At 34.0% G+C, this 72,089-nt stretch overlaps 2 protein-coding genes across 3 annotated transcripts in view; one reads left to right on the plus strand and one right to left on the minus strand.

The window, feature by feature from the left end:
- The first annotated feature begins 26,117 nt into the window (after positions 1-26,117).
- LOC145599688 (uncharacterized) lies at positions 26,118-36,124 on the plus strand. 2 transcript variants are annotated; one of them, XM_081655899.1, is made up of 13 exons: positions 26,118-26,258; positions 26,446-26,547; positions 26,671-26,786; positions 26,903-26,932; positions 27,043-27,176; positions 27,331-27,510; positions 27,649-27,712; positions 27,824-27,931; positions 29,062-29,215; positions 32,511-32,600; positions 32,851-32,906; positions 34,181-34,238; positions 35,709-36,124. In XM_081655899.1, the coding sequence occupies exons 2-13, from the start codon at positions 26,466-26,468 to the stop codon at positions 35,894-35,896; spliced, it is 1,260 nt and encodes a 419-aa protein (XP_081512025.1). In that variant the 5' UTR covers positions 26,118-26,258; positions 26,446-26,465; the 3' UTR covers positions 35,897-36,124. The 2 variants fall into 2 exon arrangements, with proteins under 2 accessions (XP_081512025.1, XP_081512026.1); XM_081655900.1 differs by having other exon boundaries at positions 26,147-26,263.
- Positions 36,125-69,660: 33,536 nt separating this feature from the next.
- LOC145599714 (uncharacterized) overlaps positions 69,661-72,089 on the minus strand; it is a 5,375-nt gene continuing 2,946 nt past the window's right edge. The window contains exons 4-6 of the mRNA XM_081655901.1: positions 70,996-71,175; positions 70,621-70,819; positions 69,661-70,524 (exon numbers count right to left, since the gene is read on the minus strand). Coding sequence (XP_081512027.1) covers positions 69,809-70,524; positions 70,621-70,819; positions 70,996-71,175 — 1,095 coding nt within the window. The 3' untranslated portion in view covers positions 69,661-69,808. The remainder of the gene's footprint in view (positions 70,525-70,620; positions 70,820-70,995; positions 71,176-72,089) is intronic.

Below are 72,089 nucleotides of genomic sequence, written 5' to 3' on the forward strand. Positions count from 1 at the left end.
AAGTATTTTCGACAATGGACCGAGCTAAAGACGATACTTAGTACATGTTGGGAATTAAGTTCTATGGTATAGACTTAATTAAATGTTTAAATGAGTAAAAGAAATTACCATGTTAAACATGAAGGACTTTGAAAGGCTTTCGACCCATATGTATGAAGCTAAGTAAATTTTTGACCTATGTATAAGCTAGGCTAAGTACTAAGTCAAACGAGAAAGACTCTAGTAGGAGACTTTCAACCACATCATATAGCGAACAATTTGGCAAGACTCAGTGTAACTATATGAGCTAAATGTTACATGGATGGAATAAAATTGAGAATAATTCTAGAATTAAATCCATCATGTAAAGCTATGATATGGAATCGTCAGATGACTTAAATGCTTAGAGCATGTGAAGTACGTATATAATACCAATCGACATTAATCTAAGTATTAGATCATTAGATTATAGTCAAGAACATCCAAAGAACTTAGATAAGTAGTTGGATGAGTTCTTGACGCATGGAAACAAATATAATTTGAGTTTTGATGTTGCAAGCACAAACCTTAACAAGGATTAGATCCTTAACAAGGATTAGATCCTTAACAAGGAAGCCATTTATAAGCACGAGGCAAGAAGTGTCGTGGCTTGAGAATGGTAACATGGATGTGCATCCATGTATAATGTGCGGGAATTTAAGGAAAATTTCCATGCTCACAAGTGATTAGGGTATCCCAAATCGTTGTGAGTCGCTTGGAGTGAAACCCAAGCAAGGCATCATCAGGGAGTTTACTAAAATATATGTTGAAAATATTGTTGCCTTAAAGGCAATAATAAGGAAAGATGTTAAATGGAAAAGTTCGTTGTTGAACGTTGATGATTGTAGGTTGTCCAAGTAGAAGGTCTCGAATCATAAAAATGAGTGGGAGTCATTGCTTGGACAATAAATCCTGAATCACATGTAATCCATTAACACTCTCAAAATTTTATCATCTTATTATGGAAATGGTGGATAATGAAGATGCTAAGGTTTGCAAAGTAATTATAACTAAACCTATGCAATAAGTGAACAACAACATTCATAATTGCATGAAAAAAATCAAGCATATCAAATATGAGTGTGATTTCTATGAATGTTTTATGAAGAGTACTACTCTTAAAACATTTGGGAAAAACCATTTATCATAAGATGAAACATTGTGAAGTTTCATAGTGGAATAAAATATTTCTAAATATTCCACAAAACTATTTAATTGTGGTTTAGAATTAAATAATGAGTCCATTCAATTTTAATAAATATTCAAAATAGGGTATCAAGTCAATGGCTTGGATAAAGAAACACCTATTAAGTGAACATTGAATATTTTAATCGAAAATTATCCCTAATCAAGGTCATATTTTGTGGACGATTGATGACCATCAGAGATTAGTGTGTAGTATGATTTATAGCACCGTTTCTTGTGCTATGAGGATATAAATCATTTGCACATGTATTGGCTTAGAACCATACTGGATCGACCTATGAGGATACTTTAAGAGATTTAAAAAATCGTCATAAGTATTTTCTCATTATTACTATCGGAACTCTTTTCCTTTGACCATGAGTAGTGGGAGATCTCTTGTTTGAGTACTGGTCCGCTTTGGTATCCGCCAAACGTCTGCCGTAACTGGGGATTATAAAGAAAGATATCAGGCGGGTGAGTCCTCTTAGTAAGAGAAGCTACATTACAAGACTGGAAATGTCCCCCTACTAACAATAGGGAACATGTCTTGTTGTTTACAAGGCCTCTCGAAGAGCGAGACTGTGAAAATGCATGGTCGTGCTCAGATGGATTTTAGAAATCATCTGCTTATTGACAGTCAAACTCGGATTTCGAGAAACACTTCTGGACGTAAGAGAGATGACGAGTAATCTTACTCTGTAGTTCATGAAGAGACATAGGAAAGGGGCTATACACTAAATGCACACTTGTCCGGAAGGACAAGTGGGAGATTGAAAGGAATGGTGTCCTTCGAACAAGTGTATTATTCTGATAGCGGGTTTAGAATTATTAGAAAGCTAATATATTCAGCAAGGTCAAGTGATCGGAATGCCTGGGTGGAGGCCGCTTCCGATCAGTAATATTAATATAATTAATATTACAGCTTAATCTTGACTGAACCCTTCGGGTCACACCCAAGCAAAATATACGAACTGACTCGACGAATTAATTCGGAAGAAATTAATTCGTCGCCCGAGTGTTAAACATTTAGACGTCGGAAATTCGAGTTTAAAGCGTCAAAACCGAGCGTCGGAGAATCTCAAATGTCGAGCCAAAATTTAGGATTTGGCGAGACGGGAAAATGCATCAAGTAACAAGTAAAATCCTAGCCACGCAAAAGGCTAGGAATGCATGCCCAATAGGAGCATGCGACATGGCAGCACACATAGCAAAACGCCATGTGGCAGCACACCTGGCCGCCACGTTGGCAGCCGCCACATTGGCAGCGTGCCACGTGGCAGCGCCATGGTGGCGGCGCGCCACGGTGGCGACACATGTGGCAATGGTCGTGGACCCGGGTTGATGGGTCATGGACACGGGCCAAAATATAATGGGCCAACCGAACCCAACTTGGGGCTCAAGGTTGGGTGACACATGGTTAGTTCACATTGCATGTGAAATGCCTTGGGGACCAAGTGAGAAAGTGGTCCACACCTAACCATGTGACACTTGTTACTTGTTCCTTTGTTTATTTAACTAAGGGTTGAATTCACCAATCTTTCCATGTGGGATCTTTTTGTGAAAAGTCCCACATTGAAAGATGAGTGAAATTCACAAGGCATACTTCCTTATAAATAGTCATGGATGGCTTGAGAATTCTTTGCTTGAGTGGGAGTTAGAAAGAGCATTCCATATTTTTGGGAAAACTCTTAAACTCTAATAACACTCGGGTTTTGGTCGGACCTTGCTAACTCCAAGGTAGCGGACCTTAAAGTCGTGTTCGTCCTTTGTGGGTGGATACCGTTGGAGGCACGGCGCTTGCGGTGATTGAAGCTTTCAAGTAAGAGCCCGTTTTTGTAAGGGCGAAGCTCACTTCGAGGGTAAGATTCGTTCTTCCTTTCTTGTGATTATTTATTTATGCTTTATGGTTTTATTAATTGCGAGTGGTTCCTTGGGTTGGGGTTGTTTCCGCGGTGAGTCGGACTCACCAAACCCCAACAAAATTAACTAATCGGGTCTTGAGAAAACACGCGCCCGATCGGGCGAAGGGCCGCCCGATCGGGCCCGCCTTTTTCTTCACACTCTATCTGGGTAGCCGCGCCCGATCGAGCTAAAGATCACCCGATCGGGCGCGCCTTCTTGCTGGTACTCTTCTATGCGTGCCCGCCCGATCGGGCGCAAGCTTGCCCGTTCGGGCCCGGTCTTCTTCTTCGAGGCTCGGATTTCGATTGGGCTCGATTCCTCAGCCCAATCTAAGTTTCCTCATCGGGTCTTGATTAAACGATCCACTAGCCTCGGTGTCTCATACCGATCCCTTAATCATCGGCTCTCACCGATCCTGGGCTTCAAAAGTGGTCATGTCCTTCTAGCTTCCGTAGTTGATCCATAAAGCCCGGGAAAATTCTCCAAGAGTGCAATTTCCTGTAAAAGACAACTAAAACTACGAAAACACTAGAAAACACAAATTAGTAATAAAAGTGGCTCGAAAGAGCCAAAAACACTACTAATTATGACCAAGAGACGGGGGTAAATTACTATATAAAATTGACATATCAAACTCCCCCAAGCCAAACCTTTGCTTGTCCTAAGCAAAGAGCTCATCAATGAACATATAAAACATACTTCACCCCAATAATCAAATCAAGCACAAACGATTCAAGGCAAATCTAATGAACATGCTTCAACATCAATCAATCTTATTCATCTAATCACCCTTCCTCCCCAACAATTGTCAAGTAGAGAAAACCACAAGAGCATATAGAATTCAAGACTAGTGCTCACACACTCAACTCTCATTTATGTGGCGAGTAAAAGATGCACTCGATCGCTCTCCAACCAACCCCTTTAATTGTGAACAATGCCCACCCATCTCACACTCTCGTGTGTTTAAAAACAAAGAACGCTCAACCTACTAGTCGACTCGAAATATGTCAAGTCATAACTTGCATTGATAAACAACACTTTCACATTTACACAACTCTATGCACAAGGTCGGAAGGTCTTTAAAGCTTGTAATGTAAGGCTAGGGTAAAGGGTAGGATAAATTTGGGAGTATGTGAGAGAAAAGCTATCCATTAAGGGAGCCAAATCCTAATAAACCCATGATCAAAATAAATGATGATCATACATCTCCATCAACATAACTAATTCCAACAAAAACCACCAAATACAACTCCAATCATCATAAACAATCCCAACACTTACAAAAATCACTCATAAAAATATGATAATGTAGAACTTGAGTGAAAAACAAACTTTGAACTCATTCTTTTTTTTCTTTTTCAAACTTGAATTTTTTTCTTTTTTTTTTCTTGAACAACCTTCAAATAGAACACTTGAGCATTAAATTTTTTTCTTTTGCTCTTTTTTTCTTTTTAACTCATATTGGAAATTTCAACTTTAAAACACAACATCAATATTTTCCAATCAAAAATCAAAGAACAATAACTCTTCTTTTATTCCCACATTGTGCAAATAATGTGCACACCACAACTCCCTCACCTCACCAACTAATAGCTCCCCCAAGCCAAGCTTGGGACTAGTAACCAATGGGTCTCATATACGCTTGTAATGTGGCTAAATAAACAATAAGAGGGCACAAGCAACAACATGGGTAACAAGAAGGGAACAAATGTATGTATCTAATAGTCTGAAGGCTACCTAAAAGAATGAACGCCTTCGTCCTCCTCATGTGCATAATAATAAGTCATGAAACACTACTCATAGTTGCAAATCAATACTCAAATTCATTGACATACCAGGAATTATGAAACTATCACACATTTCCTAACCAAATCAACTAGTCAAGCACTATATTCACAAGTAGTTGGCAAAATTGACGCATGTTTAGGAATCCAAACAATTAGACTTCAAATCATGACCAACAAATCCACAATGCTCATTATCAATAACCAAGAATCAAAACAAATTTTCTCAAGTAAGGGGCACAGGGAAGCATGATTTACAATTCATTGGAACGTATTTTTGTATTTTTTTTTTATTTTTCAATTTTTTTTTTGTATTTTTCATGTATAAGAAAGCAATAAAAACTACACTAGGAAAGCAATAAAAACTATACTAGAAAGCAAATAAAAAGAGAAAAGGAAGAGAATTACCAAGCGAAAGATCACCCCCCCCCCCCCCAAGCCAAATCAAGCAATGCCCTCATTGACTTGGGAGTGTAGCATACTCCTCATCCTCATCCATCCTCGAATAGCCCCCTCCGTGGCTAGAACCGGCTCCTCCATGGCTAGAGCCACCACCTCCATAACCCGAACCACCTGCAAAGTAGTTAGGGTCCACACTCCCCCCAAGCCCACCAAAAGGTACATCGGTCCCATAACCATGGACCGATGAGTAGTCCACATAGGTACCGTAGGCACTTGGGTCCGTATATCCACCTTGCAGATATTGGAACCAGTCGGGAACAAGTGAATCGGGGGGAATAGCCCCTCGACGGGCATAATCATCATACATGGGGTACAAACCCCTCCCGAGGTTCCTCTCCACATACCCCACTCGTCTATCTAGAGACCCTACTCTAGTTTCCAAGTCCCTAACCATACCCTCAACTCTCCCTTGCCCCATCTCAATCCTATCTAATTGGCTCCTAAAAGCCGAAAAGTCATAAGGGGCGTTGGGGTCAATGTTGTAGTTGGTTGAGGAAGTGGGAATATCATATGTAAAGGGTGGAGGTGGTGGGTAGTGTGGTGAATGGTGATTAGGTGAGTGGTCTATGGGAGATTGGTGGGGGTGAGGTGGTTGAACCTCACCTTGACCGTTAATCTCGAAAGTATAAGAAGGCTTCCCCTTCTCAAATTTGGTCAAGGTGGGGTTGGGCGGCAAAGTGAAAGCATTGTCCCTTCTACCCGATTCCCGTTGAATCACCCACCAAGTCTCACCTCCCATGACATTAATCCAATTTAGGCCACCTAAATAGGGTAGGTCCATAATAATTGGGCTGGCTACCTTACCGTCGTTGTTAGGGACAAAGTTAAGGTGTTTGACCGCTATGTGAGTTACTAGGCCACCAAAATAAATGGGTACCCTAGACCTACCTGCCTCGGCCGCATTGGCCACCCTTTGGAAGTGGTTGGTCATCTTGTGGACTATGTTGAGCTTATCACTCCTAGGTATCATATATGACCCTAACAATTCTAGCTCATCCCGCCTAACATTGGCGGGTTCATGCCTTCCAAAGATGGTAAGGCCAACAAACCGTTGCCAAAACTTTGGCACGGGATGTTGTATCCAAGTGCCCTTGGCATGTTGGAGGTTCAAATTAGCATCCCCCGTAAGGGATTGATAGACAACGACAATGTTGTCTTGGGGAGGTTTAATTGGCCTATCCGATTTTAACTCAAAAATTTTGCCAAATTCTTTCAATGACAACCTAACATCATTATTAAGTAATCTAAATTGAACATGAGAAATTAAAGCATTAGATTTTATGACATTAAAACTGGAAATGAATTCTAAGGTTAAGTAATCATAAGTATCGTAATGCATGTTAAACAAACCACTCATGCCAATTCCCTTAAACAACTTTTCTACAGGTTTATCAATTCCTAATTTAATAAGGGTGGGGTGATGAACAAAGCGCGTAGGAATTACCTGCCTCGGCGTGAGATTGATCATCCTTTGCTATTACTCTTTGGTGGTGATGACCACCCTCTCCCATCCCGGAACTTGCAATTTCGGGTCAATTCTAGCCTCTTGTTGCCTTGAGCTTTCCCCCCTTACAGTCCTTGATCTCTTGAGAGCCATTTGTGATGAGAAAAGGTAGGAATTGAAGACTTTCTCTCTCTTAGGGTTTTGAGAAAATTGAGAGAAAATGGTAGAAATTAGGTGTAGATTGTAGAGAAAGATGAAAGGATTAAAAATATGCAAAAAAATTTGAGTTTTGATGGAAGAATTGGAGAAGATCTTGAAAATAAGGGAGTTTGAAGGTGTAAAAATGGAGGTTTTAGAGAGAGAAAGTAGTGGTGAAGAAGATGAAAGAAGAAGAAAGTGAGGAAAGAAAGAAGGGGAAAGAATAGAGAGGACGGCCAAAATAAGGCGCGTCCGATCGGGCAAGCCTCGCCCGATCGGGCAAATTATGCTGAATTCCAAAAGCCTAGTTACGTGCCCGATCGGGCGAGCTTCGCCCGATCGGGCGCGAATAAGGACGAAAATTTCGCCCTTTCACTCGCCCGACATTTCTTTTCCTTCACTCGATTTGCGCCCGATCGGGCAACCTCGCCCGATCGGGCGAAATAAGCTTGGATTTTTAACTTCACTTGCGCGCCCGATCGGGCGAAATAAGCTTCAATTTCCAACCCCACATGCGCGCCCGATCGGGCAGCCTCGCCCGATCGGGCGAATTTAGAGCTGAAAATTACCCTTGCTTGCGCGCCCGATCTGGCGAGCTCCGCCCGATCGGGCCCGTGCCCAGTCGGATTTCCTTAGCTTTTCTTCGATTTCTTTTCGTCTTCAAATTTTTCTAAGTCTCTTTACCTCTCAAACCTATACCTATACAAAAACACTTATAAAAGGTAAAATTTCACTCTCCTCGCCTCTCTAAAATAAAAATAAATTATTATTATTATTATTATTATTATTATTATTATTATTATTATTATTATTATTATTATTATTATTATTATTATTATTATTATTATTATTATTATTATTATTATTATTATTATTATTATTATTATTATTATTATTATTATTATTATTATTATTATTATTATTATTATTATTATTATTATTATTATTATTATTATTATTATTATTATTATTATTATTATTATTATTATTATTATTATTATTATTATTATTATTATTATTATTATTATTATTATTATTATTATTATTATTATTATTATTATTATTATTATTATTATTATTATTATTATTATTATTATTATTATTATTATTATTATTATTATTATTATTATTATTATTATTATTATTATTATTATTATTATTATTATTATTATTATTATTATTATTATTATTATTATTATTATTATTATTATTATTATTATTATTATTATTATTATTATTATTATTATTATTATTATTATTATTATTATTATTATTATTATTATTATTATTATTATTATTATTATTATTATTATTATTATTATTATTATTATTATTATTATTATTATTATTATTATTATTATTATTATTATTATTATTATTATTATTATTATTATTATTATTATTATTATTATTATTATTATTATTATTATTATTATTATTATTATTATTATTATTATTATTATTATTATTATTATTATTATTATTATTATTATTATTATTATTATTATTATTATTATTATTATTATTATTATTATTATTATTATTATTATTATTATTATTATTATTATTATTATTATTATTATTATTATTATTATTATTATTATTATTATTATTATTATTATTATTATTATTATTATTATTATTATTATTATTATTATTATTATTATTATTATTATTATTATTATTATTATTATTATTATTATTATTATTATTATTATTATTATTATTATTATTATTATTATTATTATTATTATTATTATTATTATTATTATTATTATTATTATTATTATTATTATTATTATTATTATTATTATTATTATTATTATTATTATTATTATTATTATTATTATTATTATTATTATTATTATTATTATTATTATTATTATTATTATTATTATTATTATTATTATTATTATTATTATTATACATAGATTAAGCAATCAATTACTACCTTCAATCAAACTTATTCCTTGCATTCAGAGAAAAAATAGTCCCTCGACTAGGGTTGAGTAGTCCCTTCTAGGGTTCAGTAGTACGCTTGAGTTCGTGATTCCAGTGTGTTTTTTCGTGATTTTCCTTGGTTTATGATCAGTTTCATCAATTATGGCGAATGATTTAGTGAAAGATTGGGAGAAATTGAAACTTACAGATGACGAAGTTGCTGTTATTAGAGGAGAATCCCTCGAAACTGATAACGAGGGTTCGAACATTCAATTGAAATTGTCTCTTGTGGGTAAGATATGCACTAGCAAACCCTATAACTCGGAGGCTATGAAGCGAACATTGCAGACCGTCTGGAAACTGAAAGAAGGTGTAGCAATCAGGTTTGTGGAGACGAATCTCTTCGTTTTCCAATTCTTTTGTGAGAGTGACAAAGATCGTGTGATCGAAGGATGCCCCTGGTTCTTTGATGATAAAATTTTGTTGCTTAAAGAAGTGCAGGGAGACGAGCAGCCTTCGGAGATAATATTCACTCACGCTCCTATGTGGATTCGCCTATTGGATGTGCCATTCAATAGGCGTAATAACCATACTATGTATGATGTTGGTGAATTTCTTGGTGGCTTTCTCGAGCTAGATGATGAGGACCCTTTGGGATGGAGTGAGTTTGTGAGACTGAAGATTAATGTGGACATTAGAAAACCTTTGCGCAGGGGATTTAAACTTGCAACAGGTTCTGCCTCATCAAAGTGGATTGATATCAAGTACGAAAGACTTGCTGATTTCTGTTTCTTTTGTGGTTTGCTTGACCACACTAATCGTGACTGCCATGTTAAAGAATTAGCAAGGTCTGAGGAGGAAGAATTGGTTTTTCAGTATGGCCCTTGGCTCCGTGCAACTCCAAGAAAACGTGCTAAAATTAACCCGACTGATAAGGAGAAGGAACGAAGGTGGAAAGAGTCCCTAACCACCTGCCATTCTGTGAAGCCGAAGAGTTTCAATGATCCAGGCGTAATCAAACTCGGACCACCAGGGGCAGCAAGAAAACTTCTCTTTAACTCTCCGAAGCAATCTCAAGAGGGAAATGTTGTTAGTGACAAGTCCCAAGTTGTAAGGAAAGCTCGTTTGGTGGCTGAAAAAACAGGTGATAATGCAACAATGGTGCTAAGGTTGAAGAATGTTGAAGAAACTGATTTTAGCTCTGCTCCCCAGCTTATCATTGCTGACCAGGGCAAGCAACTCAAGGTTAACAATGACTCAACTCTAGAAAAGAGGACAGAACCCAGTGTTGAACCTAAGCCGAAGCATAATGGTGGAGGAGGGAATGCAGGAGTGACTCTCGAAGATCCTAATATTATCACAAAATCAGTTGCTGCTGACGCCTTCTATCAAGATGAAATAATGCAAGAAATTGAGCCTGATGTGCAAAAAAGGGGAGGATGGAAAAGGAAGGACAGAGCAGCCATCGTTCGTAGCAAGGAGGGGTCAATTATTCAATCTAGTGTGGCTGCCCCAGCAAACCGCAAGAGGCAAGCAGGGGATGCTCATTTGGAGACCGTGACGGCGAAGAAGGGGAAAATTGTTGGTTCTACTGCTGCCGGAGACGGTTCAAATCAAGTAGAGGGGTCTGGTCATAACCAACCCCTTGAAAAGCAATGAATACCTTATGCTGGAACGTTCGAGGTCTTGGAAACCCTCGAGCGGTTGGTGCACTTAGCAATTGGTGTGCTTCTCTTGCCCCTAATCTTGTCTTTCTTTCTGAAACTATGATTAATAAAGTTTCTTCTGAGCATGTTAAACATAGATTAGGTTTCGATTGTGCTTTTGGTGTGAGTAGTAGAGGTCTCTTTGGAGGCTTATGTTTGTACTAGAATAGTAGTTTAATTGACTTTGAGCTCATTTCTTTTTCTGATCATCACATTTGCGGCAAAGTAATACAATTAGATTTTGTGTGGTATTTCATTGGTGTCTATGGCTGGCCGGCCTCGGCCGAAAAATTCAAGACTTGGTCTCTTATCCGTTCCCTTTGTGAGAATATTTGTGGCCCGATTTTAATCGGGGGTGATTTCAATGAAATTCTTAGTATGGAGGAGAAAGAAGGGGGCACCGATAATGAACGTAGAGAGATTAATGCATTTCGTGACGTGCTTGATGACCATGGTTTGCGTGACTTGGGTTACGAAGGCCAATGGTATACTTGGCAGAGAGGTCGTACCATAGAAACTTGTGTTCGGGAGAGGCTTGATCGTTTTTGTGGAAATGATGAATGGTTTTCTATGTTCCCTGATACATATGTTGAGCACCTTGTCCGGTTTAAATCAGATCACACCCCAATATTGGTGAGACATAGGCGGCCTAAAAGGAAGCGCAGGAGAGGGAAGAAATCTTTCAAGTTCGAAATAGCATGGCTTCTCGATTCTGAATGTGAGAAGGCGGTCAAACAAACCTGGAAAGACACTGAAGGTTGCCTTATGTTAGACAGACTTGGAAGGCTACTTGGGTCACTGCGGAGTTGGAGTGGCAAAAAATTTGTTAAGTTTAATCAACAAATCGATGACTTAGAGCAGCAACTTAAGGAGGTGCAAGAGGGGGTGATGTCGGATGATAACATTCGTTGTGGGGCAGAAATTGAGAAGAAGCTTGATGGCATTTATGAGCAACAAGAGGCCTACTGGTATTTGAGATCATGGTCGGCAGAGATAAAAGACGGAGACAAAAATACAAAGTATTTCCACCATAAAGCATCCCAACGGAAAAAGAAAAACACAATTTTGGGGCTGCTTGATGAGAATGGGGAGTGGCGCACGAAAGATGAGGACATTGACTCTATAGTACAAAATTACTATTCTAATCTCTTTGCAGCCGGGTTGCATTCTGAAACCTCTTGCAGCGAGGTTCTTGACGCGATCACCCCCTCAATCTCTCAGGAGGACAATACTCACCTCCTCCGGCCTTTCACGAAGAAGGAAATCTACTCTGCTATTTGCGAGATGCACCCTTGCAAAGCTCCCGGCCCTGATGGTTTACATGCTATTTTCTACCAAAAATTCTGGCATATTATTGGGGATGATATTACTGCTATTGTGTGCAATATTCTTCGTGGTACTGTTTCTCCGGCAGAATTTAATTGCACAAATATTGTTTTGATTCCCAAGGTGAAAGATCCCCAAAGTATGTCTGAATTTAGGCATATTGCTCTCTGTAATGCGCTTTAAAAAATTGCCTCTAAAGCTATTGTGATGCGTCTAAAGTCTATTCTCCCGAATGCCATCTCTGAAAATCAAAGCGCCTTTGTTCCGGGTAGATTGATCACAGACAATGCTCTTGTAGCTCTGGAATTATTTCACACTATGAAGAAGAGAAACAAAGGAAGGAAAGGGACGATAACTTTTAAATTGGACATGAGCAAGGCCTACGACAGAGTGGAATGGCCTTTTTTGGAAAAACTCCTCTTAAAAATGGGTTTCGCTGATTTTTGGGTGAAGACGGTCATGAGCTTTGTCGAGACAGTTTCCTATTCTTTTGTTATCAATGGAGCAGTGTGTGGTGATGTAAAGCCGTCGAGAGGTTTGAGGCAAGGCGATCCATTATCCTCGTATTTATTTATTATGGTCGTTGACGCTTTTTCAAGCCTTATTAACAAGGCTGTTCTGCAGGGTGATATTCATGGTGCTCGGGTCAGTCGAAATGGCCCAAAAATATCCCATCTTTTCTTTGCTGATGATAGTTTGCTATTTGATAGAGCCAACCGAAGAGAATGCTCGAAGATAGTTGATATTCTCAACCAATACGAAGCAGCTTCCGGTCAGAAAATTAATTACGAAAAATCGGAGGTCTCTTTTAGCAAAGGTGTATGTGAGTCAGCTAGACAGCAGATTGTGGATTTTTTGGGCATGAGACTTGTGGATCAACATGGCAAGTATCTTGGCATTCCGACTATTATTGGAAGATCAAAGAAAGCGGTTTTTTGTGCTCTTAAAGACAGAATCTGGAAAAAGCTGCAGGGGTGGAAGGAGAAGTTGTTGTCCCGAGCCGAGAAGGAAACTCTAATCAAATCGGTCATTCAAGCAATTCCATCCTACATTATGGGGGTTTATAGAGTGCCTTGATCCATCATTGACGATATCAGATCTCTTACTGCAAAATTTTGGTGGGGCCACTCTAATAATCGCCGTAAAGTCCATTGGGTGAATTGGGACTCCATGTGCAATCCGAAGATGTTTGGTGGGCTAGGCTTTAGAGATATGGCTGTATTTAATGAAGCTATGCTTGGTAAACAAGCATGGAGATTAATCTCTGATCCGGAGTCTTTATTGAGCAGAGTCTTGGGTAAGAAATATTTCCCTAATTGTTCTTTCTTTGACTCTTCTCTTGGTCTTTCCTGTAGCTACTCTTGGAAGGGTATTTAGGGTGCCAAAGCTCTAGTCAAAGAAGGGCTTATTTGGCGTGTTGGAAATGGAAGTTGCATCAAGGTTTGGGATGATCCCTGGGTGGCTGATGAGAATGGCTCTAGAATTCTCTCGCCTCGCTCTGATTTGGTGGAGAATGTCAGTGATTTAATTGATTTCGAGGCAATGGATTGGAATCATGATTTACTAGCTACTATTTTTAATGAGCGTGACACTAAGTGCATTCTTTCGATTCCCATTAGCCAAAGGAATCCGATTGATAGGCTCACTTGGGCCTTCTCCAATGATGGTCTTTATTCGGTGAAGACTGCCTACATGCTAGGTAAATCTTACAACCTTGACTCATTTCACCAAGCTTGGGTAAATTTATGGAAGCTCGAGACCACCCCCAAAGTCAGACATCTACTTTGGAGGGCCTGTACCAGCTCACTGCATGTTCGTGCTCTCTTGAAGTATAGACATATGGCAGAAGACGACTCTTGCCCCTGGTGCACGTCTGTAAGTGAAACACTATACCACTCCTTCTTCACTTGCCCTGCTGTTTGTGATCTTTGGAATGCTGCTAAGTGTGAAAAGCTGGTGATGTTTGATGGTTATCCCGACTTTAAGAGCTTGATTGAAGCTTGGGGAGGCGTCGATGTCAAGACCCAACAGAGAGGAGCTGCCCTTCTTTGGCTTATTTGGGAAAGGCGCAACAATAAAATTTTTAACAACAAGGAAACTTCCCATAGCTCTGTCATTATGCGAATGTCGAACCTTGTTGATGATTATGACAGGTACAATAAGAAGATTTATGGTTGCAAACTTCCCAAATCTCCCAAGAGCTCGAGAATCTGGCGGCCTCCATCTCAAGACTGCATAAAAATTAACTGTGATGCAGCCTTAAATGTTGAAGGGTGGGTCGGGCTAGGTGATGTTGCTCGCAACCACTTGGGCGAGGTATTGTTTGCTGGTGTTAGAAGGTATAAAGCTCACTGGTCTCCTCAATCGGCAGAATGCAAAGCTGCGGTCTATGCTGTCAAATTGGCGAAGCAACATGGTCTTAAAATGTCATCCTCGAGTCAGACTCCCTGCTTGACGATGTACTAGATGATTGCTCTTATTTTGATTTTATTTCTTGGTCTCATGTAAAGCGGGAAAAGAATTTTGTAGCACACCATTTAGCTCGTGTCATCCCGTATGGTGTCGAGCAACAATGGTCGAATTGTTGTCCTAGTGATATATCTCCCTATGTACTAATGGACAACTTGTCCTCAGTTGAATAAATAAAATTCCCCTGCTTTGCCTCAAAAAAAAATAAAGAAAAAGGAAAACTAGTCTAGAAAGCAAGAAATACTGGTTGCCTCCCGCAAAGCGCTGGTTTATCTAGGTCCCGCACGACCCTCTTGCCACGGTGAAATTCAGAGTGAATCGGAACCACTTAGGTGAAGTATATCAACTGCACTAATTGTAGCCCCCTCATGATATAGCTTGAGTCTTTGGCCATTAACCTTAAACTCGTTACCATGTTCGTCGAAAACTTCCACAGAACCGAATTTATTGGCCTTTTTTACGATAAAAGGACCCGACCACCTTGACCTTAACTTTCCTGGGAAAAGTTTAAGTCGTGAGTTGAATAGTAACACTTTATCACCCTCCTTGAATTCTCTCGGAAGGATCATCTTGTCGTGCCACTTCTTCGTCTTCTCTTTGTAGACTCGAGCACTATCATAGGCCGTCAACCTAAACTCATCCAGTTGATTACGTTGAAGTAACCTCTTTTCTCCCGCTAGTTTGGCATCTAGATTGAGCTCCTTAATAGCCCAATATGCCTTATATTCCAATTCGACCAGGAGATGACATGCTTTTCCGTACACGAGTCTATACGGAGTAGTACCTATAGGGGTCTTGAATACAGTTATGTACGCCCAAAGAGTGTCGTCCAACTTGTCGCTCCAGTCTTTCCTTGACTTTGCCACCACCTTCTCTAGAATGGCCTTGATCTCACGGTTAGAAACCTCAACTTGGCCACTAGTTTGGGGGTGGTAGGCTAAACCTGTCCTATGGTAGACACCATAATTTTTGAGGAGGGTGTCCAACTTCCGTTCATGAAAGTGAGATCCTCCGTCACTTATTATAGCTCTGGGTACACCAAATCTTGGAAAGATGGTATTCTTGAAAAGTTTGTGGACGACCTTGGCGTCATTGGTAGGAGTGGCGATGGCCTCAACCCACTTGGATACATAGTCTACGGCGACAAGAATATAACGGTTCCCTTTTGAAGAAGGGAACGGTCCCATGTAATCAACACCCCAAACGTCAAAAATTTCAACTTCTAAAATTCCTGTTTGGGGCAACTCATGCCTCCGCGAGATGTTGCCAGTCCTCTGGCAAGAGTCACAAGCCTTAGAGTGACTGCATTGGCATAGGAGATCCATCATAATGTGAACCACTCCTTAGAGTGATTGCATTGGCATGATCTGTAGGATGGATAGGTTGTGATGGTAGAGATCCCTGCTGACGGAATGGTAGGGTAGATGAAAGTTGTGCAATTTGATTGTCCATGCTTTTATTATGGGCTAGGATAGAATCAATTTGCGCATCCCTACTCTCCATATGCTTTTGCATATTGGCAAGTATTGCTCTAATTTCTGTCATGGCAGGGTCGGAAGATGATGAGGGTGATGCTTGGCTTTTCTGGCCGGAATTAGGATGATAATATTTTTGTTGTGGTGGGGTTTGCTGTTGTGGTTGTTGCGGAGGTGGAGGGTTTTGAACATTGGTGCTCCGGTACGAAAGATATGGATGGTTCTTATAACCGGCATTGTAGGAATTGGAATATGGGTTATTCTGCCTATAGGTTTGAAAGGCATTAACTTGTTCCATAGAGCTCCTACAATCCTGCTCCCAATGACCTACAATTCCACAATTTTCACAAAAAGCTTCATTGTTAGAAACAGCAGAAACATTAGCTACAGAGTTAGGAGCAACAATAAGATTATCTAATTTTTGACAAATAGACGTTAATTGAGCTTGCAAAAAGGATACGGAATCGACATTATGTTTTCCTTTATTTGCAAACCCTCTCGGATTCCCATATTGGGAATTTTGTATTTCCATGTCTTCGATAACCTGTCCTACATCGTCCACATTTAAATTCATGAACCTCCCACTAGCTGCAGAATCTAGCACTGATCTAGAAGAATTTCCAAGTCCATTATAGAATGCTTGGATCAATTGCCATTGTGCTAGATTGTGGTGAGGGCACTCTCTCTGTAGATCCTTGAACCTCTCCCAAGCCTCATATAACGTTTCGTCGGCCTCTTGAGCGAAGTTTTGAATAGCACTCCTTAGCACCGCTGTTCTCTCTGCAGGATAGTATTTATTATAGAAATTCAAAGCAAGAGTTTCCCAGTCAATAATAATAATAATAATAATAATAATAATAATAATAATAATAATAATAATAATAATAATAATAATAATAATAATAATAATAATAATAATAATAATAATAATAATAATAATAATAATAATAATAATAATAATAATAATAATAATAATAATAATAATAATAATAATAATAATAATAATAATAATAATAATAATAATAATAATAATAATAATAATAATAATAATAATAATAATAATAATAATAATAATAATAATAATAATAATAATAATAATAATAATAATAATAATAATAATAATAATAATAATAATAATAATAATAATAATAATAATAATAATAATAATAATAATAATAATAATAATAATAATAATAATAATAATAATAATAATAATAATAATAATAATAATAATAATAATAATAATAATAATAATAATAATAATAATAATAATAATAATAATAATAATAATAATAATAATAATAATAATAATAATAATAATAATAATAATAATAATAATAATAATAATAATAATAATAATAATAATAATAATAATAATAATAATAATAATAATAATAATAATAATAATAATAATAATAATAATAATAATAATAATAATAATAATAATAATAATAATAATAATAATAATAATAATAATAATAATAATAATAATAATAATAATAATAATAATAATAATAATAATAATAATAATAATAATAATAATAATAATAATAATAATAATAATAATAATAATAATAATAATAATAATAATAATAATAATAATAATAATAATAATAATAATAATAATAATAATAATAATAATAATAATAATAATAATAATAATAATAATAATAATAATAATAATAATAATAATAATAATAATAATAATAATAATAATAATAATAATAATAATAATAATTTCTTTTATAACCCGTCAATGTCAATATATATCCTATTTTCTTTCAATGTGGGGCTTTTGCCAATTTTTTTGCTCAACAAAATTACACTATATTAATAGTTTTTTCTTCCTCTTTTTTCTCATTACATTGTTTTATTTGTTCAATCTTAATCATTCTTTTCTACCTTATACAAAAATATCTCATCATTATATAATTAATTTTGCTCAAAATTAAAAATTTGTTAGTTGTGGACACAAGTAATAGCTTCTCTTAAAAGAGCTATCATTATTTTTTAACTATGCCTTTTTTTTTTAACAATTAATCAAAATAGTCATGGAGGTGTTCACGAGCTTATCGAGCCGAGTTATAACTTGTTTGACCAGTTCTTGTTAAAGTTATGACGAATTGACAACTCGAGTCGAGTTTTGACTGAATGTTGAGCGAGCCGATTTGTCGATCAAAAGATGTTCAACTCAATTAGCACCTTTTTTTTTTGTAAGAAGAAGGGAGCTCATTTGAGAGGGGAGATAAGGGAAATCCCTCAAATGAGTCCCATGAAACTTGATCTCTAGACCTCAGAGATACAAGTTGGGAGCGATGCCACTACTCCATCACCTCAACCTCACACCCTTAGTAATAATATTAGTTGCTTTAAATTTTTTTTAAAGTATTAGTAATTAGTTAATTAACATTTTTCTTGAATAAAGTATTAACATAACAGTAATGGTTATTAAATAATTAATATCTAAACAATAAAATGTATAAAACTATTTAAATTAAGTTGATACTTATCCCAAACGCTTTGCTAATATTTATTCGGCGTTTCTACTGAATCGAACCGTGCAATATTTCGGCGTTCTATGCTTGCGGAGAATTGAATGCTAGTTTGATTGTAAATCGTAGATTTTTAATCAAGAGTTTAAGTATCATTAGGACAATGCTTCGACCGTAACTTATCACAATAAAAACAATATTTATTTTGTAAATTTAGGGATACAGGTAGTGTCCAACCACAATTATGGTAGCCACCGTTAAAACTGAGCATTTTTCATACTTTTACATCAAGCTAAAATAAAAAAGGATTAAAGAAAAAAAAAAGGCTAGATAAAGTGAAATTCTAGCCCAAATAAATTTAGGCCCAAGTTTATCAAATGGAGCCATTATTTTATTAAGCTAAGCCTTAAGAAAAGCCCAAGCTTTAATAGATTTGCAAGAGAGGGTTAAATGATTTTATTTTATAACCTCTTCTTGTTGATATCCCTCATCTTTATTTCAATGTGGGACATAGGGAAAATAATGACTTAAGTTTTTCTTTTCATAACCTCTTTTTATTAATACTATCTGTTTATTTTTCAAACTTAAGCAAATTTTTTCTCTTAACAAAAGTAGTTTATACTAGCTCTTTCTCACTTATCTTTCTTCATCATCTTTTAATTACATTGTTTTATTTGTTCAATTTTAATCAATATTGTCTACTTTTTACAATGATATTTATCATCATTGTATAAATTTGGCTTTAAGCTTAAAATGGGGTGAGCGTTAGACATAAGTTCTAACTTTTTATTGGAGGTACCAAATCATTTATTAACTATGATATTTTATTTTCATAATTAATAAAAAAAAAATTATTGAGGTGGTTGCTAAATTTGATTAACATCCATAGTGATAATCTTTATTGCTTACAAAAAAAATTATAAAGTAGCATTAATAAAATAAATTTCACAATTATTTTGAGAAGTAGATAATATTAATTTGAGTGTCATTTTCATGGAGAAAGGTCTATCTAAATTAAATAAATCAAAGATATTATCATTTGGTAGAATAATCTTCTAAACGTATAAAAAGACATATACTTAGTGTAGACACCTAAAAATGTCTCCCCAAAACCAAACCCGATGATGAACAACCTTTCACCGCCATTATTGGTCGGGTTGAGTATTTAATCTTGGAGTGCTTAAATCCATATTTTCATTTCATAAACCAACCCAACTTCTAGCCCATTTTCCCAAACCATAACTTATTTTCCTCTTGACGTGCCTTTAAACCCAAAATAATTCATTTCGCGTCCTTTAAAATCATTCATTTCGTGTCCTTTTTATAAAAACGTTTAATCCAGTTTATTTTGGTCCATAATATGGGTCCAATGATTGAATAGTTTGATGGGGATTTAAAAGAGCTTTCCAAAAATATATTATAAGCCCAAATCCGAGTTATAACGAATAAGTTATGGCCAAAATATTAAACTGAGCCCAAACCGAACCTAAGCCCACCTTACCTACGACCCAATGGTCATGTGGAGGGTCCAAATGATTTAATCCAATTCCTAAAAAAATTAGGATTAATTAGAAACTTCTATAATTTTCTAAAAGATCCTAATTATCCTTTTTGAAAAGATAAGATTAAAGAGTTTGAAATTGAATAAAACTTTTCTTTTTGAAAATCCTATTTCTATCCGAATTGAAAGACGTTCAAAGATAGACAGCTATTATTTTCGTGCCTCATATTTTTTATCCAAATTTTATATGGTTGGATAGCCCTTGAAATTATCTTTCCAATGATATATTATAATATCAATTCCGAGCTATAACGGAAAAGATATGAATAAAATGTCAAACTCTATCCAAAACCGACACCGTCTCACTATTTCGGCCATATCTTTTATTATACAAAATATTTTAATCTGATTCCAATTGGGTTAGAAAGTAGACTTCAATATCTTTCCAAATATATCTTATTCATCTTATTCATATTTCTGGATCAAAAGATATGATAAAAACAAAAACCGCAAAAACTGTTGTCTATACTGTTGTCTATCGAGTTTTATTCTAATTTAATTCGGATCTTATCTTGTTTTTTCGACCCTTCTTTTTCCTCTATAAATAGAGGTCATATCACCCCTTTTCCAAGGATCAACAAGCTTGATCATAAAATAATTCTCTTCTCCCTTTTTAGCCTAAATACTAGACACCCTATTCTCTCAAAATACTTCCCCTAATTAAGCACTCCAAGGAGTTCATACAATACCTAAAGTTCTATACTTAAACCAAGGCGTGAAAGGTATAATTAACTGAGGGTTTGGACCAAATCAAATATACATTTATTTAAATTAATTTTCATTTGATTTATATTTTTATTGAAGTTACTAACAGTTTATTCATGATGTAGTAATTCAAGGAAACGCGGAAAGTGAGTAATTAATCACTTGATTACTCTTGTTGCTAGTATCATGATTAAGTTTATTATGATTTTGATTTGACTAACAATTTATTGTTAAATTGCTTCCAATATTAATGTTTATTCTATTATTTTTTATGATCACCATATTGCATGTTTAAAGGGAATATGTAATTGAAAATCACGCCTAATAAGATAATTTGGACGACCGGTTTAGGTTTCTTTTTAATCTTATTGTTTAATCAAGTGATCACAATATATTAGAATTATAAAATGCATTAATATTCAACCAATTTAGCGTAATAATAGTTTGGAGCAAATTGAATATTTTGTTTGTATGCCTTTGAGATCGCAGGAATCATTTTTCACTATAAGAATCGAGTAGAGGCCAATACGGGCGAATGTGACTCCATGACTCACTTCGTACCATCATCCCCGATCCTCCTTTCGTGGTTCCGAACCATATGGAGTTAGTAATCTCATGGATTATGAATGGGGTGTAACCTTCACGGGTCAATCGTTGTTGCCTATCGTTGTCCCTTTATCGTGGTTGCCTTTTATGATCCGTGAACGGTTTACAAGTTCCTTAAAACTTGTTGGCGGCTCCCTACTTTCCTTGTCCCTAATCGTATTATGTCAATTCTCACTTCCTATGAGTGCCAAGCATATTCACACATGCTTTTAACGTAGGCGCACTTCGAGCGACGTCTACACTTAGTATATTCAAATATTCAATGCTTAAATTCTTGATAAGCTTAATAATTAGCCACTAGACAAGTAGACATAGTACACATAACACATTATGAATATTATTTGTATATAAATCTAAGCTACTATGTTCACGAAAGCTTATCATATCCATTAGAAGACTAATATTAAACATAACCATAACAACAACAACACTAATAATAATAATACTGATATTAACAATAATCATTCTCTTAAAAAAATTAACCATAACAAAAACAATAACTAACTTGATTAAAAATTAATATTCCTAAAAAAAAAAGATTAAAAAACAAAAGCAAAAAAAAAAAGCAAAACCACCAGCACCAACACCACCGGTTAGCCACTCCATCCCCTCCACTTCGCCGCCCAGCCAACCCATCCCTTCCCTTTGCCGTCTTGCCTGCTCCTAAGCCCGACATTGCTTCAACCTCTATTCCCCCTAACCTCGACGTTGCGACGCACTCACCCACGGTTGGCAACCGAGCTCGAATCCCCACCAACCTCCTTACCCAGCCACGAAACCAGCCTCTCTCCCTTTCCCCCACCCCGAAACGGTGAGGGATGTCGTTTTCGGGGTGGAGGAAAGTGATGGGGCTAATTTCGGGTTCGAGAAAGGGTTTGGGCTAGGCATCGCCGGCAGTTTTGCAATAAGGGGAAAGGGAGAGATCTGGGTCGCCGGTGTGTTATGATGCTGGGTTAGTGGTCGCCAGTAGTCGGTGGTCTTTGGTAGTCAGTGGCGGTTGTCCCAACAAGATGGGGTTGGTGGAGAAGGTGGTTGGATATTTTTTTTTTTCATTTTAAAAATTATTTTCTAATTTCCATAAATGATTTTTAGCAATTTAGAAAATTAATTAAATGAATTTTGGCAAAAAAAAAAAAAGAAAAGAAAATAGAGGGACCACATTATTTAATGTGGCCTAGGGAAGTGCCATGTGGAATTGCTTATGGTGATAAAAAATACTTTGATCACTATAGAACTCTCCCTTAAAATTAATGATTGGGAGTAAAAATGTGCATGTGGTATAGAGAGATAGAGAAAGAAAAAATAGTTAGAAATTATTAAAGAGATGGAGAAAATAAGTGTTGGGAATTAATGTCAATAGAAATCATTAGTACAAAAAAGAAAAAAGATGACAACTAGTCAAAAAGAGGGTAATATTGTAAAAAAATATCCAACCTTTGAATAGAAATATGCTTTTAATTTGGTTTACCTAAAAAGGAACAGAGGCTTTGTAATATGAGACGAATGGAGTACTATATTTAAGGTCAAAAAAATTGTATTGACATGTATGTCAAGTTTGATTATTGTACAATTATTTTGACAAACTGTCATTAAAAGTGAAGTAAAAATAAAATATATTTATCATCCTCCCCTTTTGGAATTGTTTCCTGTGTATAAGATGCGCCGCTACAGCCTCAGGAATTCAGAAGTGTGGGTTCGAAATCTTTAAAAAATGGAGTAAGGTCCTTTGTTTTTTCTGATCGCAATGTTGGTGATTTTACGCTTGCTAATGCACATTATATATAGTTGATCCCATTTGACTATGTATATTTTTTTTCCAACATATGAATCACAAAAAACAATCAAAGGAATGTGCACAAATGTTGCAATGAAAAAAGAATGTAAGAACGAAATAGAAGTATAAATTAAATTTTACGGAGTATTAGATACATTCAAATTGGATTACAACAAATAACCACAAATAACTTAATACTATTAAAAAAAAAAAGGTCTACAAAAACATTCGGATTTTCTTTTAGGGCTAGCAAAACATATCAGATTAGGTCGTGTTCGTATTTAGGTCAGTTCAAATTCGGGGCGAAAACCCCTAACCTTAATCTGACCCATTTAACTTTTTGGGTAAAAAAGATCAACCCTAACTTGTTTTTTTTCGGGTTTGGGTCAACTCGAATTTGACCTGATTTTTTTGGGTCATTAATTTTTCAATTTTGAGTTAGTTTAAAATAATAAAATTTTAGATCTAATGTTTCCCTTTTCATTTTTAAATATTAACATCTTAATTTTATATAAAATATCATTGGTAAAATAATCAAATTAATGTAGGGTTTTAGGTACTTTAATGCGAAATTTCACGAATCATATTCGTTCGCACCTAAACAGGATCTACAAGCATAACTCATAAAGAATCACATAATCATACCTTTGACGCGTGATTTCCACAAGCGATTGACTGTCAATTAGGGAGATAACAGAGCCCCAAGTGTTGCTCCTCTACTTAGTCCACGGGATAGGATTGAACCTCCACTATTGCTAGGTAGTTGGGCACGAACACTTTGAACCACCTTCTACGGAGAGGGGAGGAGGAAACCGACCACGAACACCACCACACCATCACCGTGCGCCACCTTGAACTAGGGGGTCATACAGTTTCGGATGGGAGGAAGGGAGTAAAGAGAGAGATTGTATGAGGCTAGGGTTTGGTTGCTCACTAGTCAATTCTCAATTGACTGGTTAAGTGTGTTATCTCAAACCCTAGGCAAGGCCTCTATTTATACATTATATGTATAATTAGAGTCTAAACCAAGTCCAAACTATTCCCTCTTCAATCCCATATGGTTGGCACTCCATGAGGCCCAATAATGGGCTTCTTTCTTTTGTTCAATCCATCACCATTTTGTGTGACCTTATAAGATCCATTGTTTTGGGCTTTGGACTATTTGACTAGCCCAAAGATCATAGATCACGTCTAGCAACAGACAATGACGACCCAAAAGAACGAACTTAATTATCTCCATAATTTGATCCATTATATATATCTAGTAATTGCACTTGACGAAGACATAAATCCTTCAATTAATACCATTAACAAATTAAAATGTAGATTATAACTATTGAAGCTATATTACAAAACAATACATAAGGTTGATCTAAAATAAAATAAAATAAGATGTGTCTCCAAGTTAATTATTTGCTAAAATATCCTTTAGTTATACTTCAGTTGATGACCTCCTGCCTCTTGGCACTGAAATTGAATAATACAAAATTACAAATACAATGAATATAAATAATTTACGGTTCTCGTTGCTAGATCAGTTGAGGGGTAGTAAAGCAACGATGAGGTAAGTCTGGTGAAGCAAAAAGAGAGCAACAATTGAAAGTGGTGGAGAAACGCCAAACAAAAATTAATGGTTGAGGTAAATCACTATCATAAAGGAGATTAATCAGAGAGAAAGGGATGAAGAAAGAGAGGATGAAAGATTGAAAAAAAAAAGTTTGGAAGAGGCTATTATTTATACTTAGGGTTGGGTGTGCAAAGGGTTAGGAGTAGTTGGGGCTGGTGTAGTTGGGTCTAAAGCACACTTGCCTTATAAGTTGTGTAGTTGGTTGGTAGCCCTTTAAATATATATAGGGTTATATGGGTTGTTTTTGATTGAAATTCTCAACCTTAACCTCAGGGTCGGAACCAGAAATTATTTATTAAGGGGGCCAAACTTAATATACTACGTAAGTATTGCAAGGGAAAATAAAAAATAAAAGTATAAAAGTGCAAAGTAAAATAAAAAATAAAAGTGTTGGGAGACTTGGGACTAGGTTTCGAACCAGAAAGGAAAATAAACTTCATTCTCAACTAAAACCAATTGAGCTTACAATAACTACCATAATATATTGCAACGTTTAATATATATTTTATACCAAGGGGGAGGCCATGGCCCACCCACCCCCCCTTGGTTCTGCCACTGCTTAACCTAACCCATTTAATTTTAGGTCAGGTTTATGTTGATCTATTTAAGATTTCGGGTTGAAAATCTCTAACTCTAACCCGCTATTTTCAGGTCGAATTTGGATTGTATTTTTGGGCCATGTTAACTTTTGCCAGTTTTATTTTCATGTACTTTGGAGAAGAAAGTCAGGGACAATAAATAATTAGGGGGAAAAAAAGGCTTAAAAGTTAAAACTGATGTACTTGGAATTGAACCCTTAAGTTGGTAGCCTAAGCCTTCACGCACAAACCTAGATACTCCTTCAATTATGCAAACAAAATTGTTATTCCCTCTCTTTTTAATACTTGTTCCATTTTTAATACTTATACATTTCTCCACGCGCGGAGTTTTAGGAGAAATTGGAGAAAGTAATAAATTATAGATGTAGGACATGTTCACATTTACTGAACTGAGCTGAACTGAAGTGAACTGATTGAAGCTGAACCGAAATGAACTAATTGGAGCTGAACTGAAATGAAATAAACTGAGCTGAAATTTATATTTTATGAGAGAAGGAAATTGGGAGCTGAATTGAATTGAATTGATTGGAGTTGAACTGAACTGAACTGCACTGATTGCAGCTGAATTGAATAGAACTGAACTGAAATTAAGTAAATGTGAACATGCCCGTAGTGGGTTTGGTGGAAGAATAAAAAAATTATAAATAAACAAAAGTAGTGGAAAGAATTGAAGTAGAGAGAATATGGAATTAATATTATGTAGTCCACTTGGTGAGAAAAATTAATTAAATATTATAAAAGCTTTTCAAATAAGGAAATGGAGCAAGTAGTTAAAAACTCTTAAAAACGGCCGCAAAAAAATTATTTATAATTTTATTTATTTATTTTTTCAAAAATCGGGTTCGCACTTATACCCACCCTAAATACTCCCCTGGCTGCAGGCCTGCAGCCTTCCCTCTCTTTCTCCTCCATTGAAGCATACTCTGAAATTCTCCATTAAAGCGGATTCTGAGCTTTCTCTCCTCCATTGAAACAGCTTCTGAGGCACGGTACCTTCATTTTAATCAACAAATATCAATTTCATAATCAATTGCTTAATTCCACACTTTCGTTAATTTAATTTTCAGTATACTCAATTTAGGGTTCAGATGATTGAACTATTGTATATAATTACTTGAAGAATTTAAGATTTGTATACTGAAGTCAAATTTTTTTGCTAAATGTGTTGCAGTCCTCTGCCCATATACAGAAATGCCGCGAACAACCACAATCGAATGCCCAGGTTGCCCACCATTAAGAGCCCTAACTTTCGACGTACTTGGCCTTATTAAAGGTACTAACTTTAATCTTAATTCACGTTTATTATTACCTTACAATTTATTCATTTCATGGGTGTTTTGGTATTTTTATTTTTGTTGAATAATTTCCTTACAAAATTGTCGCCATTGTTGTTCAGTAATTGAAGCTCGGAGTAAGCAAGACGGAGTTCCTAAGGTTGTAGAGAGGTGGGGTGACCCTGATTCCTCTAAAGCTATCCTCGCCGCTTCTATCAATGACCGAAAATCCAATCCTGTATGCCTTAATTTCATAGGAAAAGTTGTTGATTTTGTATATATTATGCTACTGGCCTACTGCAATGTATCTATTCAATTGAAAAATCTTCTAAATATTGTTATTGATTGCTGCAGTTGCTAGCAGTTGCCAGGAAAAATGGTTCAGTAAGTTGCTTGCTACCCATGTCAACACCAATGTAAATGGTATCATGCATATCCTGTTTTAAGCTCATAGTTTTTTTGCTGAAATGTGTACATGGTATTGTACTATTCAGATTGAAGTTTTGAGTCCAGTAACTGGAGAGTTGTGTTTTTCAATCTCTGATGATGGTGATGACACTCCTCCATTAGATGACCCGATTGCTGGATTGCATTTATTTAAAAAGCGGATGGTAGAGTCCTCATCAAGGTAGGTCATTTTAACTCTCTGTGTATGACAGAGATAAGATCAGAAAATAAAAGTTTCTTTTTGGTTTTAAAATTTTGACCTGAGTTAGTACAGGATACAATGGGGTCACTATGGTGGTATAAAATTAATCTCTATATGTTTTATGTGTAACTAGGTCGTGCACCTTGCTTTCTTGTACAACTAAAGGGAAAGCAATCTTGAGGAGAATTGAAGATTTTGATTCACAAACTGGTTCTGTTTCTTCTGCTACTCCAGAAATGTGGAATGTGTGCAGTTCTGGTGAGATTTGCTGCTCTAAAGTACATGCTGATGAAGGCTACTCTGTGTTTGGAGGGTAAGCCTTGTGTATTCAGAACTATATTTCTTAAAAAAATATAGAAACTAAGATCTTTATGCTGTTTCATTTCATTTAAATAATGCTGAATTTTTGTTGAATGATATGCTTTAATTTCTATTATTTTGATATTTTTAGGAAAGGCATTGAAATTAACATGTGGGACCTGGAGAAGACTAGTAAGATTTGGAGTGCAAAATCTGTAAGCTAAATAATTTTACTAATTAATTCCTTCCTGAGCTGCAATGTGACCTTGTTTTTCATTCTTGTCAGGCAGCCATAAATTCTAATTATTGTTGTTATTCTTTTGCAGCCCCGAGCGAATAATCTTGGAATTTTTACGCCAACTTGCTTTACATCTTTGACCTTCCTAAGCAACGATGATCATCGCAAGGTTGTGTCTGGTACCAAAAACCACCAGGTAATATTAGCTGTTGGAGATTCTTGTTGTCAGTTGTTTGGAGGCATATGTAGTCCTTTTTAAGACCATGCTTTGTTTGATTAATTTTCGTAGATCTGGGAGATCCTTATAATCTTATATAGCCAATTTCCTATTGAGTAGGGGGGGGGGGGGGGGTGGGGATGGGTAATCAAAAAAGGTTTAATCTGCACTATTTCTTCAAAAAAGGTTTTCTCTTTGTTGACTTAGGGTCTAAAATGTCTCAACTTCTGTTACTCTGGGTAAAGATGCATGAGAAATGCTCCATATCCTTTCCTAAGATCAGTCTGGATGTGTATTTGAGCTGATGGAGAGTAGCTTTAGTAATTCCCATCTAGGGATGCAAGAACTTTTTCATAGACTCAACAATCGAAATGAGTGAAACTGTCTTTGCTTGTCTGAGTGTCGCTTTCTATCGGCCACTAGTGGTTTACTCTTGGCCTTGGTCACTGCATTACTTCATATATATTATTTATCTAAAATGTTGTACCCTGTGGAGACTACCTATTCTTGTTGTGGACCTTCCAGAATGTGACCCATCAAATCTCAGGGCTTAGGGCTTGTTTGGTTCACCTTATTTTTGCTAATCTGAACTAATCTGATTGGTCTGATCTAGTCTGAATGTTAAAGGTGACCAAACTTTGACCTTAAATATACGGAAGAAATATATCAAGTGGGGTCTTGTTAGATTTGTAATAATGTGTATTTTATTAACATGTGATTTCCTTAATTTTTTTCATTATGAAATTAAAGATATTTAGCGATAAAAAACTGCACATAAAACGATAATCTGATTTGAAATTATTTTTTCTGATATGAACTTTTTTTTTTTTTTTTTTTTTTTTTTTTCTGAAATAAGTAAAATTAAGGTGAACTAAACAAGACCTTATACAGGAATCTGCATATCAAATCCACTTGATTAGCCTTTTTTCAGAAGTTGATCTAAGTGTTAAATCTTCTTTGTCATATTTGAGAGCTGTTATTTTTAATCAGTGACTAAAGAGATACAATTGTATTTTGAAGATTTTAGAGAAGTATAATAGTGAGTTTACCTTTTATTTGCATTATTTTTGTTTTACTAAATTTTAGCTTATGCACCTTTGTCTGGATAGGTTCGCCTCTACGATACATCAGCTCAGAGAAGGCCCGTGTTATCAATTGATTTCAGGGAGACACCAATTAAATCAGTTGCAGAAGATTTAGATGGACATACTATATATGTAGGGAATGGTTCTGGTGATCTGGGTTCTTTTGACATTCGTACAGGTAGTGAATTTGAACATCTTGAAATATAATTATCTTGTCTTTTTGGCGTAACATATTCACATGCCAGTGTTTGGTTGATTGATTTTATATTTGGATAAGTAGATCATATGGTTATTGTTCATATCATTGCAATTTCATTAATTCAGTCAATCACATCACTAGTGTTTTATCCTTAAGAAACTTCTCTTAATGTTGGTTCATCTCTTTTTGTAGTACATAGTTGAGCTTTTATTCCTATTTGAAAATGCTTATCTTTCTTTGTGATGCTTATACATAGTTGGATCTGGGCTAAGTTGGCAAAATCTATTGCATAATTGCCAATCCTGAATACCACATTATTAATTTATTCATTAATTTTTTTTTGGCATATTGAAGTTTTTTGTTAATACTTAAAAGGATATTATGATATAAATAATCTATACTACAAAAACCAAAGCACCCAAGCAATCTCATATAGCATTAGTTTAACATTTATTGTACTGTCGAGAAAGAGTGGAATACGAGACTCCTCACTTTCTAGAGAGCAATACCTTATAAACACCAATACAGCTGTCAATATTGAAAAATCAACCTACACAATAAGAAGCTGCCTATAAATCATTGATACGGTACACAACCCTAATACATTCCCAATAGAAAGCTGGCCGATCCTTTCTTTGAGTGTTAATTCTTTGCTCATACCTGTGAATCTGAAATGATATGAACATGTTTAACAAAAACAAAAACGCCATAGAGCTGGAAAATTGGAATCATCTTTTTGCAGTACTTAATTGCAATATCAATCTTTTCGTCTAATGTGAGAACATCTCTGTTAAACTTCAATAGTTGCAAAATTGCCGTTCTCAGGGCTAAACTGAAAAGCTAAAAACAGAAGAGTGATAATTTCTGGCTTTACACCACTGAAGTTACACTAGTAACACTCAGTTTCAATTTCTGTGAAGTGAATCTGGTTTTTGAGCCATTACTTTGAAGTTTGGCACCTAAGGTGGAAATTTTGGATGCGGGGGGTAAAAATGTTGAATTGGCTCGGTTTAAATCAAACTATTAAGTACGGAGTATTTATCTTCACTTCGAATGCAACTCGATGTAAATCTTTAGTATAAGCGCATTGCTGGAAACAGCTGAGTGGGTTCCTACTTCCTACATTTTTTAATGTAACAAATGTGCATGATTTGAAAGCATGGATCTGCCCTTTCTCCATATCTCTTGGTTTTAAGCTTTTAATATTCTGCTTCCTTTCTCTTTTTTGCGTGCTCACTTTAAAGCTGACACATGCTTCTCAACCTGTGAAGGGTTTTCATTCAATCAGCTTAAAAGTGAAGTTTTTAATTTTTTTATTTAAAGGGAGTGCTAGAAGATCCAATAGATAGTGTTAAGTGCTCATTTGGTTTGAAAAAGATGTGACAAGAAGATAGTGGAAGAGTTCTAGAGTGTGCAGAAGTTATTGTTCACTGGAGGCAGATTTATATAAGTCTGGTTTTCAATTGGGTGTAGATTGTTAAATAAAAAACCTTACTTTATTAAGTTGCACTGCAATCTGTTATGTGATGATGAGAGGGGCCTTGATTTAGCGAAGTGAAGGTGGTGCCTGGCCAAATACTACTTAACTTTACCTTTCCTCCCCAGAATTCTTGATCTGCATGCACCTTGGGAGGGTTATGCCACAATTTGATTTACAAAAACTTGGCAACTGCCGAGTCAATGGGCAAACATGTTGTAGCTGTTTGTGGCTCGACTTTCGTGAGCCCTCAAATCAGTCTTGAGTTGGTTTTTGGGTGGAAAAAGTTAAAGCATGATCACATGCACATTGAAGTGCTTGTGAAGTTGTGTCCGGGTTTGTGTTTAGGCATTTTGAAGCACTCAGAGAAATCTGTGAGCATGTTCTCATTTATATGGCATATCATCAGGAGGTTATAGTGCTTTTACTCAACGAAATATGGGCAATTTAAGGGTCTGTTATCATTTTTGAAATACATTTGAGTTGATTCCCTTTCCAGTCTTGGATACCTGCCACTTGCCCTGATGATAAGCAACCAACTGGTTCACCTTAAATGATGATGGTATACAGATTTTTGTCCCTTTCGGTTTCTTTGGGCTGGTAACTTGTCTGCTAATTTGAAATGATGTTGGCCAGAGATATAAGCAGCTTATAGATTTGTAGGACATGTCAATGGCCCAACTTATTTTAACTTTTTTTTATAACTTAATGAGCACAGAACAAGTGAGCAACAATACTGAAGACTTGTTGAACTAAATTCCTACATGTTTCTTTTGCTGATAAAGGGAATAAACTTAGTTTGATGCTGTTGTTAGGGATGATATTTGCCCTTTTGAAGCTGTTAATTGAGGCTGAGTATAGTGGTTAAAAGAAGATGGGAGCAGAAAATGGCATGGTTCTGATATGAGTGAAATCCCAACTTCTTATGTGGAATAGACATCGAGCAGAAGGGGGTTCTAGTGATAGTGTGATGAGCAGCTTCTATATAAATAAGCTTCAAGTGAAAAGAAAGGCATCTTCTTAAGAGAAGGAAGAGAGAGAGAGAGAGAGAGAGAGAGAGGGGGGGGGGGGTTCAGGGTGGAACAGCTCCCCAGTATAGGTTTTGTTTTCGTATATATATGAAGACCAAACACAACACCCACCCTGTACTGTCTCCATCCAAGATACAGTATACTTGGTTGTTAACAGGACAAGAAGCCTTACTCACTTTCATCACAGCATGGATACACTTACCAATTCCTTGATGACATAGGGTTTGATTTCAAAAGCTCTGTTCCCAGACCCTCAAAATTTTTACACTGTTTCAGTTATCTAAGCACTTTTAATGCTCCAAAGCTTCTTGTCTTCAAACCTTACCCAAATTAGACTCTAGTAAGTAGCAATGTCGTGTCTACATACCCTTCTAACCTTAAGCCAGCCACAAACTTCTGGGATATGAAATTTATCAAATCACTTAAAAATACTAGGAATCTGGATCGTAGGGATACATCATGGGAAAAGAATGTCATTTCTGAGCTTTATGTATTGAAGTTTCTCCTTAAGACGTTCAGTCTTCTTGCTTTGTTTCCCTTTTATCTAGTTCTTATTCTAGGGGAAAAAGTAAAGTGTTAATTGTAGTCAATTAAAGTATATGATTTTCCTTTTACTTTTTTGTTTTGAATCTATGACTTCAAATTTTTGACGCTGATGCTAATTTCTTACTACAATGAAATTTGGTCAGTGTAACAGGCTTTCATTGGAGACTAAACTGTTTCTTCTATTTAATTATGTATTTTTTTTTATGTTGAATTGTAACAGGGAAGTTACTGGGATGTTTCTTTGGAAAGTGCTCTGGTAGTATTCGTTCCATAACCAGACACCCTGAGCACTCTGTCATAGCATCATGTGGTAATTACTTGATTTATTTTTGTTCATTTATTAATCAAATTATGTCTTATCTAGCTATATTTTTTTTTATCATTAATAATTTTCTTTTAGACGTGAAAGAGGTGGGGTTAACTGTTTTATTTCATGTATATATAACTGCACTTTTAGCTAAAAGCGAAGGATGAGGTGCCTCCTCATTTCGGATCTAAGATGACCTTTGATTGCTGTTTGTAGAACTTCTCTTGTATTGATATTTTCCTTTCTGAATCAGGGTTGGACAGTTACGTGCGCTTTTGGGATATTAATTCTAGGCAGCTTCTTTCTGCGGTAAGTTCTTTGTTGCCAATTAAATGATTGTCTTTAGGAGTTTCTGTGACTAATTTCACACATCACAGATTTTCAACACTGTATGAAATTTCTAACTATTACTCCCAATGGGTTCATTAAATTATTAAATGTTCTTCGTATTCCAATCTTATTTCCCTGAATCTATGCATACAAGTTGATGTCTCCCTACAAAAATGCAAGATCTGTGATGTGGTGTGTTTTGGAGGGAAAATTGGGGAACTAAGCTCAAAGTACAAGTGTTGATGTTCTTGCTCATTTGATTTGTATTTACTTGCACAACGGCTGCTTTTTAGCTACTCAAGCAGTTTTGCGTTAGAGATGCTCTATTATTGAAGTTAAATTATGCTTTCTTCAGCTTGCGTAGCCTAATATATACAAGGATACAATGAAAATGTTGGTCATTTATGTGATTTCTGGGGAATAGTTGTGTAAAAACAAATTGGCTGGGGGCCCTCTGAAGCTGTAACTTGATTTGATTCTTCTGAAATGACTGTGCTAATATGCTGAAGAGGCTTTTTGTTTTAGACCAACTGTAACTTGAGCAGTTAAGAAAACCAATTTCTGTTTACTTTGTGCCTGTGTGGATTGTCTTAGTTTGTACTTATATAAGCAGAGATTAAAAAGTGATATTCTTATTGTGGTCAATTAAAATGCAACATCAGAATAGCATTGTCTTTCACTTGTACTGTAGTAGAGTGTAAAAAGTGGATTCATAAGTTGGTTGGTTGGATTGAGTTGTGACTGAAAAAGTATGACTATCTTATCATGGTGATCAAATGTTTCCTATTATAAACTGTAGTTCAGTTTTGGCATCAAAATTCTAATATAATTGCACCTTAAATGTTCAAATGGCTTCTTAATTTTTGCTGGTGATGAGTAAAGAAGACTAGTATATTTGATTATCAAGTTCATAAGTGGATTCATAAGCTGGTTCTTGTTCTTTGCATAATTTGCAACTCTTGCTGCCTCTTATGAAAATAATTACGTAGCAAAAATTACACAAGTGTCCTCCATCAGAATGTTTAGCTTTCAATAAAGTGTAAATATATCAGTTGCAATTATGACTGTGTCTAGTTATGGAGTTGTTTCTCTGCGCTATACTACACATCATGTCCTAGTAAATTTGGAAATGGAGAAAGTTCTTATCTAGCACCTTTACCAGGTTGATTGTATTGCATTGCAATTATTCTTTTTTAACTTCTATATTTGCCACATATCTGAAACATTGTTTTCCATTTGTAATGCTGGTGCAGGTGTTTTTAAAGCAGCATTTGACAAATGTGGTATTTGATTCGAATTTTTCCGATGAAGGTTAGTTAGTTCATTTCTTCAATTCCACCTTTTGATGCCTCTCAACATGGATTAGTATATATTATAGAAATTTTCATGAACTTGAGGAGAAACTCGTTACATGAAAGTGAGATGATTATTTTACATGTATTTAAGTGCTATTGTTTTTTTTGTTGCTGCCTTGATTTTTCTATGGGAGGATAAATTTCAACATCTAAATAAAGAAAATGTTATTCAAAAAAAAAAAAAAAAAATAAATAAATAAATAAAAATAAAAATAAATAAATAAATAAAGAAAATGTTACAAGGTTACTTTCTCTATTTTCCATATTTATTATTATGTCTTTCTTACCTGTTCTTCTATTCTTTGACCTTTAATTGTGCATGTGATATCATGAGATTTTCAATGCAACTTTGACACAGTATCCGCTTAAACCAGTTACAGTGCATTTCTTTCTCACTTTGCTATGAATCTTTGAACCGTTTTATAGTTGTCAGAGCCAGTGTTCTCACAAGAGTCATGAACCATTCTCAGTCTTAGTCCTAGTCCTAGTCCCAGTCCCAGTCCCAGTCCCAGTCCGAATTCCCTGGACCTGTTAGAGGAGAGATCTATTCTACTACTTCCTCCGTTCTGTTAATATTGCAACAAGGAGGAAATTACGCATCCCGAAACACCTTTTATATGCTAAATATCTATAATTGTGTTAGAGTAAAAATTATAAAAAGTTGATATTGTGAAAGTATTTTATGAGACGAATCCCACAAGATCCCACTTGATTATATTTTGCTTAACGTATAACTCATATTATATGGTCAAACAAGAGTGATGAATAGTGCAAAAAGTCCATTGTTGCAATATTAATAGAACGGAGAAAGTATATAGTTTTATTACAGAATTGTACATGTGTACAATTCTAGATACTGAGATATTGATATTGATTCACATAAGGATGCATAAATTAGTCCATTTCTTGCATTGCTATTGCCTCACTAAAAAATTCCTGTAATTCTATTTTCAATATTGGTAAGCCGATTAGTAATGAAGTGAAAGGATTATTTTATGCGCAATAGTGGTCTGTTTGATAGACAATAAGGAGGAAAAAGGCTTCTAAAGAAAAGCTCTTGGCAAAGTCTATGGTAAATTGGTAATACAATTTCAATTTTGTGTATCTCATAAATGTCATCTCTAGTCCATGACACATTTGAAGGTTTTGGTATGCATTGGGAAATTCAAGAAGAAAAACACAATTATTCCAGAGCAAAGTTGAAATACTGATAATCACATTATTTCTCTCACAAACTTGCATACTTCTTCATCTGTAAATGTAGTGTGTGTGTGTGAAAGAACTTAATCATGCAGCCCCTCATCCTTTTGCTTATCTGATGAAACAATTTGCTTTTCTCTTGATTATTAGGTATCCTTTTGAGTAATTAGTAGTTTGTATTTGTTGAAATAAACTAGTATTGATGGAATGATCAATATTTGGACAGAAGCAACAATTGCTACAGATTCACATATAGATGAGATTCAAGTTATTAGCAATGAGGAGCAATATCAAAATGAAGAAGATGCACTGCCAGTAAAGAGAAAAAAGGCTTCCAAAGAAAAAAGCGAGGCCAAGAAGAAAAAATCCAACAAAGTGAAGAAAGTTAAGGATGAGGTTCATGTTGAAGAGTAATATCATGGTCCCTGGAAAGATATATTCTGAGATATCATACTCTCCAGGTGCATCCTTTTTTGCTAGGTTACAAATATTAAGATGTAAGGGTTTTTGTTGTACCAGTAGTGATTTTTTTTTTTAAAGTTTTATCTATATATTATATATTTTTTTGGTTAAAGAAAGAACAACTAATGTAAAATGACTCCCTCCATTAACGAGTGATGATAATACATGTTCAATTGTTCATTAGTCCAATTCAGGTGCAATTTTGTAATTTGGAGTTTTCTAATTAATTAGGATGTCTAAGAGAGAAATAAAAACACCTAGAAGTATATATAAGCCAAACTAGATAAATAAATTTTTATCTTAAGAAAAAGATTTTAATGATCAGGTACATGAAATGATAACTGTTTTATTCTTTTTTATTTTTTTGGGCAAAAAACTGCTACTCTGTTTTATAATAATTGATACACCATAGTCCATACTATACATCAGAGCTAATAGCTAGACTCCAGGTTCACTATGACTTGTCCCTCGTTAAGAAATGATCATTTCTAATTGAGCATATTTTACAATAATTTTGCATTTTTCAATAATTAAATGTTCATTTTCAGGTAGTATGATGTTCATTTTTATATGTAAATGTTCATTTTTATGCATTATGAATTTATGATGTTCATTCTTCTAAAATAAATGTTCTTTTTTTTTTTTTTTTTTTTTAATTCATACAAATTTTTGTGTTTGTTTAGTTGTATAAAATGTTCGTTTTTATAATAAAGGATGTTCAATTAACATTAGCATTAACAACGTTAGACGTTAGAATTTTGTTCGTTATTAAAAAACATATTGTTGATTTATTTTATTGGTATTAAAACATATACTTTAGCAAATTGGAAGATATTTATTCAAGAGAATTTAACAAATCAAGGTTTTATTTGAAGTTTAAATAAATGTTGATGAATAAGCAACAACATAATATGTTCATTTTATTTGCAACTCAGTTATATAATATTGGATGTACAACTTTTTTTTTTTTTTTTTTTAGTTTTATAGTCTCTTTAGTTTACTTTTATATTATAAATGTTCATTTTTATATATTGAAATGTTCAATTACCAAGTTAATATATATTTTTTTTTTTCTTTTTTGCTTGCACAGGACTAGCCTACTATGGCTTGTCGCAAGTCCAGCTAAAAGTTTGCGACCATACGATGTTTAAGAAAATAGTATAGAGTATGTAGGAATAAGATTATTCAATGTTTACTACTGTTTGTGAAAGTCTTTCAGATTTTGCTTAGGTGGAAGTTTTATGAATATAGGTTTGATATACAAATACCATAGCTCCATGACTTCGAATGATAACATTATCCTGTTTGGTATTGTTTATTGTTTTTACTTTTCTGCTTTTAAAAAGGAAAACACTATAAGTAGGAAACAAGAAAAATGTGTTTTTTAATTTTTAGTTGTCAGTTTTCAAAAGTATTACTTCCTCCATTCTATCATTACTATCGCAACAATAGACTTTTTGCACTATTTACCACTCTTATTTGACCATATAATATAATTTATACATTATGCAAAATATAGTCATGTGAGATTTTATTGGATTCGTCTCATAAAATACTTTCACAGTATCAACATTTTACAATTTTTACACTTACACAATTTTAGATATTTAGCATATAAAATGTGCTTTGGAATGCGTAATTTCATCCATGTTATAATATTAATAGAACGTAGGAAGTATGATTTTAACAAGTTTGACTAATTTTTCATTCATTCTATGACATATTATATAATAATAATAAAAAATAATAAAAAAAAAAAATCAAAACTACAACGATTCCAAACTGTAGATACCTAAAAATGTCTTCCCAAAGTCAAATCCGATGATGAGCAACCTTATTGCCATTACTGTGTGAGTTGAGTATTTAATCTTTAGAGTGCTTAAATCCATATTCAATCCAAAACATTTCATAAACTAACCCAATTCTTAGCCCATTTCCCCAAACCATAACTTATCTAACTCTTTCCGTGACCACATTACAAAATCGAGCTAATCTGATTTTTTGGTTATATAATTTTGATCCAAATATTATTTGGTTGGATATGCCTTGAAATAAGCTTTCCAACGGTATATCATAAGTCCAATTCCGAATTAAAACGAAGAAAGTATGAGCAAACCACTAAACTCAGCGCAAAACATACACCCTTTCACTAAAACGACCATATCTTAAAAAATAATTTATTTTTACCTGATTCTAATTGAGTTGGAGAGTATACTTGATAAGCTTTCCAACGATATATTATATGCCTTATTCATGCCTTATCCGAGTTATGGATCAAAAGTTGTCAAAGTTTAAAAAATGCGTAAAAATTAGAATTTGCCGTGCCACGACAATTTCTGCCGTGACACTGCAAATGCCAGCGTGGCACGCAAAATTTGCCGTGACACGGTATTTTTCAAGTGTTTTCACCACGGCTTTTTTCACTTCTAGGGTTCCGTGCTTCACCCTACTCTTTTTCTCTATAAATACAAAGCCGATTTCTTCAGTTTCGGGCACCAACAATCACTCTCTTCTCTCTCTTTAGCCTAAACACTACCTTCCCTATTCTCTCACAATACTTCCCCTAAGCACTCTAAGGAGTCAATACTTGACCCAAAGTTCTATACTTAAATCAACACGTGAAAGGTAGAATTAACTAAGGGGTTGAACCAAATCAACTTTACTTTTTATTCAATTTAATTGTTTCAATTTGATTTATATTATTGAAGTTACTAATAATTTATTCATGATATAACAATTTAAAGAGGCGCGGAACGTGAGTAATTAATTTACTTTTTTTTTTTTTGAAACCACATTAATTTACTTAATTACTCTTATTTTTATTCTTGTTGCTAGCTAGTATCATGATTAGGGTTATTATTATGATTTGATTTGACTAACGTTATTATGGTTAAATCCTTCCAATGTTGATGTTTATTCTTCTTATTATTGATCGTCATATTGCATATTTAAAGGGAATATGTAATTGAACATATCGCATAATAAAATAATTTGGACGACCGGTTTAGGCTCCTTTTTAATCTTGTTGTTTAATCAAATGATCACTAATAATTAGAATTATATGTGCATTAATATTCAACCAATTTAGCCTAATATTAGTTTGGAGTAAATTGAATCTTTGTTTATATGCCTTTGAGATCGTAGGAAATACTTTTCCCAATAAGAATCGAGTAGAGGTCAATACGGGGAATGTGACTCCATGACTCACTTCATACCATCATCCCAAATCCTCCTTTAATTTTGTGGTTCCGAACCATATGAAGTTAGTAATCTCATGGATTATGAATGGGATGTTACCTTTACGGGTCAATCATTGTTGCCTATTATTGTCCCTTATCATGGTTGCCTTTTAAATGATATGTGAACGGTTTACATGTTTCTTAAAAACTTGTTGGTGGCTCCTTACATTTCTGTCCCTAATCGTTGTCCGTCATCGTATATGTCAATTTCCATTTCTTGTGAGTGCCAAGAATATTCACAACATGCTTACGTAGGCGCGCTTCGAATGACGCCTACACAAACGAATCCTATAAACATTTTTTTTTGTTTATTCGCTATAAACGGACGTTTGCTGGATAAATGTTATTGCATATTGTCTCATGATGTAAATAGTACCCTAAATGTTTATCTTTGTTACAAACTTGAATTTTCTTCTTTTATCCTTTTCACCCTCACCCCCCTTGGAAATTTATTATATACACCCGGTGCACGTGCACCTAACTAACCAATACAAGGTAAGTTTTTGCTTCACTTGGTGATTAAATTAAAAACAATCATCAAATTTAGAACAAAATACTCATGTATGACTGAGTGCACCGTGCAGTCAGGTGTATATAACAATCTCTCATTATTTCCATTCTTTGTTCACAATTTTGTAGATCAATAAACTCATTCTAATATTTCTTCTTCACATATTAATTCTTGACAAAGATATTTTCATGGGTCAATTAACCGTATTGGTATAAAATTAGCAATTGACGAAAACGAACTATTGGTATAAAAGATAGCGAGCGACGACGTTTACCCTTTTTTCTAACCAGAATAATAAGCAAAATTGTACACATGATTTATTCTTATTCTTGTAACTTTATTCTATGATTTTTTTTTTTTTTTTTTTTTTTTTTTGTAAATTTCTTGCTTCAAGTATTCATTGAATATTTTTTTAACAATATTATAAGCGAAAAAAAGCCAAAGAATAAAAAAAAAAGGAAAAAGGGAAGGAAATATAAGAATAGAGGAATAATTAAGATTATGCATAGAAATTAATCGAGAAATTCAAGATTAAGCTTTTATTACAAGTATTCCAGATTACATTGAGCTTTCAATTTTTTACAATATTCAACATTATATAAATAATTTTCTCCAACTTCTTAATTATTAAACTAACACGCCAGTTTCAACTTTTGAGGCATTAAATTATTTTTTGAGATTTTTGTTTAATTTTACAAATTATTTTGTTTTAATTTGCCAATAATTTTAGGTGCTTGGATGTGGAGGAGAGAATTATTTATCGTTAATAATGAGTATTAACAACAATGATTTTTTTTCAAAAATTAAAACTAAACTAATAATTAAGCACTTACTTGGGAAAGATAAATGTCGCATCTTGTTCATTTTAATACCAATATGTCATTGTTTGTTAACTTTTATATCAATTTGTCGCCGGTGCTAATTTTTATACCAATATATCACCAAGGTGCTAACTTTTATACCAATATGGTCAATTGACCGATTTTCATGAAACTCTGAATTTTTTTCACCCCTCTTAAGGGCCTTGTTTGGCAAAGCTAGCGGTAGTGGGTAGCTTTTAGCGTTCGAGTACTGTAGCAAGTAGTTGTTAAGGTAGCGACTAAGCTAATAATTGTCAATAGTAGTGGGTAAATGTAAGTTGTAGTGTGTTTGGCAAAAATAGCAGTTGCATTACTAAAATATAATAATAATAATAATTTAAATTGTTATAAAAAAATTAACCAAAACTTAACAAACGCTACCTACTACTCTTAAACACTATTATTTTTAACGTATGAGAAAAGCTATATAAATGATACCTTTATCGCTACTCACACCACTACCTTGGCAACCACTCATCTTTTTTCCTAGTAGTGTTTTGACTAGTTAAAACGCTAACCGCTACCTCAAACGCTATGACCAAGAAGGGCTTTTTAGGCTCTGTTTAATTCGCCTTAAAAAAATAATATTCAATTAAATTAGTTTCAGTTCAGTAAAATTAATTTTTATGTAGCTAGTAATTTTTTTATGCAGTAATGTTTATGCAATAATTTTTTTTTATTTGTAAAATGTAAAGTTTGTTGAGAGAATTAGAGAAGAGTGACAAGCTCAAGTCGTATTCACCAAATCAAAAATAAAACCTAAATCCACTAACTACGTAGATAGGGAAGAATGGTCGAACCACAGGGAAACAAGTCAATTTATTCCTAATTAATTAAAAGCAATCTAAATTATCAAGTAACCAAATTATTATTAAAAGGGTAATTAAACTACTAAAAGTAAGAGTAGGAAAGAATAAAAGTAAGAGGTAAATCAATGAAAGAAAAGCCTAGGGCATAGGTTCAGCAATAAACAATATTCCAGGGTAAATCATAATAAGCAATCATCAATGCATCAATTAATCAGATTATAAAGGGCTTTCGCTACGTATTACAATCACAGAGTTAATTTACCGGTATTAAATCTCATCTCTTGAATCTCGACTTAACCATTTATAAATTAGTCCGCCTATTGAAACTAATCCTAAACATCAATTCTCATATCTCGAATCTCGAATCAATATTGCTAAACTCATACAATTAAATCTGGCCAAACCTAATTGCATAACATTAAATCAATCAATAGGAAAATAATTAAGCATTGACAATCGACAATCACAAATTATCCCTTCATATTATTTATTGGATCCCCATAAACCTTAGACTTAAAACTACTCACGCATAATTAAATCTAAACTAATCAAAGCAATAAAACAAAACATGATGAAAGAATTAAAGAAAATAACTGAAATTAATAGAGAAGAAATCGTTACCAAAAGTAATCTGAATTAAGGAGTTGAATTAAGAACAAAGTTGGGAGAATTCTAGAGAGGGAAAATATTCTAAGTAGAGAGAGAAAGTCTAAAAGAGAAGGTCAATAAAAATTACGTACTAAAATCGTACTTAAACATCTCTAAAACAAATCCTAATTAAAAACTAAGAACTCGGCAATCAGGTGCCTCCAAAAACACGCGCCCGATCGAGCCCGCCTTTTTCTTCAAGCTTCTCCTGGGCAGCCGCGCCCGATCGAGCTAATGCTCACCCGATCGGGCCTCGATCGGGCGTGCCTTTGCTGATGCCTTCTTCTGCGCGCCCGCCCAATCGGGCGCAAGCTTGCCTGATCGGGCCCGGTCTCTTCCTCGAGTCTTGGACTTCAATTGGGCTTGATTCTTCGGCCCAATCCGAATTTCCTCTTCGGGTCTTGAATACTTGGTCCAAATGCCCCAGTATCACACACCGAGCCCTTAATTCCAGCTCTAACCAGGCCTGGGCTTCAAAGATGGTCGTGTCCTCCTAATGTCCGTAGTTGCTCCATGAAAAACCCGAAAAATGCTCCAAATGTGCAATTTCCTACAAAACTCAAGCAAAACTACAAAAACACTAGAAAACACCAATTAGTAATAAAAGTGGCTCTTAAGAGCCAAAAACACTACTAATTATGATCAAGGGACGAGGGTAAAACACTATATAAATTGGACACATCAAACTCCCCCAAGCCAAACCTTTGCTTGCCCCTAAGCAAAGAGCTCATCAATGAACATATAAAACACGCTTCATCCCAAGTAAACAAAACCAAGCACAAACGATTTAAGGCAAATCTAATGAACATGCTTCAATGTCAATCAATCTCATTCATCTAATCATTCTTCCTCCCCAACAATTGTCAAGTAGAGCAAACCACATGAGCATATAGAATTCAAGACTAGTGCTCACATACTCAACTCTCATTTATGTGGCGAGTAAAAAATGTACTTGATTATTGCTCTCCAACCAACCCCTTTAATGTGAACAATGCCCTCCCAACTCACACTCTCGTGTGTTTAAAAAGATGCACACTCAACCTACTAGTCGACTCGAAAAATGTCAAATCATAACTTGCATTGATAAAAACACTTTCACATTCATACAACTCTTATGCACAAAGGTCGGAAGGTCTTTAAAGCTTGTAATGTAAGGCTAGGGTAAAGGGTAGGATAAATTTAGGAAAATGTGAGAGTAAAGCTATGCTTAAGGGAGCCATATCATAATAAAACCCAAGGTCAAAATCAAGTAATGACCAAAACATCTCCAATCACAACTTAACTCCACAAAATTCACCAAGCAACCCCATACATAACAACAATCCCAACACTTACACATTCACTCACAAAGTATGATAATAGGAAATAGAGTGAATTAAAACAAACTTTGAACTCATTCTTTTTTCTTTTCTTTCTTTTTTTTTTTTCAAACTTGAACTTTTTTTTTCTTTTTTTTTTCTTGAGAAACCTTCACATAGAACATTTGAACATTTGAAATAATTTTTTTCTTTTTATCTCACATTGGAAATTTTCAACTTTGAAACACAAACCATCAACACTTTTCCAATCATTCAATCAAAAGAACAATCACTCTTCTTTTATTCCTACATTGTGCAAATAGAGTGCACACCACAACTCCTTCACCTCACCAACTAATAGCTCCCCCAAGCCAAGCTTGGGACTAGTAACCAATGGGGCTCATATAGGCTTGTAATGTGGCTAAATAATCAATAAAAAGGGCACAAGCAACAACATGGGTAGCAAGAAGGGAACAAATGTATCTAATATCGTCAGAAAGCTACCTAAGAGAACAAATGCCTTCGTCCTCCTCAATGTGCATAATATTGAGCCATACAAACATTACTAATAGTTGCAAACCAATACTCAAATTCCTTGACATACCAGAAACTATCACACAATTCCTAACCAAATCAACTAGTCAAGCACTATATTCACAAATAGTTGGCAAAATTGACGCATGTTTAGGCATCCAAACAATTAAACTTCAAATCATGATCAACAAATTCACAAAACTCATTATCATATACCAAGAATCAAAACAATATTTTTCAAGTATGGGACAAAGGGAAGCATGATTTACAATTCATTGGAACGTATTTTTTTTTTTTTTTTGAATTTTTATATTTTTCAATTTTTTTTGTATTTTTTTCATGTAGGAAAGCAATAAAAACTACACTAGAAAGCAATAAAATCTATACTAGAAAGAGATAAATAGAGAAAAGAGAGAAAGAGTTACCATATGTACAAGATATCTCCCCCAAGCCAAATCAAGCAATGCCCTCATTGACTTGGGGGTGTGGCTTGGAGAAGCTACTCCTAATCATCATCCTCATCCATCCTCTGATAGCCTCCTCCATAGCTCGAGCCGGCACCACCCTGGCTCGTACCGGCACTACCATAGCCCGAACCACCTGCAAAGTAGTTAGGGTCTACATTTCCCTTCATCCCCCTAAAAGGAGCATCGGTCCCATAACCATGGACTGAAGAGTAGTTCACATAAGTACCATAGGCTCCGGGGGTCGAATACCCTCCTTGGGGGTATTGGAACCAATCGGGAACTAATGCCTCGGGGGGAATAGCCCCTCGGCGTGCATAATCGTCATACATGGGGTATAAACCCCTCCCGAGGTTCCTCTCTACTTGGCCAACCCTCCTATCTAGGGTGCCTAGCCTAGAGTCTAGGTTTTGTACCATGCCCTCCACTCTCCCTTGCCCTCTCTAAATTCGGTCAAGTTGGCTCCGAAAAGCCAAAAAGTCATAAGGGGCATGGGGGTCTATGTTGTAATCAACGGAGGAGGTGGGTATGCCATATGTGTAGGGTTGAGGTGGTGGTTGGTATTGGGGTGGTGGTTGGTATTGGGGTGAATGGTGAGGCTCTTGAACCTCGCCTTGACCGTCTAACTCAAAGGTGTAAGAAGGCTTCCCCTTCTCAAATTTGGTCAAGGCGGGGTTGGGTAGCTTAAAAGCTTGATCTCTTCTACCCGACTCCCGGTGGACTATCCACCATGTCTCACCTCCCATAGGTTGCACCCAGTTAAGGCCTCCTAAGTAGGCTAGGTCCATGAGGGTAGAACCCTCCACTTTCCTATGGCCGGTCGGGGTCCATCCTAGGTGTTTTACTGCTATATGGGTTACCAACCCTCCAAAATAGATAGGCGCCCTAGACCTACCCCCCTCGGCCGCATTGGCCGCCCTCTGAAATGACACCCCAGATGCTGACACATGTCATATATGCAGATATGACACCTGAGAAATGGCGGCCTTCAAAGCCCAAATCTAGAGGTAGCCGAAAAAGGGCGCTGCCCTAACTCCTAGGTCATCAAACCCTAGGAAATGGCACACCTTTCTAGGACCCTATAAATAGGGAGATTCCCTAATTATTGGGGCAGCTTGAACTTTAACGTCTTAATCATAAGGACATTTATTGCTCTCAAAACAGAGAACACCTGATCTCGGAATCCGAGAAGATATTTACTTTCCGCACGTTTTACTCTGAATCCGTACTAACTTAATCTTCGGAGGCGGACCTCCTACCATTCGGAGCTCCGTTCATTTTGCAGGTACAGGCGCCCTTGTCGGATCCAGTCTTCGAGCCGTAACTCTCCCAAGGGACATAAAAGCACCCAAAACAACTTAATTGGAAGGTATGATTTTTTTTCCTTTGCAAAATTCATTTTAAATGTATTATTTTATATTATTTTAATTGTGGTAATAGGGTTCTATTCACTTCACCTTATTTTTGCTGAAATTAAATTAATTTTATTGAACTGAAATTATTTCTGTTGAACTTAATGTATTTTTATTGAACTAAAATTATTTTTATTGAATTGAAGTTATTCTTGTTGAACGGACGAACTTCTACATTTCTCGTGTAGATTATTAACATCTAACTTGCAAAAGTAAAGAAAAATAACGTAAAAGGGTCAAAAATAGTCTAATTTTTGAAGAGAACCCTTGAAGAGAGAAGAATTCAATTTATGGTCTATAGTGCCACAACAGATTATGATTTAAGCCGGTTGTGACATTGTCTATATGATAAATGGAGGGACTTCCCTTATAAATCTTCATAACATTATACTGTAGAATGGAAAAATTATCAGGCGAACCTAATCTATCATGATCTATGCTTTTATCCAATTTTTTCTATCTAACCTAATAAATCTTAACCCAATCACCGAAATGCAGATATCATGTCTCTTATGTAAATTTCCACACCCTTTAGCTGTATTAATTGTAACTTGCATTGATTTCTTTATTTGTCCTTATTGCAAGTTTTTAGTTTTGAAATTTTAACTTGATACTATATACAAGAAAAAAAAAATTGGAAGTTTTAACATACTTTAGATTTGATTTCATGTTTAAGTAGCCCAAATACAATACATAGCTTTAAATTTTTCTATATTCAGTTTTTATAATAGCCTTATTAATTAAATTATTTTTTAATGGCTAAATGTGAAGAGTATATATATTTTTTTTCATTTTGTATTTTTTAGAAATACTAATAGATATAAAGCTAAAAGCTAAGAAAATTTGAATTTGGCGAAGTATTAATTAATTTCAACTTATCAATTCAAATTTAAAGGTTTTACTCTAGAATTTTCAATGTATAGATAGTTATAATGTCTATGTTTTAATTTTTTCAAAGGAGATTATCACTTATAATTTGGTAAAGATTATCTTGTATTTATACTACTTTTTCCTTCTTTTTTTTAAAACCCATGTTTTATCACAAATGGAAAAATCATTTGGGATGGAGGGAGTACTAAAAAAAAATACTTCTCCAAAATATCCTAATTCATAACTTTTGTTGGATCAATGGTATGGCCTTATGGCGTGGCTAGCTACCATCAACAACACTTTTTGATCTATTATTGGTTTTGTTTTTGGAAATTTTGTGAAGAACTACCAATTAAAGTGTGTATTTTGAAAATAACTACCTATTAAAAAAAAATTTAAAAGAACTACCACAAAATTGTAAAAAGTTTAAGTAGCACTACCACTCTTATAATTCCAACTAGAATATTCGGCATATAGGTTCCATTTTTTACCTTTACCTCATAAAATAATCATCTAAATTGACTAAATTACCCTTTATAAAGGTTAAAAGTAGTAAAAAGTGAGACCCACATATCGGAGATTCTAGCTAAAATTGTTAGAGTGGTAGTGTTATTTAAACTTTCTACAACTTTGTGGTACTTCTTTTAAAAAAGAATTTAATAGGTAGTGGTTTTCAAAACACGTGCTTTAATTGGTATTTGTTGACAAAATTTCCTTTGTTTTTCCTATATTATTTGCCCTTACATCAAAGCTAAGAAATTTTTTCTTTATTTTTGCAATATACATCCTACATGGACACCTATTTGGAAATTAGTTTCAAGTTAGCTAGTACTATTTATTCAAAGACTTTATTTTTCATTTTAACACAAAATTAACAGATCAATCGGGATAAAAATTTATTTAAGTCATTTCGAGTTTTCAAAATTGTCCCAATGAGTCAGTAAAGTCAATCAAATTGCGCTAAAATGAAGTATTCATACATTGTCCATTTCAAAGCATAATCGTTTCATGTATCAGAGTGCATACACATCACACACACGCACACGCACACTCACACATACGCACACAAGTATGAACATCAAGCCATAGGGTCCAACTTCCTAATACCTTAACCCAAAAACCCGATGCAAGGCTAAGGTCTCAGAACCTTTTCATGTCAAAATCAAGCTCATATTGTTCTATCCCTAGAGAAAAGCTAGAAACTCCATTGTATTGAAGTGCTCACCAAAATTAGGGGCTAACTTACACTCGTCCATAGAATTCAAGTTCAAGGTCAAACATCCTCCCTGGCAAAGCTAAGTACAAAAATAGACGTTAGTGTGGGGCCCACAATAATTTCCGTCACCGGAGCTAGGTTGTGGTGGTAAAATCTATCTTTAATTTTTTTTAGGTGGTAAAATAAAATTTTTGATTGTGAAGGTGGTAAAAGCAATTTTTGTGTTTTTGTGAGGTGATAAAAGCCAAAATTTCCTAAAATTTTTTATATCATAAAATACTAAATTTTTTTACCAATTTAATAACATATTTTTTTTGATAAAACTTGTTTTTATATGCTCTAAAACTCTATTGTCCAAGTGTAATCGTACATACCTTGTAGTCTCATGACTTGAGATTTACATAGTACACCAGGATGTACCTGCTAAAGATAATAATATTATTTGATTTTTAATAAAAAGAAAATCAAAAAAATTCCCTCCTTAATATAAGGGATTTGTTAGTTATTTTGTATATTACTAATTTTCAAATTTAGATTGATATGTTTGGAGATATATAATTTCAAAATACAGAGAGAATTTTTAGAGAGATTAATTTTTTTGCAAATAATTAATGGCATCATAGTATGAATTTAAACATGATTTCAATTGTAACTCTGTCGATAAAAGATGTGGGAATGAAGATTTTGATGAGAATTATGATGAATTTGAGGATTTCTTAATCAAATGAGAAGGAACCTTTTAGATTATTTTTAGTACTTCCTCCGTTCTTTTATTATCACATTATATAGGTAGGGCACAAAATTTTTGGAAGTGGAAAAAAAGAAGAGAGAGCGAGGGGTAGAAGTACTAAAGTAACCATGTGATGTAAGCATAAACAAAAAATAAAGTGTTTTTTTTTTTAAACAAAAATAAAATGTTTAATGTAAGGGTAAATTGGGTATTGTGTGAACAAAGTCTGTTTCCTTAAATGGATATTATGCAATATTTGTGAAACTTCCTTAAAAGGCAAGTGGTGCAATAATAAAAAAACGGAGGAAGTATTTATAGTTCATAATTACAGTTATGATGTTGATGATTTCTTAAATTATTAAATTTAATAATTTGTGGGTTTCATAATTAAAGGACATAATTTTTTTACATTAAATTTCATAGTTTATGGATTTCGTAATTGTAGGTGTCATTTGAAGCGCGCTTACTTAAGCATGTGTAAATATGCTTGGCAATCATAGGAAGTGGGAATTGACATCATACGATTTGGGACAAGAAAAGTAGGGAGCTGCCAACAAGTTTTTAAGGAACTTGTAAACCATTCACGGATTATTAAAAGGCAACCACACAAATAAGGGACAACGATAAACAACAATGATTGACCTGTGAGATTACTAACTCCATATGGTTCAAAACCATGAACGGTGTATCTGGGACGATGGTACTTACTGAGTCATGGAGTTTCATTCGCTCATATTGGCCTCTACTTGATTCTTATAGTAAAAAGTATTTCTCGCGATTTCAAAAGCATAAAACAAAGTTTTCATTTGCTCCAAACTAAATTAGGCTAAATTAATTTAGTATTAATGAATATATGATTCTAAAATATCCGTTATCACTTCGATTAAAATACAAGATTAAAAAGGAACCTAACCCCGCAAGATTAAAAAGGAACCTAACCCCGCCGTCCAAATTATCTTATTAGTCGTGTATTTCAATTACATATTCCCTTTAAACATGCAATATGGTGATCAATAAAAAATAGAATAAGCAATAATATTGGAAGTAATTTAACCATAACATCATTAGTCAAATTATCAAAATCATAATAATAAACTTTAACATGACACAAGCAATAATAATAACAATAAGCAATTAAATTAATTAATTAATTACTCACATCAGGCGAGCTCATTTAAACTGCTACATCATCATGAATTAATTGTTAGTAACTTTAATAAAAATATAAATAGAATATCAATTTAAATTAAAGTAGAGTTTATTTGATCTAAACCCTTAATTGGTATAACTACGGAACTTTGGGTATTGTATGGACTCTGAAGAGTGCTTAAGGGATGAATATTGTAAGTAGGATGGTTGAATAATATGTATAATGTGAGAAGGGAATGAAGATAGAATATTTGTTGTTGCCATGAAACCCTAGAAAAATGATGGTGTGACAAAACCCTGGAAATGATGTGTTGCTAATGAAAAGGGTACCACAACACGATGATAGATGTCGTGGCACAATACAAAATGTCGTGTTGCAGTACTGGTACCGTGACACAGTGCCAAATTCCATCATTTCAGGAAAAGACAATGCGTTAAGAAAAGAATCTGGAAATTTTTGTGTCGTGGCACGTCAATTAGTACCGTGGCACGGTGTAGTCATCTACTTAGGCCCCGCCCCTATCCCGACCAGAAATGCGTGACAATAAAAAAAATCATCTATGTGTTAAATAAATGTGAAGAATGCTTATGGATCACTGATTAAGGCTTCAACACATAAAACAACTTGCTTGACCCAATACGAAATGAGCCGAAGCTTGCTAAAACTAAGCCCATCAGTAATTAGGCCTCATGTCGAGATTGAACCTAATTTTGACGGATTTTGTAATACTCTGTAGTTTTATGTATTTTATAAATTATTTTATTATCATAAAATATATTTTTCAAGGCTCAATTATTTTAATTAAATACTTTAAAGGTTTAAAGTATTCTAGTTATAAAGTTTTATAAAATTAAAATATATTTGTTGGCTAAATGTTTATTAATTATTTGGACTCATTTAAATATTCGTATGTAAACAATCCGTAAATACTCCTATTGAACCTAGCCTATGCTATTTAACTAAGCCCAATTCATTGAGATTTGAACCCTTGTGGGCTAAATATTCCATAAATATAGCCCACTTATTTATTAGACCCAACCCTACTCTACTCTTTACTCTATAAATACCTTTCAAAATCCCCCACAAAGAGACTCAAAAATCAAATATTTGAGTATTATTTTCTTTCTTTTCTATATTTTTATTTTCTTCTTTTAGTTTTTCTTCTTTTCTTTTATCCTTATTCTTATATTATTTTTCTTTCTTTGATTCTCCTTGGTTTTATGCGTGAGTTCACGCATGGGAAAAAGGGACCTCCCCTTTTGCTACTGTTTTTGTACTGTGACACCACCACCGGCCACCTGTCGGCCAACTACCTTCGATCGGCGACTAGTCGTCCATCGACTACGATGGTTGTAGACACCTTAAAATGTCTACCCAAAACCAAACCTGATGATGAACAACCTTTCACCGCCATCATGGGCCAGGTTGAGTATTTAATCTTGGAGCGATTAAATTCATGTTCAAATTCAATACATTTCATAAACCAATCCAATTCATAGCCCATTTCTCCAAACCATTACTTAATTTTTCACTTTTCGTGTCCACTCACAAAACCGAGAGAAACAGATTTTATGGCCCTATAATTTTGATCCAAAAATTATTTTGTTTGATAGGCCTTAAAATAAGATTTCCCCGATATACCATAAGCCCAATTCCGATTTAAAACGAAGAAGATATGAGCAAAACACTAAACTCGGCTCAAAACCCACACCCTTTCACTAAAACGGCCATATCTTAAAATCTTCAAAAGGTTTTGACTTGATTCCAATTGGGTTGGAAAGTAGACTTCATAATATTCTAATGATATATTATATTCCTTATTTCGAGTTACAGATCAAAAGTTATCATAGTTTTAAAAACGCGTAAAACCTGGAATTACCGCGCAACAGCTAAAATTCCGCGTCACGACATAAGCTGATGTGTCACGGTGCCTTGTATTGTGATACGGTATTCTGCACTGTATCGCGGTACACATACTGTGACACGGTGCTTTCACGTGTGTTCTCCGTGTTTTTTTCTCATGCGCTTATGAATCTGAGTGCATTTTTAGACAAATTATACACTGCCACACGGTGTGCTTCACCGTGCCACGTTGGGCAGTACCGTGTCACGGTTTCCAACACCGTCTCATGATGCCCAATTAGGGTCTGCGACTCTTATTTCTTCTAGGGTTCCGTGCATCCTTGATAGGCCGTCGTCGAGCCTACCAAAGATAAAAACCTAACTTGGTCTCTTTGATGGGTAGGAAGGGCAAGTAAGGGTCGATCCCACAAGGACTAAGGGGAGCACTAACAAGTATCGATTTGTGATAAGCTAAGTCAAGTCTTTTTGGGTTTTGATTTATAAAGAAAAACTACAAACAATAATAAAAAGGATCTTGGGAAGGTATCTACCAATTAAGTCATTCACAAACTACAATTTAACATACAAAACATAGAAATTTGGGGATAAATTAGGAGAAGTCATCTAAGGCACCCAACTACTCTCTCAAGCTAGAGGGATTACTTGAGTCATGAATACAACCTACTCTCGTGGTTACAAAGCATAAAAAAAGTGTTAAAGCATAATCACGATGACATAAACATTCCCTTGACTGGAAATTCCAATTCTCATGGCATTTCAAGTCAATTAAGCATAAGGGAGCTAACTCAAGTTCATCTCTCGATCCTTCGTTGAGAAAGCTTAGATAAATAGTTCTAGAAATGGCCATTTACAAGAACTAACAATGAAACCACTTAAACTCAACTAATTAACATCCCACATTAGCTAAATCAACACATGAAAACAAGTATTTGTGAATTCATCAACGGTTTCAACCATCCCAAGTAAAAGAACTACTCACAAATCATAATAAATTGCAAAACTAAATGAATAATTAACAACTAAGAACATGAAATCAAACACTAATTTAACACAAACAAGTTATAAAACAAGAAAAGATACAAAAATAAGCAATTAAAGCAATAAAATAAGAGAGAGAGTAAGAAATTTTCATTGATAATGCAACAAATAATCAAATCTTCAAGTCTCCTTCCTTCAATTCTTCATATTCCAAGCTTTCAACAAGTTTTTCCCACTTTCTCTCTCTAGAAATTGAGAGTTTCACTCTCTAAAAACCTAACCTAAGCTAAAACGATCCCCCTTTACAAATGAAGCCAAAGGGGTATTATATAACCCCCAAGTAAAAGGACGGAGAACACGAGAAAACGACCCGTCTACAGGTCGGCACGGACGTGCAGACCTGTTAAAATACGACCAGTAGCTACTGCATGACCTTGCACGGATGTGCTTCATTTGGCACGGACGTGCAGTGACTTGCACGGACGTGCCACTTATTGGCACGGACGTGCATCCCTTTTCTGGCGAAACAGCTTATTTTCGGAAGGTCATAACTTCTTCGTTACTCATCGGAATAAGTCATGTGACCATTCGTTGGAAAGCTCTTGAGATGAAATTTATTCTCCAATTTGAATCATTTTAAAATACTGAGTGGAACAAAAGTTATGGTCAGTTGAAGTTGACCTTAGTGCAAAAATCCTTCCAAAACTTTCCAAAAGCTTTTCATTTCTCTTTAAGGCACTCATCCTTCTTCCTTAATTGATCTATCAAATAATCTTTCCCTTCTCCTTGTTCACTCATGCTTAATCATGTCCATATATAGTGCTAAAAATAGCTACATTACATCAAAAACACAAACAACCCGTGAAGCATGGATGGTACAAAATTTGTATAAAAATAGGATAAATAATGAACTTTGATGTCGAATAATCACGAAAACAAGGTTCAAAAGTACCCTAAAATCATACCAAATAACAAGTTATCAAATACCCCCAAGCTAAGCTTTTGCTAGTCCTCGAGCAAAACAAACATGTCAAATCAAGGAGATAACTTGCTAATGATCAAACCAAGGAGAGGTAATAAAGAGGAAACACAAAAACACAAATCCGCATGGTAACAACCATAAACACTTTTAGCACAAGTGAAAAACAATTTAAACCCCTAAGTCGCCTAAGAGGACGAGTTTTTATCTCGTGAGGGTTTCCATTGAGCTTAACCCACAACTCACACAAACCACAACACATCATCAAAAAATATGCATACAATTTCAATTTTTTCGCCCAAGTCAACTCATCAGGATATGAGGCACAATCAAGACAAGTGAGCAACTTTCAAGAATTACCAATCATACAAATGTACACATGAGTTGGAGGTAAAGAGGACAACTAAGCAAGGTTGCACTAGGATATTTCTTTAGACCTTTTACTAGTTCATTAGAGCACATCTAGATATTCCAAAGTTGCAACAAGCCCTCTTTCGGTTATAAAATCTCAAAATGCAAGTCCACCTCCCAAAATGCACTCCCAAGCCCGTTTAACTACACTCTAACCCGGGAATTTACACAAGAACCATCAAAATATACAATGTGTGGGAGGCGTCCACAAGTTGACCTCTAAATAAGAAAAAGTGAAAATTTTGAGATTTTGAAGGAGTTTTTTATCTCCTTTTTTTTTCTATATTTTTTTTCTTTTGATTTCTCTTTTTTTTTTTTAACATTCATTGCCCTCGCCTCTTTTAACTATGAGAGGCTCTTTCTTTTATTCGATACATGTGGCTTATTATGCCACTTATTACACAAGATAGAAATAGAACCAATTCTCTAATAGAGTTTCATTTTGGGGAGGAGGGGAGGAACATCAGGGGCACAAGGGATCGCTATTCGATTCAAACATATCCTACTTTGGGCAAATTTGACAATATTCTATGCTAGACGTGCAATTGAGCATTCATCGGTTTTCATTTCATATAATCTAATGCAATCAAGATTAATAAGCCTCTAAATGACCCCCAACTCTTGCACACACCCTTGTAAAAGAACTTTTACTCATCACTCAAGAGTCAAGCAAGAAAAACATATAAAAATCCTCATTTGAGTCTCATCCAAGGGCATTTTTCAATTTTTTTATTTTTTCAATTTTTTATAAGTTATAATAAAGAAAGGGAAAAAAATAAAAAATAAAAAGCATGAATATCCAACTGTACAACTATGAATAAATTTAAGCATCAAACTAACAATCAATCCCTCTTCATGAAAGCGTGAAACTACCCCCCCCCCCAAGCTTAGACGAAGCATTGTCCTCAATGCTTTGAAGAGATAATCGGGGGAGGGAGGGAAGGGAACACAATCAATCTCAACAAGTAAATCTAATCCAACATCCATAACTACAATGAAAAACCACAACATATACAATTAAATCTAGCCCCAAGCCAAACTCTCTAACAAGTAACCAATGAATGGCAAAAATAATTAAAATCAATAGCTTGAGAAGGGATGAAGAGAGAAAGAGATATTACACAATTTGATGTAAATTTCTTCATAAATTTTTTAAAACTTGGTAGAGTATGTTGTGTCTTTCCAATGTAGCAAAAACTTCAAAATTCTTGTGAATTTGAGACTATGAGATGTAATTTGGAGTGGAGAGATCATAGTGAGTACCTAATTGAGAATCATTTCATAAAGCTCGTTAGTTCAAATCATCATACAATTAAAATCCATGCACATCATTATTCAAAAATAAACAAATAAAAAAAAGGGAAGAAAATTTTCCTTTCTTTTCGGTCTTTGGCTAGACCTTAGCTAGTAAGTAATTTGACAAACTCCTAAGGAGCGTATCATATGCACTTGAACACATTTCATAAATTAAAACCAAAAAAATAAGAAGAAAATTTAATAATAAGAAGAAAAGGATATACATTAATTTACAAAGCTTCCTAAAATAAAAATGAAAAGATCTAAAAAAAGGTCCTAGATTGAAAAGAAGAAGGAAAAATAAAAGTATAACTATCAACAAAACACTTTGGAGATTCATTTGGTAAATCAAAAACTATATTTACATCAAATTCACCAAATTGAGCATCATTGGTTGGAAAATGGTCATGCAAGTCATAGAATGAAGTACAAAGAGGCTCATGTAGTGAAGTGAACTTGGGAAGAGGAGGGGGGCAAAGGTTTGGAAATGAGACAATAATATCAAGAGTTTTTGAGAAAGGGATATGAGGCTCAAAAAATGAATGTTCAATTGGTAAAGACTCAACAAATACCTCACTCTCAACTCTATGGTCCTCAAAAGAGGGATTTTCCTCCACTTCATACCTTTTATCCTTACTTTCCCAAAATTCATCATGAATATCTAGGCTACTCTTTCCAAATTGATAGTTATCCTCAACATCTCTTGAATAATCATCAGTATAATCAAATTGAAGAATACCATCAACATTACATTTGGACTTTAGTAGACCTATATCATTAGTGGAATTCAACAAACAATCATCAACTTTGTCATCATTCATAATTAATGGTACATTAGTCTCATTATGCAAATTGATGATATTTGGAAAAATAGGGTCATCAACCAAAGGTTTTTCAAGAAGAGGCTTCTCAAAATTTACATTTTCATTCTTTTTAACCCTAGAAGCTTCACTATAATGATTCATGGATGCACAAGTGTTGTTTATGTCCATTAGATTCCTAATCTCTTCACAACCCTCTAAAAAAACGTTCTAGAACAAGCTCTAAAGAAGACTTGGGTTCTTGAGGATGGGAGAAATTTCGAAAATCACTTTGGGAAGAGGTTTCAACATTATGCACATTTAGCCCCATCATAAGAAGTACATGACATAAAATTGGAATCCAAGAAAAAATTTGGAGAATTTTGACAATTTGCATCACCAAAACTCGAAACATTAGAATCCAAAACATTATCATCACATTCTTCAAATGAGTTTTCATCATTAAAATGGTCATATGTCTCATGACTAGCCATCTCCTAATCATAAGTATCTTTAGCTAGCCACTCAAACATACTCCAATTCTCATTAATATTTTTAGACATATATTGACCTTCGGACATAGATTCAACAACAACTCGCATTTCATCATTTAAACCTTCAAAAATTACTTCACAAATATCCACTTTTAAAAGACTATCACCATAATTATAACCAATATATTCATTAACCCTATGGTAATATCTCCAAAATGTTTCATTCTCATATTGGGGAAGGGAAAAAATTTCCATTCATTTCAATGGAAGAAACCCCAAAAATAATTTTAGAAAAATAAAAAGAGAAGAAATAAAAAATAAAAATATATGTACAAATACCTAGACTCATCTAATCAATACTTAGCCAATGTCAACCGAAGTCCCCGGCAACGGCGCCAAAATTTGATAGGCCGTCGTCGAGCCTACCAAAGATAAAAACCTAACTTGGTCTCTCTAATGGGTAGGAAGGGTAAGTAAGGGTCGATCCCACAAGGACTAAGGGGAGCACTAACAAGTATCGATTTGTGATAAGCTAAGTCAAGTCTTTTTGGGTTTTGAGTTATAAAGAAAAACTATAAACAATAATAAAAAGGATCTTGGGAAGGTATCCACCAATTAAGTCATTCACAAACTACAATTCAACATACAAAACATAGAAATTTGGGGATAAATTAGGGGAAGTCATCTAAGGCACCCAACTACTCTCTCAAGCTAGAGGGATTACTTGAGTCATGAATACAACCTACTCTCGTGGTTACAAAGCATAAAAAAAGCGTTAAAGCATAATCACGATGACATAAACATTCCCTTGACTGGAACTTCCTATTCTCATGGCATTTCAAGTCAATTAAGCATAAGGGAGCTAACTCAAGTTCATCTCTCGATCCTTCGTTGAGAAAGCTTAGATAAATAGTTCTAGCAATGGTCATTTACCATAACTAACAATGAAACCACTTAAGCTCAACTAATTAACATCCCACATTAGCTAAATCAACACATGAAAACAAGTATTTGTGAATTCATCAATGGTTTCAACTATCCCAAGTAAAAGAACTACTCACAAATCATAATAAATTGCAAAACTAAATGAATAATTAACAACTAAGAACATGAAATCAAACACTAATTTAACATAAACAAGTTATAAAACAAGAAAAGATACAAAAATAAGCAATTAAAGCAATAAAATAAGAGAGAGAGTAAGAAATTTTCATTGATAATGCAACAAATAATCAAATCTTCAAGTCTCCTTCCTTCAATTCTTCATATTCCAAGCTTTCAAACAAGTTTTTCCCACTTTCTCTCTCTAGAAATTGAGATTTTAACTCTCTAAAAACCTAACCTAAGCTAAAACGATCCCCCTTTACAAATGAAGCCAAAGGGGTATTATATAACCCCCAAGTAAAAGGACGGAGAACACGAGAAAACGACCCGTCTACAGGTTGGCACGGACGTGCAGACATGTTAAAATACGACCATTAGCTACTGCCTGACCTTGCACGGACGTGCTTCATTTGGCACGGACGTGCAGTGACTTGCACGGACGTGCCACTTATTGGCACGGACGTGCAGCCCTTTTCTGGCAAAACAACTTATTTTCGGAAGGTCATAACTTCTTCGTTACTCATCGGAATAAGGCATGTAACCAGTTTTTGGAAAGCTCTTGAGATGAAATTTAATCTCCAATTTGAATCACTTAAAAAAATTGAGTGGAACAAAAGTTATGGTCAGTTGAAGTTGACCTTAGTGCAAAAATCCTTCCAAAACTTTCCAAAAGCTTTTCATTTCTCTTTAAGGCACTCATCCTTCTTCCTTAATTTCTCTATCAAATAATCTTTCCCTTATCCTTGTTCACTCATGCTTAATCACATCCATATATAGTGCTAAAAATAGCTACATTACATAAAAAACACAAACAACCCGTGAAGCATGGATGGTACAAAATTTGTATAAAAATAGGATAAATAATGAACTTTGATGTCGAATAATCACGAAAACAAGTTTCAAAAGTACCCTAAAATCATACCAAATAACAAGTTATCAATCCCCTTGTTCGTCTCCTCTATAAATACAAACCTGATTTTTGTAGTTTCGGGGCACCAAAAATCATTCTCTCTCTCCTTACACTAAAAATTATTCTCTTCTCCCTCTTTAGCCAAAAAACTAGCCTCCTTATTTTTCCATAATACTTCCCCTAAGCACTCCAAGGAGTCCATACTTGACTCGAGGTTCTATCCTTAAACCAAGGCGTGAAAGATAAAATTAAAGGAGGGTTTAGACAAAATCAACTCTACTTTTATTTAATTTAATATCAATTTGATTTGTATTTTAATTTAAGTTACTAACAATTTATTCATGATGTAGCAATTTAAAGGAGCTCGCGAAATGTGACTAATTAGTTAATTTAATTACGTATTTTATTTTATATTGCCAGTATTATGATTAGGGTTATTATTATTTGATTTGACTAATGATATTATTTTTAAATTGCTTCCAATATTAATGTTTATTTTATTATATTTTTATGATCACCATATTTCATGTTTAAAGGGAATATGTAATTGAATCACACCTTAATAAGATAATATGGATGATCGGTTTAAGTTCCTTTAAAATCTTATTATTTAATTCAAATGATCACAAATATTTTAGAATATCTCTGTGCATTAATAGTCAACCAATTTAGCGTAATAATAGTTTGGAGCAAATTGAATCTTTGTTTGTATGCCTTTGAGATCGTAGGAATCACTTTTCACTATAAGAATCGAGTAGAGGCCAATACGGGCGAATGTGACTCAATGACTCACTTCATACCATCATCCTCGATCCTCCTTTTGTGATTCCAAATCATATGGAGTTAGTAATCTCATGGATTATGAATGGGGTGTAACCTTCACAGGTCAATAGTTGTTGCCTTCCATTTTCCTTTTATAGTGGTTGCCTTAAATGATTTGTGAACGGTTTACAAGTTCCTTAAAAACTTGTTGACGGCTCCCTACTTTCCTTGTCCCTAATCGTATATGTCAATTCTCACTTCATATGAGTGTCAAGCATATTATTCACAACATGCTTAACATAAGCGCGCTAGTGGTACTATCCTCCCTCCTAAATTTTGTCTTAAATGATTTTATAAAATTATATTATGGGTATTTGATTTAGATTGTTAAAATAAGATTAGTATGTTTTGATATTGTGTTTTGATGATTATAGAGTATAAATTTTAGACGATAAAGTGTTTTAATCTCTGATTTTATAAAGTATTAAAATTAGGGTTGTAATTATAAAAGAGTTGATTCTTAGGGTTCTAATTTACAATTGATTTGGGGGCCGTGTTTTTTATACCCATTAATTGTAAGTGATAATAAAGCTGAAAGATTTTATCTTTTTGGAGTTTTAATGGGTTTTTGTTAATATAATAATGATGGAATTTTTAGTTATGTACTGCTTTTGTGTTTTTATCAAGATGTTTAATTACCCATAAGTAGAGAAGGTTTTAATCATTTTAATAAAAAAAGTTTAGATTTATTTGAGGGGTTTAAACCTTAAAAGTGTGTTGGAATTTTTATATAAACTCTATAATTATGTTTTACCTTGAGGTTTTAATTACCCAACTAAATAAAGAGTTTTAAAGGTTTTTAACCAAAATATTTGCTTATTAGTGAGGTTTTAAAGTGTTCAAAAGTTGCTGTAAATATGTGTAATCAAGGGATTAATTGAGTTTATATACTCGGTATAGTAGGAGACTTTAAGTTGAGTAATTTCTAGCATTGTGACTAGTTGAAAAGATTATTCGAGATACGTATTGTGGGTAAGTAAATACATAAACTGACTTTCTTGACTCAACTCCAATAATATACAAGTGAGAATAAAATCCTGAATCATACTCAATAAATATAACTTTAGCTGTTTTAAACATATATAAACCTTGTTTATTACATACATGCCTTCTTTATTTCAACTTGTATCAAGCTTATTCACATAAGCATGGATAACCAACTAATCAATTTAAGTATCACCACAACAACTTGAAATGATACTCATCTCATACTTGATACCAATTTAACTTCCTAACATGGTATAAGTTGAGTTCGAGTTAAGAAGTTAGTTTATTACTCACTCACACAAGAGATTGAGTCAAGGAAGTTATTAGTGCATTTTATGCACCAAGGTAGTAACAGTGCAATTTTGTGCACAAAACTAGGCAAGAAACCTTAATTAAAATAATAGTAGCCGCTCACCAATTAATTCAAGAATAAATCGAAAGTATGTGTTGATGGTTGTTATATTTGCTCTTGATTGAATGGTTGAAGTCATCACAAGTTAAATTGATAAATAACGTAAAGTGTAAGAGGATACGCACCAAAACTAGGCAAGAAAATAACCTTAATTGAAAATAATAGTATGTGCTCACTAATTAATTCAAGAAAAAACCGAAAGTATGTGTTGATGGTTGTTATGTTTGTTCTTGATTGAATGGTTGAATTCATCACAAGTTAAATTGTTAAATCACGTAATTTGTAAGAGGATACGCACCAAAACTCATGGAACGTATATACCTTGAGTATGAACATATGGGGGGAGTTATAGGGTTTTATATCTAACCATAGCTTCTATAGGGGTACAGGACGATATACTTTCTTTTATTATTAATGCGCTGGAATTTCGTCACAAGGTGACATAGTAGGTGTCAATTGGGGCAGCTCCCTAATTGGAAGCTCCATGTTTAATGGGCTATTTTTAAAGAAGGAATAAATCCGTTTGATGCGTTCTCCAAAATTATTTATTAATAAATTAAAGTAGCGAGTCAAAGGTAAGTTGACTTGTGTTGTATGACGAGCATGTTTTTATTTATTTATTATTTATTGCTAGGATATTCATGTTAGTGTGATTATTCCTGTTGTTGCATATGTACTCAGCTTTTTATGATTCGTACTTTGTTGTTTGTTGTTTGTGTTTGGCTTTTCTTTGGATTGACCATACTAATACCCATTTTATATGGCGAGTAGTGAAGTTGAAATAAAGAGAAGTACAAATAGAACTAGCATAACAAGCATGATGGGATTGAGCGAAGAGAGTTATATGTTTCTTTGTTTATTATTTATTATATTGGATTATTTATGTAATCATTGACACTAACATTAATTATTGATTTGATATTTTATTTTGGTTTTAAAAACGATCTTTAGTGATTCCAAGGCATTTGTTTATTGTAAATTAGTTTGGGTTTGGTTTATTAAACTTTATTTAATTTGAGTTTAAAGCTAGTCTTCCGCTATGTGACTTGAAAATAGCCTTAGCTGTTATCACGGCGGTGGTAATATTTTGGAGATTTCTTAAAAATAGTTTAACCTAGAGTAAAAAGATTAATTTAAAAGGAGGAAATTTCCAAGGTATTACAAAGTGGTATTTGGAAGCTCTAGTTAGATTTTAATTACCACTAAAGCCAAAATTTTATTTTTAAGGTACCTATATTTTAAAAACTTGGACAAGTGCTTGTGGAAATGATTTTGAAAATATTTTAAGAGTACTTATTTTATTTTAACTTCGTTTATTTTAGCGAACATTTTTTTTTTAAAGACAAGGCTCAATTTATTTTAGTAAATAAGGACCAAAATATTTTTTTGGGGTTTTTCTATATAGTAACCCTGTTCATTTCACTTACATGTGGTGCCCCAAAATATATATTACTTTCCTCACTGTAACCCAAATATACATTTTGTTTCCATACGATAACCTTGTCGTTATGTCGCCGTTAAAATTCCGTTAGTTGACCATCTCTCCATTTATTAATATTTTTTTATCGATTTGCGCGTTGAAAAATGTTCTGTCTAAGATGGGGGCTAATTTAGCCATTAAGAGTGCAAATTGAGATCAAATTTGGCAAAAAACAAATTTAAATGCCTCATTTTGCTTATTAAGAAATGTCTCGATTTACGTGTTCACGTTTTAATACGCGAAATGAGGCATTTACGTTTTGTTTTTTTTTTTTTTTTGTGAAATCTAAGTTCAATTTGGATCCTTATGGATGAAAATAGCCCACAAAATCTTAAACCAAATATTTTTCAACACACAAATCGATAAAAAATATTAATAATTTGATAGTGGGCCCCACTAACGGAATTTTTAACGGTGGGATAACGGTAAGGTTAGCGTATGGAAACAAAATGTATCTTGGGTTACAGTGTAGAAAGTGATATATGTTGGGGCGCAACGTAGAAAAGGGAAATTAACGGAGTTACTATATAGAAAAACCATATATTTTTTTTAATTTAAAATGGTTTGATTTTTTTAAAGAGGGCCGAAGTGCTTTTTATTTTCGAAGGACTTTGATTTTTAGTTCTACCCTGTGTTTGCGAAAGTTAAAAATTCAATTTTAAAAAAAATTGTGTGTGAAAGTATGCGAAGAAATTAAGGTATGTATTTAAGCGTTAATCGCTTTTGAAAGCATGTGGTGAGATTGGGTAGGTGAAGAAAGGGCATATAGGCTATAATTTAATTTATTTCCAATCAGCGTACTTTTTTATGAGGTAGGTGTTCAAGCATGTTTTATGACTAAGTGTTTATTGATGAAAGCATGCAATATGTGATTTAAATTATGTGAGTTATTAAGATTGTATGATTGAACACTGAACTTAATTTTCTGCAAGAACTGTAATATGTTGTTTCGGTAAGGGTTTTCTATTGGTAGGCAAGCCCGTTCTCTTGCAAGATCCCTATAGCTAAACCTAGTTGGTTTATATGATGAGTGTTTTGAGGAATGTTGAAGATCATGGGAATTCAATTTTTATGTTAAGATTGTTTACTTCATTGTTCTTATTTGAGGTGTATTTTGAAAGATAATGAGATGTACACCATTATATATATAGTTGTGAGTATTGTGTTTTGGGATAGTTTGTTTTTGTGACACCTTGCCTAATTATTAAGAATAAGTGCTTGAGTTTTGGTCACTTGTGTATTGAGACACATAGGTGTGATGGTAATAAAAAGATCGATACTAATGGTTAAAGAGCCTGTAATTGGTATGAGTAATAATGAAAGTTATTACATGAACTAAGGGATACTTAAATCAAATCAATTGGAGTTTGACATGGTAAAATTAGTAACTTATAATTTCTTATGATTAAGATTGTTTATTTTGAGATAGAGAATTGTGAATATTATTTTTATGTGTTATTGGAGTCTTGAGAACTTAAGAATTTGTTGGGATATTGAGGACTTTTGTTCTGTTGAACCTAGAGAACTTTGCTATATGTTAAGTTGGAATTATCAGTATTGAATATTTAACCTTGAACTATGGGAATGATTATTTTATTTCAAAGGGGTCATTATATGTAGCAATGCTACCATTCTGGAGAAGTTGTAAATTTATTCACCTACTCTTTTAAAGTTGTGTAATAACCTAATTGTTTTCCAATTGCTACTCATTTCTTCCTTCTTTTTGAGTAGCAATTCATGGGGATATTTTTATTTTTGATTGTTTGTTTAATCATTTGAAATATAGTTGTTTATAAATCAAGATTTTATGCATTCGAAAAACTGAGAATGAGGACATAAATATTCTTGCCTCAAAGCTTAATAATTCGAATTAATTATTGATTATTTCTTTATTAAGTTTATTGGTTTGTGTTAGTACGTTGAGTAGAATAAGAGGAAGCTAAATGTTTTTACCAAACCTATATAGCAAACAATTTTATCATCAAGAAAGCAAGGTATGTAGTAAGGCGGGCTTGATAGCTAGCCAAAAATGCTATAACCACAAATAATTCCGTAGTGGGGGAAGTTAACAAGATAGTGTAGAGAGGTGAAAACCACCTATATACCAAAGGGAGATCGAATCCTAAAGTTTTCGAGGGTTGAGTTAAAGAGATACAGAAGTTGTTTAAAAGCAATTTGTATCTTGAGAATTTGAGAGTGTATGAAAGTTTGTATGGTAAGTAAATGTATAAGTTGATTTTATCATGTCAATAGGAACGAATAAGTTGTGAATACACCCAACCTTATTTGAGAGATGTTTGAGATAACAAACCCGAAATAAGTTCCACCAGTCTTGTATGTAGATAGAAGGAAAAGGCAATGAAGTTTATAGTGGAAATGAAAAGATTGCTTGCTTTGGGGTAGTACTCCAAGTTATTAAGATCTCTAGGTTTTCAAGGAATGATGTTTTTTAGAAGCTCAAGGGTATAAGTTGTAGTGTGGTGAACTATAAGTTTCAACAATAGTTGTTAAGACATAAAACCTTAGGGATTTTTGTTAATTTGCATGAAAGAGTAATCAATTCATGTATTTGTTGAAAGAAAGTGAAATTAAGGATAAAGATAAGGAATTAAAATGAGAAATAAGGTATATGAAAGGCTAACAAGATGAGTAAAGAAGCTTAAAGGGAATATTTTCAAAATGAGAAGAAGCATGAAGGTGGCTTGAATACCTTTTGATAGTTAAGGATTTCGAACTATGAAAAGTAAGTATACTTGAAAGTATTGAGATTATAGAATTATGGATATGAAAATGCCATAAAGAGTGGAATGACAAGATTTATGAAGTTGATTGGGAAATCTTGATATAATTTGAGTATGAATCGTTAATGAGGTAATTAAGTTGATATTAATTATTAGTAACAAGAGACATCTTCAAGGAATACTATTGGAAAGGTGAAGAGATGATTGAGGAAAATGTGAGGAAAGGATAACGAGGTTGATTGAAGTTTGGAGGTAGTATAAGGATATCATTTTGTATGAAGAAAGGATTAATGTTGTATTGCTTAAAGAGGGTTAGAAGATTAAGATTGCAAGGTAATGAGAATGAGGATACATCGCTTTGGGTAGCGCATGCATTTGTTAAGAAGGAAAGATAATGGTGTACAATAATATGGTGCCTAAGATAGTTAATTAAGGTGACAAGGAAGAGTAACTATATTTTGATTTGGAGTGATGATTTATTTGATCAAATTATAGGGAGCAACAATATTTTATGAGTCAGACTTGAGGTTAGGAACTACTTGGAAAGAATATTAAAAACAGAACATTTTGAAATTGGCGTTTATGACAAGATTTGGACGGCTTGAGTTTTAATCTTTTTGGATTAACGAAGCACCTATAATTTTGATTGAATTTAAGAATCAAGTGTTTACATTGAAGATATTTTAGTAAATTCTAAATATGGAAAGGAAAGGACGATGTGAGCACCTATGATAAAGTTGTTAATGTTGAGAGAGAAGCGGATGCACGCAAGGTATTACTATGAGTGAGTTATGATTAAAGTAAAGACCATTTTGGGACACCTTATGGAAAAGTATAGAAGAGATTGCTAGTATAACAAAGATAAAGGTTGAGAATTATGAACTATATTATAAGGATATCAATGTTTGAGGTTTTTAAATTGGACAAGGTGGTGTAGAAGGTTTGTGACAGATTTTCAGGGATTATTAACAATTGAATGCCTTCGAGAAATGTAATTCGAAGTTCGTGGAGATTAATAAGTGTGGGAAAATAAATTTGTATAGATGATTGTTTGAGTAAAGTGTAAAATTTGTGGTAGACTCTCACACATAAGAATTTGAATGTGTAACAAAGAAATGATTGGAGTTGATAAAGGACTATTGGCAAGACATTCAATATCGTTGAAAGGGAGGTAATGTGGTGGATTGATACATTAGTAATATTCGACAAAGTAAATGGAAAATAAGGAAATTAACCTCCTCAAAAGTGTTGGAAAAGAAAATTAAAGAAAATGTTAGGGCAACAAGACTATGAGACCAACAATATTCGAGGAGATGAAGGAAAATCAAATAATAGAGAATGTGAATTTGGATTGAATTCGTGAAATTATTATTTGTTTTAATATTCATAGAGATAAAAGTTTGAATATATGTTGTAAGAGTAAGAGATTGAAAGGAAAACTAATGGAAGAAGAGGTGCAATACACCCTATCCAGGGAAGGACAAGTTGCAAAAGGATTTGATAAAGGTGTAGTGATGGTTTAGAATGATTAATATCACTTGGATTGTGGTGGATAGATTGTCTAAGTCTGCGATGTTTAAAAGCCAATGATAGAGACTTGGAGGATGGAGCAACTTGCAAAGGATTACATCAAATAAATTGTGAGATTACATGGAGTTCATATATAAGAATATCATGTCAGGTAGAGATTATTCCAAGTTTCTTACAAGATCTTGAAAGGTATATAGGAGAACTTTGGTATTACGTTGAGGACGATTACAACATCCACCAAGTGGTAAATGGACAAACAAAAAAGAACATTTGACATTGGAGGTCATGCAGAGAGCATGTGTATTCAATTTCGAAAAGGATCTAAAGATAACTTGGAGTGAAACAAACACAAAGTTATCGTACAAGCCACCATTGGCACGCATGAGAACATTTTGAGGTTTTGTTAGAAAGAAGCATGAAAGTTCACTATGTTTGAGGAATGTAAGTGATATAAACGTTTTAGTACTTTAAATAATGACTAAGATATAGAGAAGTGAAGTATCAAAGAACGGATTTGAATGGTGCAATTTAAATAAAGGATAAATGTTATTGAAAGTGTATCCTATGAAAATAAGGATGAATTTTTGTAAGAAAGAAAAAAATATGCCATAGTATATGGACACTACAAGAAATAAGCTATTTTGCGACAGCCAAAATCTGTCGCAAAAATCGCAAAAACCGTTGCAAAACATTGTTGCGACAGTCAACTGTCGTAATTAGTTTGTCGTAATATCAATTGTCGCAAAATTTCATTTTTACGACAGTTTGGCTGTCGCAAACTTTTTTTTACGACGGTTTTTAAAATTTCAACGACAGTTTAACTTTTTGTTGTTGTTCTTAATCTGCGACAGCTTAAAACCGTCTCAAAACTACGACAGCCATGAAAACTGTCGCAAAAACTCACTTTAACGACGTCTAGCCGTCGCAATAAGCCGTCGCAAAAAATAAAAAAAAACAAAAAAAAAAAAAACGAAACCCTCGGCAACCCAGCCACAACACTCCTCGTTTAACCAATACCTACCACCAACCGCCACTGAAAACCACCAAATTAACCCATAAAAGACATTAAAACCCACAAACAACCCTAGATCTGAAAGGAAACCAAAAGAATACAAAATCCAACAACTCCAAAAACCACAAATTAACAAGATCAAACAAATAAAAAAAATCAAACGAATAAACGAAAAAAAAAAATTAAATGGCAAATAAACAAAAACAACAATAATAAAAACAAAAAATACAAAATATTTAACATACCTTCGAAAGTTCACAAAAAATTGAACAAAAAATGAAAGAAAAAACATAAATTATCTTAACAGTACAAATTTGAACAAAAAGGCCACAATAAATCAAAAGAAAATAAACAAAGCATAACAAAATCAAACGAAAACAACAGGAAAATAAACGGGAAAAAAAAATCAAACGGACAAACAACACAAAATAATGAATTTAGACCAAAAATATTAGAATATAAACAAAAACCACAATAACAAAAACGAAAAAAACAAAAAATTTAACATACCTTCGAAAATTTCCTTTTCTTTGGGTGTTGATTGTCAAATTCGACCATAAAAACTCCAGATCTGGAATTTTTATGGTCGAATTTGACAAAAAAAAACCTCAATGTCACGAAATATAACCTCAAACACACGAATTTCCCTTCGCCACCTTCTCCATTGTTTTTAACGCAAGAAAGAGCGGAAAGGAGGATGAGAAACTGAGGAAAAGAGGATGAGAACGGAGAGAATATAAGAAAGAGAGGAGGAGAAGAAGGGAAAATATCAGAGAAAAAGAGAATCTGGAAGAGGAGAGAGGATAGAGAAGATGAATTGAGAAAGAGAAAGGAGAAATGAAAACGGCAGAACGTCTTAGGGTTTGGTGTGGGCTTAGCTTGTTGGGTATTTAAATACCCATTTTTTTTTAAAAAAAAAAAAAAAAAAAAAAAAAAAAAAAAAAAAAAAAAAACAATTCTACGAACCTTAAACTAGCGAAAAGGATTGTTGGTGGCCAGTGTGGTTAAGACGAAGATTGGGAAAAGGAGGTGGTGGTGGCGACCTTTCCTTTTCGTCATAAAAGTGGTTTTGATGGTGAAGGGGGGGGGGGGGGGGGGGCTATGGTGGGTGGGGGTGATGGTGGGTTGTTGCACCGCTGAAAGAATTGGTTTCAGTGGTGTTGGGGGGGGAGGGGGTCTACAGTGGGCTAATGGTTGGGTTAGGGTTTATGGGTTTTTCTTATTTTTAATTTTTCTTTTTATTTTAATTTATCTTTTTTTAGAACCAATGTCCTATGACCACGTGTCCATCGTGGGTCACTTTAATGGATTTCATCCAAAAAACTGTTAAATGGTGGTAAAATCCAATATATTTTTTTTCTCTGTGGTGTTATAATAAAATTTTAAAATTTTGTGGTGTTATTATAATCCAATTTTTGTGAAATTTAGGTTGTTATTTTCTAATTTTTCTTTTAATTAATTTTAAAATATATTTTAAAGGCTCAATTATTTTAATTAATTATTTAAAGGGCAAAAGTATTTTAGTTATAAAGTTTTATAAAAGTAAAATATATTTTTAGACTAAACGTTTATTAATTATTTTGGCTTGTTTAAATATTTGTATGTAAGCAATCCTTACATTCTCCTATTGGACCTAGCTTATGCTATTTAACAAAGCCCAATTCTTTTTTTTTTTGAACGGAAGCCCAATTCATTTATTTGAACCTTTGTGGGTTAAATATTCTATAACTAAAACCCACTTATAAGGGGCTATGGAGAAATTGAGTCAGAAAAAAATCATTGAAAATGGGTTCTTATTAAGTATCCCTTATTCAATGCAATAATCTGGCAAAAAGTAGCTTCTTACAACATTAGGCGTTTTATAATTTATAAGGTAGTTTCTTCCAACATCTAGTATTTATAAGGTAGTTTCTTACAACATTTTTTTTAATAAGGTTGTTTTTTACAAAAACTAAAATGTATAAGACAATATAGATGGACAAAGTGTTGAGAAAAAAGAGAAAGTATTATGAAATAAAATTTTTATTATTGGACAAGATATTACGATAAATTAAAACCCAATGCATCAGTATATTGCCCAAGATATTTGCTAGTTTCTTTCTCCTTGTTGGCATATGCATGAGAAGAGGAGGAATATATACATAGTGGCAAAGAGGTTAACGAGAGGTAACAATGCAACAATTGATTATTAAATTCATCAACCAGCCAACTTTACAACCATATTACAAGCAAAGAAAATAGTTGGCACATTAAAAAAAAAAATATAATTTTCAATCGCAGTAAATAGAGAGAATAAAATTCAGTCTAACAGCAACGATTATCTGGAATGCAAAGATGTCCAGTCATGTGAAAGCTTTCAGCTCCGCCTTTGTGCATATATGGGCATTCTGGTTTGTACTTCTTGGCATCATCGTTACCGGCTAATCGGACGTTCCATTTTGCAAGCAAGTCCTTAGTCGAAGCCATGGGCCAAGTTGCAGTAGCGTTTTCATATCTACTATGGGTAACACGTATGAATTTTTTCAAATTCTCATTCTTTTGTATGTCACTAGGATCAATATCAACGATAAATATATCACCGTAGGGTCTCACGGAGTGAAGGAATATAGGCATCGACACCGGATCACAGGACACTGCAGCAAGATCAGCAGTCACAACGAGACTCTTGCCATCGGGGCTGAAAAATGGATGGTTCACATGTCCCGGAAATAATCCACCCAAATATATATTTCCACTGTCTATCACTTTGATGACCACATTTTTATCATTAGCCTTAACCATGTACACACCAAAGTACCCTGGATCAGGAAGGTCTTCAAGTTGTTTGGCCTTGGGATTCGAACGATTCGATGAGAATACTATCCAATCTTGTGTAGGAGACCATTGGCAATGTGTGTCTGTCCAATCCCCTTCTGTTAGTCTTGTTACCATGGCTCCGTCAAACTCTCCTAGTTGAGCATTTTCCATAATGTATAAATTCTTGGATCCATCCTTTGTAGATCGATATACTAATCTCGTCCCTGAATTGAAAGTTATAAGTTAGTTAAACCTCTATGTATGTTTCATTATACTATCTCCGTTTCTAAAAGTAAAATTATGAAGACTCAGTGACTCACCGTCTCCATTGGTAGATGGGAAAGCACTATTGTATAACCTTTGTGTTAGAAATTTGAACTCTCTTTTATTTTCGGAAACGTTGATAATCGCCAAAATCTGAACTGTTTCTTTTTGGTTGAATGAAGGTCCAACACACACATATAGTATATCCTTTCCACGGTTCCACACCGGAGAAAATATGCTGTTCGAATCGTTTCTCTACACCATTGATCACACAATTCATAAGACTACAAGTTTAAAAAAATGAAAAAAAAAAAAAAAAAAAAAAAAATCTCTTCTCTAAATGTTGTTCCTATTTTGCTTGATTGTTGTTTCATAGGAAAAGGAAACGAACAATTTTTAGAGACGGATTGAATAATAATCAAAGAATGTACCTTGTAAACCATATGTAATCCGCGGCTATCGGCAACCCACACAGCCTTAAACTCGTTGTCAACAAATGCAAGCTTCTTGCCACATTCTGAAATTGATGGAAATACACCCGACACCCTGAATACTCCTATTTCCGGATCCGGAGATTGTAGCTTGTAGAAATCTTTCTCAACAACGCTATACTGTCAAATTAATTTCAACATAAATAATATTATTAGATGTAGGATTCATATTTATTACTTGAATTATGAGGTTGTCCTCATTGATATCCTATATTAACATTGTTTGTTAATATAGTGACATTCTTGTAAATAATAGCACTTCTCTTTCCCATGGCCACTCTATTTTGTCTCTCCTCCCCTCCCATAGTCTTGCCAACCATCCGACCACCATCGCGAGTCTAAAATGGTTGGCCGGCCAAATAAAAGACATCCTAATAGGACATATATAAATTGGGGTTATACTAACCTCGCTCTTAGAGAAGGGGTGGTTCTTGCGAAGGTGCGACAACCGTCTAGTGGTACTAATGGTTGTGCAGTGGTCGATTAGTGGTCGTACGGTGGTTGAAATGGTCGTGCTAGTAGTTGTGTGATGGTCGGATGATAGTGTTAGAGGTGGTGCGGCAGTAGAAGATGGTGCCAATGGGTGGTTTAGTGGTGATAGAGGAGAGAGGGGGTATTTGTTTAAGAATATATAGGATATCAACTTGTACATCTCTTGAATTATTATATAAATTTGGGCAAAATTATATACTTCCTCAGTTTTCTTTTTCTTCTTTTTTTTTTTTGGCTACTCCATTAAACTTTTTCAATCTCCAACATTGTTTCAAACAACATATATGTCTTTATTTCTATACACCCACAAATATATATATAAAAACTTATTCAAATAAAAAAAAAATTGAGACGATACAAAATATCTAAATCATGATTATCTTATCCCTTATCTATAGTATTGTATAAACAAAAAGAGCATTTTGGTTAATAAATTTGTCTTTTTCCAAAATGTCCTTCTCAATTTGCTAAAATTCCTATTCACTTTTTTAAAAATGTTTATAAATGCTATTAGGAAAAAAAAAATTAAAAAAAAAAAAAAA

This window comes from Chenopodium album, chromosome 2 (genome assembly GCF_948465745.1).
Source record: "Chenopodium album chromosome 2, dcCheAlbu1.1, whole genome shotgun sequence".
NCBI classification, from domain to species: domain Eukaryota; kingdom Viridiplantae; phylum Streptophyta; class Magnoliopsida; order Caryophyllales; family Amaranthaceae; genus Chenopodium; species Chenopodium album.

Excerpts from the sequence above, each read along its gene's own strand:
- LOC145599688 (XM_081655899.1), top strand. The coding sequence starts at position 26,466 with ATGCCGCGAACAACCACAATCGAATGCCCAGGTTGCCCACCATTAAGA. Across the intron at positions 27,511-27,648 it reads GGCTACTCTGTGTTTGGAGG|GAAAGGCATTGAAATTAACA; the intron begins GTAAGCCTTGTG and ends TGATATTTTTAG. Across the intron at positions 34,239-35,708 it reads TTCGAATTTTTCCGATGAAG|AAGCAACAATTGCTACAGAT; the intron begins GTTAGTTAGTTC and ends ATATTTGGACAG.